Source organism: Panthera tigris, chromosome A3 (assembly GCF_018350195.1).
Source record: "Panthera tigris isolate Pti1 chromosome A3, P.tigris_Pti1_mat1.1, whole genome shotgun sequence".
Lineage (NCBI taxonomy): Eukaryota > Metazoa > Chordata > Mammalia > Carnivora > Felidae > Panthera > Panthera tigris.
The window spans coordinates 19,837,292-19,909,380 of NC_056662.1; positions in this window are offsets into that span (position 1 = coordinate 19,837,292).

Consider the following 72,089-nt stretch of genomic DNA (forward strand, 5'->3'; position numbering starts at 1 on the left):
TGCTGCTGCTTCGACCTCTGTTGATTCAGCCTGATGCTTCCGATAGGCTGGGTATCTGGCATGAAAAGAGAGTTGGTGAAATGAGCAATGAGCGGGATTGTGTGGGTATGCTTATGGTGACGATGGGAGGGAATGATTACTAGGAATGTGGGTGTTGTGTAATTGGAAACATTGTTAGAGGAATAGTCACTGGTGTTTCTGGGGAAATGGATGGCCAAAAGATGGTCTTTGGAAATGCTGGACACTTTCAGACTCCTGTTGAAATAATCTATTTTTTTTCCGCCTTACATCCTTCAAGTACAGGGCACATGATTATAATTATTTCTACTCTCCTGCTGTTGCAGGAAAATGATTGATGTGAATGACATCTGAACAATGATTTTTATTTAAAGTATTTTTTTTTCCTGGTAAACATATTCAGAGCACTTACGAGCAAACTTTTAAAGTTGAAAACAATATAAGTTGTTTTGAATTTGAACATACTGGTAAGTTAGAGCAAACACAGACTTAAAAGCAAGGACACGACAGAAGCAGAAGTGAACCAAATGGTCTCTTTGGATACTGTTGTCACTGTTTGTTTTGTGTAAGTTCAATATTTGTCCAATATTTCATAAGGATAGAAGTAAAGCAAAATAGAAAACGATAGTTTTCTACCAATGAGTGCAGTGTTAAGAAAAGATGGCAAAACAAAAGAATTTAGAAAATGTTTGGGTGCGGTGTTCCCAAAGTGGACAGTCTAATCATGCGTGCCCTGGTAGCAAGATGCCATGATAAGCCTGGGACGGGCTACGAGTCTGTCTCCATCGTGGTCTTGACGTTTCCCTGGAGACCCAGTAGGAACACAAGAGTAGAAGTGAAGAGAATAGGCTTGGTTTCTTGCCCAGCTTAAGGCCTTGCTCAGCGTGCCGCTCACATAACTTCCTTGGCCTCCCATCTGTAAAAATGGGAGGGTTGGGCCGTAAGATCATACATTTCTTTCAGAGCTGTCATGCGTCATCCCATGAGGTGGCCTGAACATTTGGGGACGTTTTAGAAAGAGGCCAACACAGAGGAGAAGGAAAGGGCTTGGGGAGAGTGAAAACAGAACTCAGCGAGAACTTTATGTGTTTCTCATTCACTGAGTAACTAGTCTCTGGTTCTCACATCAAGTCCCTCCTCTTTGAAAAGAAGAAAACCACAACTGCTTGAGGGAGTGGTCCGTGAGATGCTGCCCAGAAAGCGGCTGGCGCTTTGCCTGGCACATAACAGCCATCCTGGGAAGGACAGAGACGGTACTACTTTCCCACTCCTCCTGCATCTTCCACATGACCCAAGTGACATCGTCCTCTCTCTCTCCCTCGCTCCTCTTCCGCTCCCTCTGTCTATGTCTCTCTCGCCTCTCCCTCTCTCTCTCTCTCTCCCTCTCTCTCACTCTCACTCTCACTCATTCTGGACTCTCATGCTTTCAAACTTACCCTCTTCTGTTTTAAAGCCCACCTGTCCACTTCTGCTCACATGATACATTATTTCTGTAGAAGCTAAAGATCCTACGTGTTGGCTAAAGGGTCATCCTTCTCAGACATTATTGCAAGTTAAGGTAGGTCTGATAGGAAGAGAGGTGAGCAGAGCAATAGCCAGGTGAAAGATAGATGAGCTCTTTGGAAAGTAGCAATAACCTAAAGAGAGAATGAAATTCCAGACACTACTCTATCCGTGGCAGGAATCTGAAGGTATTCAGCCTCCCTTCCCCCTTCAAACACAGGGCATCAGCAGTCCCCGCTTCTGCTTTTGCATTGTCTGTCTTACTCTCATACACCGGAGATGGGCCAAGGACAAAAAAGCAGCGGGGTGCAACTCCAGAAGGTACATAAATGTTTAGGGTAACTTGACTCAGAATAGTCCAGCAACGTATTTCCCACCTGGAACATCTGAGGCCCTGAACTACAACCTCAGGTCAACAGGGTCTAAGCACGGGCACCTAGAGGTTTAGGGTGAGTCCTTCTGCCACTCACCTGGAAGCAAAGCCTTATCTCAGCCTTTTTTTTTTGAGGGGGGAGGGGGCAAACCCTGCAGTTGGATTTTGGAATAGGTTCCCTGGTCACCATTCCATTTCCCTTCTGAATTTCTTTTTTTTTTCTCTTAAATATTTATTTGTTTTTGAGAGAGAGAGACAGAGACAGAGAGAGAGACAGAGAGAGAGAGAAAGAGAGCACGCAAGCAAGCTGGGGAGGGACAGAGAGAGACAAGGACACAGAATCCGAAGCAGGCTCCAGGCTCTGAGCTGTCAGCACAGAGCCCGACGCAGAGCCTGAACCCACAAACTGTGAGATCAGGACCTGAGCCGAAGTTGGACGCCCAACCAACCAGCCACCCAGGCACCCCTCCCTTCTGAATTTCTTGTTGCCAGGCCAGACCCAGTTAACCATCCCCTGACCCTCTGCCTGGCTCTTTACAACCTCCTTCCTAGAGAATCTGTCCGCACATATTTGTTAATACCTGAAACCATCAAATAAGATCCGGTGTCATGGATCTATCTCTAGGTCTACTGAGCTGTTTCCCAGCCAACTTCGTGATATGTATCCATCCACCTAGGTCCTTGCTGCTCTTCCTTTTTCATAGATTTGATCTTCTCTCTTGGTTTATAGCAATCTAAACAAAGTTTGAGTTTGTTACGGTTTTTTTTTTCTTTACACTTAATATATGGCAAACTATTGGCTATGTCCATCTGCAGAAGAAGGTTCTTCAATGTTGCAGAGAGGCAGTCTGTGCATATAAGCTTGGCCACTTCCTTACCTGTGCTGTATATAAATAATTTGCTTTTTGCTGGTTTGGTGTCTCCTCATTGAAGACCATCAAAGCTGCGTACTTTTAATATATTTTATAAAAACAGCATCACTTATTGAGCAATTTCTCTGTTCAAACTCTTTCTCTTGCCCAGTGGTCTAACATTGAGGTTGAGATCAGCTTCTTGTTGATGGAGTCCTTGTACCTGGTGTTTAAAATGGGAGCCATTCTATCTAAAGCTTATTTCAAGTTCTGGGACCTCATGATCGGAATGCATTCTCACTGAGGTTAAATGAACACACTATTGAAAGTGTTTCCTTCCTTATGAACCCTGAGCTTATGTTGGGGAGGAGAGTACAACATATATAGAGGTGCTTTTTTTCTCTTAAATAGAAAAATTTGTCACCAACTTGAAAAGCATGACCTCCCACCCCTCACTCACACAGGTTAAACAATTTCAGGACTTTCCATAACAAGCGTGGCTCATGTATCACACAATGTCAAGATCCTGAGGTTCGTTGATCACTTTCTTTTACATCATCATCAATCATTTTATGTTTTAATGCATTTGCTGATGAAATAAGTGATTACTTGGCTCAATATTTCTTTTGACTCATATAAACATTTCATTACTTGCTCTTAGTTTGTGGGTTTCGCAATTTAGTTTGTGTGTTTGTGTGTGGGATGATTCTTGGCGTAGATTGATTGAGGGATAATTCAATACTTTGTATGAAGAATATATAATAAAGAACATAGTGTTTGGAGTTCAAACCCATATTTGTACTTTACCAGTTGTGTAACTTGGAGCAAGTAGAAAATCCTTCTGGTCCTTTTTTTTCATCTGTAATTTACGGAGATTGATATCTGCCTTGCAGATTCCTTGTGAGGATCGAATGAGCTAATGCATACAAAATGCCTCGCACAATGTCTAGCACATGTTCAATAAATGTGACATTTTTTTTTTGAGTCGGTGCATTCTGAGTGAAATTTTGTGAGTGGCTTATTCAAATTGTGTTGTTCCCAAATTGCTGCTCTCAAATCAGGTAGAAGACTCATCAGACCATGGAATCACAGTCAGTTATAGGGGTGTTTATAGGAAGACCACTGTATTGGCTAATCAGATATCTTCTGGATATTTAACCACGTGTAATGTACACATTGTTCTCTCTTTTTTTTTTTATACCATTGATGTAGATAGCCCTTAAACCTGAGAAAAGAACTATATTCCATAGGTGAGTAATAGAATAGCCTTTATGCTAAAAAACAATTTTTCTTGTTTTTAAACTAGGTCATTCTTATTTTCAAAGTGTAATTCTTATTTAGTGTAAGTATTCTCTTTAGAGTGATTTATATAGACCTCTGCCATATATCATGCCTGTACACATACAAAAAGACAAATAATTGTACCGTAAATGGTTTAAGGTGTTCTTAAAACATTTTATACTCAAGTCTGAGTCTTGTGGATCACCCCCTGGCTCAGATTCCGTTGCCGGGTTTTCTTCCACACTAGTGTCTTCTGTGTTTGCAAATATATTGGTGAAGAAACATTTCTGAAAAGAGAGCTCAACTCTCGTCCGTGGGCTTTTCCTCCAGGCCACTGACACACATTCTGAAAATGTGGATGGTCACGTACAGGCGATATAAGTGCATGTGTCTGTCGGCTCTCTGGCTTCTCTGCACACCTGAATTCAGAGGGGTTGAAATGTGCAACAGACACACCAATAGTTGTGTCTTGGGGCCAGTCCAGTGCAGTCACGATCAATAATAGTGTGTTAATGAAAGGTTGATGATGCTTCTGTTTTGAAGTCCACGCTGTGGGTTGCCCCATAGGACACCAGAATCAGGGCACTGATTGAGTGGATTCATAGCATCCTAAGTGCACCTTAGTGATGGGAAGGCTTGGGGACATCCTGGGCTTTTGCTTTTTTGTGGATCAGCCCCTGCTGAGGCAGTCCCCAGCACCAGGAAACTCTACTCTAAAGCAGACTGTGCTCTGACTCCTGGTTGCTAGCAGTCTTTCTTGGAACACGTGGCCTCTGGAGAGGGTGAGGGAGAACAAAATATTTATTTTAATTTAATAGCTCCTCTGGAGAGCACAGGGCCTGGGGTTCATGGAAGATACTTACTGATGAAGTTGGACCCTCCACGGAGGGCTTTTTTGACAGAGGAAGATCCTCTGTAAGAGACACCATATGAAGGCTGCAGACGTCCCTTAGCTTTGGAGGTTGGGAGAATCTGATGGATCTTCCAGAATAGCAGACATCACAGATGTCAGCAAGCACAGAAAATGCCTTCAGATATTTTTAGCAAATGTAGCAGTGGCAAAGGTGGGCAACTCATGCATGTTTTCTCCTTTTGTAATAAATGCACAGTGCCGGTCAGCAAGGCACTTAGTTTGTATTACCTCTATCCTTTCAGACGTGCAGCGACAGGACTGATCAGGTTTGTCCATATTTACCCAGGTAGGTTTATGCAAACTAGGGTGGGGTTTTAGTAATGAAAGGGGGAGATACCCAGCGGTGAGGCTGACTACCACTGGGGAAACCAAAGCAGGGATAGAAGCTTAATGGATACGTTCCCTTGGGCTTTGCTTGAGATGAGTGTTAATCATAATGACCATGACAACTGCAAGGTGGACCACTGTATGCCAATCGGATGCTAATTGCTGTGCATTGTTAACTTATTCTTCACAGCAAAGTTTTGGAGATGGGAAATGGCCGAAGATTACACCCAACTCTCTGGGAACCAATCTGATGATAATTCTGTACAGTGGATGGTTTTCCGATCTACTTTTAAAAATGTAAAATCAATAAAACAGCATAGCGTAATGACACTGGATAAATCATTTCCTGGTAACTTCTTAAATGTCTTAGGCCTAAGTTAACTACTTTCACCCTTGCAAATTCTATCCTGGTCCCGTTTACTTGCATCTATATTTGAAATCAGAAGCTTCACATTCTGGGTTCCCCTCCCGTCCCCCCATTTAACATCATATTGGAAGCATGCTTTCATGTTTCTTGATTCCAGGGAAAATTTTAGATCAGAAATTCCCAAATATGTTTTCAAAATAAACATTGAGTAGGTCTCTAATTCTCCTTGTTGCAGATAATGTCAGTTATATTTGTTTCCAGACTCTGGAATCCCAGGGGGCACATTCTTCAAAGGTGATAGGAAGTTCAGAGAAGTCAGACCAGCCTCCCTGGGCCCCACCCTAGCCTGGGGGCCTCTTGCCATAAATAGGACCAACTCCAGTGACAGGGGGCCCTGAAGGGAGAATTTGAAGGTTCCGTTCAATTTTAGTTTTCAAAGTGGCGACTTATCAGAAGACCTGTGTTGGTCTTGCCTGAGAAGGGGATACCTGATATAAATCCAAATATTTCTTGTCCAAGCTTTTGATTGTTTTCTGGATTATTATTGAGCATTTTCACCAGAAACGTTGAATCATGAATTTTCAAGTCACACAGCCCATTACATCTCTAATTATAAATAAATGGTTTCAGCTTCTGCTCCTCTTGGGGTTTATAGATTAGTCAGCACCCTGATCCATCCCTGACTCTGTGTTTCCTTTTCCTGGAGAGACCATTGGACTTTACCCTTCTGGGAAAGGCTTTGGCGTCCGTGAGGACAAGTCTGCTCATTGTATGTCTTTTGCAACCCCATCCTAGAGGATGGGGCCTAGCAATCAGCCTGATCAGAAAGGGAGTGTCCACCCAGCCTAGTTGGAATCTGCTCTGGAACTCTCCATCAGAAGACACATACTAAGCCATCTCAGTCATTAACAGCTCCTACCCAAATCCCATCTTCTGTTGGTGACAATTTGAGCATGCTTCACTCTGCACAGAGTCCCTTACCCCACCCTGAGTCTTCAGACATAACGTGACATCAGAAGGAACCAATATTTTGCTTTGAAAAATCTTTTTTCTTTCCTTTTTAAAATTTCTGGAGTGGTGTTACGGACTTTGGTAGTGAAAATGTGAGGGAAGGAACCACTCTGAGGCATCGATTTAAAGGCAAGCAACTGAGACAACCAAGTTTTCCTGGAAATGTGTGTGTGGAGGATGTTTCGGGACCTGTCATTCGGGTCATGTGCTGTTTCTAAACCATTGGGATGATGAAGGAGAGGATCATGCTAGCAGAATGAACGTCATTGGTCAGCTGCTCGGTTCCCCCCTCCCCCACCTCATCCCCAGTGCATCCAGCTCTTTGGGCTGAATTAATCCTCTTAAAAACTGAAGCCACTGACTCACTTGTCCACCAAACACTTTCCAGGGCTTCTTACTGCCTTTGATTCCAGCTCGAATTCTCCACACGTCCACAGATTGCTTTCTGCTCCCCCACGAGCCTTCTGGTGCACGGCTCCCTCAGAGCAGGCAAACTCGGCGGCTTCCTCGCTGTACAAGTTACTTCCTTGCTCCAAGCCCTGGGTTCCTCCTTGGTGGATTAAGGATTCCTACGTCATAGAGATGTGAGTTTTAGAGCATTCTTAAAGCAAACCCCGATGAGGCTTTTTGGGGTGATAGTGGGGTTTGTGGGGTCCAGGACCGAAGACATCTTTGGTGCAAAAAGGTGATTTTATTGAAGCACGGGGTGGAGCACCCGTGGGCAGGAAGAGCTGTTCTGGGACCACAAGGAGAGACTGGTTTTGTACTGTGGAGTTGGGGGGAGGTAAAGTCCAGGGGAAGTTTCTGCTGCGATTCTCATCTGCTAAACAAGACTCACAGGATCCCCGAGGCCTAGCTATTGTCAAGCTGAGGTTGGTTTTCCCTCTAGCAAAGCATTAGCATTAAGACAGTAGGGAGTTCCTGGAGCCTCAAGTATCTGTCAGTGGGCTGCAGGGTATAAGGAACTTTAGTTCTATCTGCCATTTCTTTCTGCCTTTGTTCCCCACATCACTGTGGAGGGGTGATGGAGACTTAGGTCCTGCCGGACTTTGATCTCTATCAGTTAACTAGTTGTTTTCCCCTTTCCTTTGTTCTTGGGCAGCCAGGAGTGCCTGAGGAATATCACACATGTCCCACCTGGGGGGTGGGATATGGCCTGTCCCCCTGCCTTAGGCTCTCTCATCAACCCCACAAGGGGCACACACACACACACACACACACACACACACACACACACATCACGTGCACAGCCACCATTTGGAGAACTGAAAGTATCTGAGAAGTGGGTGCAACTGATAAAAACCTTGTCTTACACAGCTATAGAAATACTCCATGGCTAACAGGTACTATTTTACTTATGTTGTTCACTTTTATTCTACGATTGATTCAGATGCTATTTTGCTTTCCTCTCTATCAACCATAGGAACTGTTTCTGTTTGCATTGTTCATTTTGGTGCTTAATGTTATATTCCCTTTGACCATTTTTCTCACTGTGTGTGTGTGTGTGTGTGTGTGTGTGTGTGTGTGTTTGAGAAAAGTTGGAGGTGTGGAAATTCTTTCCAATCAGGTTTGCAAATTCTTACAGAGAATGTAGTTAACATGCTATTTATTGAATAAAAGGAAGGCTGGAAGGGAGGGAGGGAGGGAAGCAGGGAAGGAGGTGGAAGGGATGGAGGGAGGGGGAAGGAGAGAGATGACAAGAGGGAAGGAAGAAGGTTAGTAGCCAATATATCTTCTTTGGTTTTTTGGGTTTTTTTTTCTCTCTTCCTTATATGACTGAGAACATGTCAATCTTCCTCCACCTGACCTGGAGAAGTCACTTCTTGATAATTACTAGCCCTCAGCAGGTCTAGAACCACACCGGTAATATCCAGGCACAGAAGTGGAAAGTCACGTTAATGCACAGGGTCTGGGGCATCCAGAGGGGCAGCCAGGCTACTGGAAGAGGTACAATCAGAAGTACAACGGAGTGCCCTTGGAATCCCGAACTGCCCAGCAGGGTTAGAGGCCAGGCAGTAGGCTACCACTGTCTCTTAGGAAGCTGATTTCAAGGTCAGAGCAGGAGACAGAGGCTCAAGAGGGACCTGAACTCAAATCAAGTTCAAATGGTAACCCAGGGTCTCAATAGCTTTGGAACTTGGTCCCAGTCTTAGAGCCAAAAATGAACCAGCTGCCTAGAGTTGGATATCCCAACTGCCTGGTTTAGAAGACATTGACTTACACACCTGGGGACAGGCAGTGTGCCCCGGTCAGTCCCTGTCCAGATAGGCTCTGTTTATGGTCTAGAGTCAGTGTGTGTGTGGGCATGTGTGCACTAGGTTCTGCTCTAATGCTTCCTAATGTGTATTAAGACACAGGGGTACTTATAAGTTGAAAAGCCATGGATGATGAGGGACAGCTGGATCTTCTGTGATAGAAATTGGCATTCTTGGAAGCAAGAAGCAAATCTTAGTCAAGGCCAGAGCCGACAGCCAAAAATAGTAATTAAAAGTTGGTCCTGTTAAGAGATGAAGGACAGAAAACTAGTTAAGTTGTGAGCTACCAGCCTAGAATTATGACTTTGGGTCCTGAGATCCACAGATGAAGCCTAATTCAAGAGATGAGCTAGGGGCACCTGGGTGGTTCAGTTAGTTAAGCGTCCAACTTTGGCTCCGGTCATGATCTCGGGGTTCATGAGTTCGAGCCCCGCATCAGGCTCTGTGCTGACCGCTCAGAGCCTGGACCCTGCTTCGGATTCTGTATCTCCCTCTCTCTCTGCCCCTCCTCTGCTTGCACTGTGTGTCTCTCTCTCAAAAATAAATAAACCTTAATTTTTTTTTTTTTTAAAGAGATGAGCTACTGGGAGATAGGTGAATTCTAAGCTGAACAGGAGCACAGACCTGTTTAAGGACCCAGTTGGGGAAGAGAGAGGGCAGCAGGGAGGGTGTTCAGACCTGGCTTTAGCCGTTGGACCATGGTCCCTGCACCGGCACATCCAGTGGAAGCCAAGAGCTATGGCACATTCACCCCAAGAACAAGACCACTTTAGTCTTATCAGATGGTCACCCTGCACAGCACCGCCATCAGCAGGGCTAAGTTACAGACGTGCCAATTGGTCTTGGTTCCTTCGTGCTTCTCCTGGTCGTTTATTTAGTGACAACATATACACCAACACAGATATGGACAAAACCCCAAGGGATTAATGTCATTACCACCTGCCTTGTTCAGCCAGGACGTGTGTTTGGGGAACTCTAGTTGGTAATGATCTCAGTCCTTTGGCCAATTATGAAATTGCCCAGGTCACATTTGTTCCCGTGGCATTTTTGGTTTTGACTTAACATCGAGCTTTAGCATCAAAAATCCCCAGGGCGTAAACACAGCGCCACACACGCACGCGCACACACACACACACGCACACACACACACACACACACACACACACACACACGCCGTGTGCCTGTGGCTTGGATGCAGCTGCATTACAACTGGAGACAGAGGGTGATGGAAGGAGAGAAGGTGGCGGCAAGGTTAACACATGAGAGAACTCGAGCTCGCTCATGCTGTGAGCTCCGGGTACTTATTTTAGAAACTGTGAAAGATTTTCTAGAGATTTACCGCAAGAAATCGGTCCTGAGGCAGAGAGGGTTCAGAAAGGCTTTCTATCATGCCTTATGTAACTCAGGAAAAAAAAATATTATTCCCCTGAATTGGGGGTGAGACGAGATGGATTTGTACAGTGACTAACTGCCTAAATACTTCAAGCCTTGCCGCCTGCCCCTCTCTTTGAAGAACAGGAAATAATAAATCAGAAGATTGGGGATTTACTTCCATTTCAAGGTGCCAATAGCCGAGCAAGTTCGCTGGCTCCGTGCCTAAGCTTTTTCGTGTGCGAGGCAGGCAGAGGGAGAGGGGCCTCAGTGCTTCTTCGGGTAGCGTTGAGGGCCGTGAAGTCTGGCGATACAAAAGGAAAGGGGATATTCCTCATCGAAGTCACTTATTTTGTGCAGGTCAGTGGACCATTGAGAAAAGCAGAAAATTAGAGCCTCACATCTCCAGGCCCGTTAGGTGACTCCCCCGTTAGGTGACTCCATCAGAATGGCATGTTTTTAGATTACCTGGGTGTCTGGGGAAACATCTCTGGCATTACGCTGCATGTTGCCACCACAGGCAGTAACGTGAGGACACTCGGGAGGGGCTCCTTGGGGTGCTCTCTAGGATGAACTCCAACAGCGTTCGCATTCCATCCGTTTGTAAGTGAAATTCCATATTTCCTCGATTAGAAATCCACCTCCAGGCCTCACCCCCACCTGCAGCCTCTTGCTGGGCTGCCCGTTGGACTCAGAACAATTACAGAGGCCCCTCCGATGACAAGTCCTATTGGCTGAGCACCAGTGGGTGCTTAGGCCACTTAAATGGGTGTTTAGGCCACTAAACACAAAGGGAAAGGTGGGTAAGGAGCCCCGATTAGTGAAATGACCTGACCAAGCTCTCAGAGGTTCAGCAGAAAGGAATCTTTCTGTGTTTATAGGCCAGGGTCGACCCTGTCCCCAGCGGGCTATCAACACACCTTGTCCCATTCCGAGGGCCACGGATTTGTTGGGGCAGGGCTGTGGGCAGAGTTATGTAAGCGAATAGGGCAGTCACCCTTTCTCTGGTGGCAGGAAAGCATGGCATGGCCGTGAACTTGTAGGTCCTGGTTTTATGATTGCCAGTCTGGGGTGATTTTGAGCCAAGGCTCTGTGGCCCGGGATGCCCTTCTACTCCATCCTTGGGCCCTTTGCCCGGAGCTGCTTGCGCCTCTGCACATCATTTTTCTGGGAGTCTCCAGAAGCCCCTGCTTAACTCAGGGATGCGTCCGGTCCTGACTCCCGTTTTGCGTCCTCAGCTGCTGGTCTATTCCCCACAATGGCCTTTCGATCTTTGTGTTTCATAACCAGCTCCCCCAACACCGGCTGGATTTTCCTATTCATTGGTTGGGACTCGGCTCTTGCCCCTTCTCTCCTGACTTTGCACGCCCGCTCTGTCTTAGCCCACTTGCAGATCTGGGCAAGAGAGGCTTCCCCTGATAGATCCTGCCCAGGACTCGCATCAGCAGGGCTACGTACTTGACCTTCCCACTTGGAGAGCAGTGGTTAAAGAGTTCAGGCTGGAAAGTGAAATCTCTCAGGCCACATTTGCCACTTACTGACACGTGAGCTAGTCAGTAATTAGTACTAGTTAACTAAACTAGTAAACTAGTTAACTAAACTAGTACTGCCTCACGCCATGACTAGAGCCTGAGGCAAAGGGAAAAAGACACCAGTACTGATCCTGTCTTTATTTTAAATGTTGAGGTTTTGTTCACTGTGAATTTTTTTGCATTATTTCTGATTTTTAAAAATCTTGATTACTGTGGTTTTGTTTCTTGCGGTGGGGTTGGGGGAGGAGAGATGTCCTTTAATTTCACACCCAAAGCAAATACCTCAGTTGCCATACCTCATTCTGGCCCGGCACTGAATCTCACTTTCTTCATCTCTGACATGGGGATCTTAATGGTGTCTACCTATTTTTATTTATTTATTTTTTTGATAATTGCAGGTTTAAAAAAAGTAATTTTATAGTTGACCCTTAAGCAAACATGGGTTTGACCCACTTAACATGGATTTTTTTTCAATAAATACAGTACAGTCCTATAGATGGAGTTTCCTTATTATTTTCTTAATAACGTTTTCTTCTCTCCAGCTTACTTTACTGTAAGAATACAGTATATAATACATATAACACATAACATATGTGTTAATCGATTGTTTATGTCATTGGTAGGCTGTTAGTTGAGTTTTGGGAGAGTCACAAGTTATATGTAGATTTAAATTTTTTTAGTTAGTGTTTATTTTTGAGAGAGTGAGAGAGAAAGAGAGAGAGAGAGAGCATGAATTGGGGAGGGGCAGAGGAAGAGGGAGACACAGAATTTGAAGTAGGCTCTAGGCTCTGAGTTGTCAGCACAGAGCCCAACGCGAGACTCAAACTCACGGACGTGAAGTAATGACCTGAGCTGAAGTCTGACACTTAACTGACTGAGCCACCCGGGCGCCCCATGTGTGGATTTTTAACTGCACTGGTGGGATCGGTGCTTCTAACACCCCACGTTGTTCGAGGGTCAACTGTAATGGAAATTGTGTGCATCAAGAGTTAGGAAAGTACTTGAGTCATGCTACGTGCTCAAAAAATAAAAAAGAAAAGCGTGATTTTTGTGACCATAAAACTGTATGTGTTTTATTATTATTATTTGTTAATATGCTATCATTTCTCAGAATGTTACTCAAGTCCTGTAAATTCCTTGAGAAAAGACTTTGGGTTGTTGTCTTTATCTTTCTGCAGCAGTGAAGTGTTCTACACACCAAAGTTTCTCCAGCAAAGCTGTTGTCTGTTAAATACGGAATTGGAGCAGATTATACGTAATATCTATTCTTTCCACCGGTCCCTTGAAATCCGTCTGTGATCTTCAACATCACCCAGCTGATAACAAATTATGCATAATATCACTGTTCCCCATTCTAGAACTTTTCCCTGCATCGGACCACTTTCAGCAGCCACTCTGCTTCTTCTCCCTGCCTTTTGGTTTTATCACCACCACACGTACATGGTGACCTCTGCGTCTGGGAAGCAGTTCCAGCTCCGAGATTCTGCAATCCACTGTGCTGGCAGCATTCCACAGACTCGTCTTGGGAAACGATAATTGATTACTCAGGGGGGAAAACTCCATCTCAACACCAGCTGGCAGCCAGACCTTGCTCTAGAGCCCCTGAATTAGTCTCCGGCAAGATCCTCAGCAGAGGTGGCATGCATGTGAACAGGGCTGACACTATCTTGGAGTCCAAAATGTCCCTATACATGCACTCAAGTTTGGCATTCGTGAAGGCTCAGGATAGAGCATCTTCCAGTGGCTACCCCAGGGTGCCCCAACAGTATACAGTTTTTTGAACAGGCAGTGTGTGTTTCCTTCCCAAACCACTTGACCAAATAAGCTAGGTAGCGACAACTTGGGAATGCAGCAACCTCAGGCGGGTAGCAGAAAGGGCAGGAGAGTCCACTTCGAGAAGCAGTGAGGTGGAGGTGAACATTAGTATCGGGACATGTGGACATGCTTGTTCTTGGAGCTGAGTTGACTGTGACCTACTGGGTCCATTAAGGCTGCCATCCCAATTGCCAGGATGTTAAAAGTAAAACAAAAATGTTGACTATTTGCCCAAACTCTTCAAGTGAAAAGGAGTATTAAGTTTTAAACGCGAATGTGATTTCTGTTCTCAGAAGTGCTTTCTGGATGCCAAAAACCTATGGTGGTGCTTTTGTTGAATAAAATTCTAGAGAGCCCTTCTACCTGCCATCTACCCAGGCGGCACACTGACCCACACGAGCGCATGCCTGGGTACTGGAGCACACCCAAAGTCATGAGACGCTGAGAGCTCACATGACACCATCACTTCATCAAATGAAGGGTAAGACGGAGAACAAAATAGGAGACTTCTCAACAAAACTAATTTATGAATATCTTAAATTCTTTAAAACTCAGGGTAATAAACTTCACCCCTAGTATCTGATGTTTTGGTATTTGTTATATATTTGTGATTGTCTCAGTTTTTAATAAAGTTGCAAGTCAAGAAGGCTGATATTCCCAGCTTTGTTGACCTTATCTTCAAAGCAGTAGCACAAAGAACTCACCTTCAGGTGCCTTATAAATAGATGTGCGTTCTCTCTCCTTGGTCATGATTACTGTCAAGGTTGCGTGTGGTTTCTATTTTGGGCCCTAATGGCAGAAAAGCCGCTTCTGCAGCCAAGAAGCAGCATTGTAGGATGCCAATAAATTCTGGGGAAAATTACATTTTAAAAAGGAAAACTTTGACATACATCTGGCAATAGAATGATCCTGAACATATGGCAGCCTGGTAGGTAGGAAGCCATTGGAACATGGTAAGTCGAGCTGAGCGCTGCCCCCATCCTGTTCTGGGGTGCATTTGGGAAAGGTCCTGTGGCGAGGACCACATCTCTTCCAACCTGATGTGGCGCATTCACAGGGGAGGGGAGCTGGATGTAAACCCGTGTTTGTGTGTATGACCTTCTGCTGGCAACCTCTGATTGACTCCTTAGAGCTATTCTTAGTGGTGCCAGTGGGCAAGAAGTAGACTGTGCTGTGGAAGTCGGGTATGTCATCACGACTCGGCCGATAAAGAAGACACTGGGACACTAGAGAAACCCAGGGTATCAACACCATGGGATCCTGGTGTGGGGAGACGACAGATGTCCAAAGCCAAGGCCTTCTGGTGGATGAGGCATGTGTCTCCATGGTCCAGGTCCTGCTTGAACAATTCCACTAACAGGGAGCCCGGCATTCCTTAAGGAATGACTTGATGGATCATTCTTGTAAGGCCAGGGAAGAGCTGGGCTTTCGTCAGAGGAAGGGGGAAAAGATACAGCTTTCACTGTGAATTCATGAGTTTGTGCCCAAGACCTTCAGAGTGGCTTCCCCTCCCCGCCACCACTGGATCTTCTGCCTCCAGCCATGCTGCTTTGTGCTCCTTCAGGTCTCCTGAACCCAGTCGTCAGGGCCACATCACACACTGCAATGTCAGAATGGCAGTTCCCCGAAATATTGGCACTGCGGCCCCCATTCTTCCAGCAGGGACATTAAGGCTCCATGCGCATGCTTCTTGAGCAAGATCACACAGGTGATAAGCATTACAGTCCAAACACAAGTCCAGATCCAACGTGTGTCCGGAAACCGCTTGTTGCCACAACACGTTGGCGGTCTCAAAAATGTCCGCTAATTTTCTGTCCCGTGGATCACAGATGAAATTGTAAAGGCAGGTTGCTTCATAACCCCTGATCCTTGAACTTGCTCTGGATGGAGCAGGAGCCATTATCAGTTTCAGAAACTCAGGGTACGGTCCTGCATTCTCATCTGGTTAGGTAATTGAGCACAAGGCATAACTGCTCGCTGCCAGATACCTACCCTCCTCACTCCACGGATTCACAGATACTCGTGTGTGTTCTCATGCCTTGCAGTACATGTGTACATTTCCCCCCACCTCCATATACAGGCACGCGCTCTCGTACTTCGAGCCAGATTCTTACATGCCTGCTTTAGAGCAGTGGTTGTTTTCATAACTGTGACCGAGGGACTTGGGAAAAGAAAGATTTGGCAAATCAAGGGTGAGTTCCAGAAATCAACATTTTTAAACCAAGCATTCACATAACTCTGATTTAGGTCATCTGTGCACCATTCCTTGGCAAATGCTGTCTTGGCTGTGAGAGCCTTAGAGTTAAGAAGAGATGCCGCACACATTTTTATCTGCCCGACACAAGTCACGAGGCTGGGTCCGGGGCAGATAGTATATGGTGAGTGGACTGAATGAACGACCCCATCACTCACCTTCTCATTCACTCGGAGACATTATCTCAAGAGAAGCAAGAGGTCAAATTTTCAGGAGGTACTGAAGTCCCACTTGGCCCTCTGGGATCCAGTTGTGTGGACTACCCTTTGTGAAGAAGTTTTAAAAGTCCATGAGGACCCCCTTTTTAGTTGTTCCCTTCTTTTAAGCAGCTTCTATTCTTAAATAGCCGGCATGGGGTTACTTCTGCAGTATCTGGAGGTTTTCCTTTCTTCTCTATGGTGTTCACTCCAGCTTAAAGATCTCCTAGTCCTTAACCTAGGAGATCAAAGACACTGAGGGAAATCTCTACCACCCCACCTGACTGAACAGAAGGGCTTTTCTCCTGTTCCTTCCTTTTCCCCTAAGTCTCCATGTCATTCCTTCATTGACCATGACCCTTGCTTATTTTTGCTTGTTTAGATCAGCTCCAACACACATCTTGTAATCAACAGTCCACTGTTTCAGCCCACCTCGTACATTGTTTTATTCCTACCCAGCAGTGGAATTCTCAGTGACCGTTCCCTGAGGGTGGGTCATCCACATGGTCCCATAAGTATCTCAGCAAGTCTTGAGGAGCACCACTAATGACCTACGGCCAGCCGGACACTCTGAGAACAAGCTAAGCTAAATGAATGCCATCCTGCACTTATACAGGATTTGGTAAAACCTTTTGCTGAACTCTCGATTCCCTATGTTTATGGCATTTTCCTGGTCTGCCAGTCTGGCAATAGCACCAAACAAGGGAATGTCATCGTTGGGGTGTCAAAGGATGGCGTCGTCTCGGGGACTTCATTCTGGTTCCTCTTTTACTAAGCGCTCACAAGGCTTCGTTTCTCTTGTCCACGGGCAAATTCTTCTGATAAGCTATAGCATGCCTCTGGTCCGTGGTTGAGGAGTCTGCTTTCTCTCTTTTCTTATAAATTCAGATTCCGTTTGCTTGTCTTCAGTCCTCTGGAAGGCCTCCTATTCTCCACTGGAGATGACCACCTTGCTGACTTCCGAAATGAACGGGGGCATTTAGATGGAATAGATTTTGTGAGCACATCAATATTTCGCTACCCTGCCTAGATTTTCACATCTCATTACGAACTGCCACATGTGAGCTGGGAAGCCCCCAGATGACAGAGTGCCTGGCTGTCTCTCTAAGCAAGCGCATTGTCTCCTCTTGGTTTGGTAGCCACATCACCTATGCTGGAAGCTGTTCGTAGAGCAAGAGGGAAGTAGGAGTGGGAAGCAATATGGTGTTGGCTGATAAAGCCCAGGGAAATATCAGACTGATTTAGAGAGTGGGCAGAGAGCTTTGCCTATGTATTTGTGGTGCTTTAAGAAATGTATCCCTATCTGGGGCGCCTGGGTGGCTCAGTGGGTTAAGCGTCCGACTTCGGCTCAGGTCATGATCTCGCAGTTTGTGGGTTTGAGCCCCGCATCGGGCTCTCGCTGACAGCTTGGAGGTGGAGCCTGCTTTGGATTCTGTGTCTCCATCTCTCTCTGCCCCTCTCCCACTTGTGCTCTGTCTCTCTCTATCAAAAATAAATAAAATGTAAAAAAAAATTTTTTTAAGAAATATATCCCTATCTGTAGGCATTCATCCTTACCTGGATGATGATAAGACATCCATTAGTCTAATTTCTAAGCAATATAGAGAATGACACTACAGAATGGAAGGAGAAGGGAATAGGTATATTGGAAAGGATATAAGTGATAGAAATGGGTATTTGGAATTAAAAGTGGACATTTGGCCCAGAAAATAATTCAAGTCAAAAGAGCTAGTTACCCAGCGTAAATATCATATGATTCTATTAGCGCAAACAGAATGGATTTCTAGCAAACACATCCAGCAAGTTTCTGTGCATATGCTTAAGACATTTCTGGAAGGACACAGAAGAAAATAGTAATTAGGGTTATCTTTGGTTAGAGAGACCAGGGATAGGAGAGTGCTTTTAAACTTTATTTTATACAAATTGCTGCTTTTTGAAGTTTTTACCTTAAAAAAAAAAAAACTAGTCATCTACCTCCACGTGTTTACTTTTATTGCGTAAGTTGAAAAACAAATGACGATTATTGCACTTAGGGAAAGTAAAACCCTGAGGGATTTTCCCTGAGCAGCTTCTTCCTGGGGTACTTGCTTTTCATTGTGGAGGTTCTGGAAACGCAGAGAGGCTTCTATGTCTCCCAAACCTACTGCTCTGGAGGGAGGACCAAGCCACTGTGAGGCTGGCTTTCTCATGCTGATTTCCAAATCCACAGGGTTTCACTGAATTCCTTTTCTGCCTGGAATTAGCTCCCCTTGGTGCAACCACAGTCGGGACAGACACAGTGCTTAGTTTTCCCAGGCATGAGTTACCTCCTTTCCTCCTGGTCCTGGAGAAAGTTGGGAAGCGTGTATTCAACCGCAGGGCTCTGAGTCTCAGGCAAGTCCTCCTATGAATTGGAGGTAAGGTTAATTCAACGGTTGGCATTCCTCCTTTCCGTCCATCTTCCAGCCTGGAATCTTGATCAAAGGAGGAAGAGGGCAGTGGACCCTAAACTTTATGGGCCAAACACCAATGAAGCATATTAAACATTCATTCCCAGGACCCACCTCCAGAAGGCATGGTTCAACAAGTCTGGGGAAAGGCCCAGGAATCTGCATTTGTAACAAGCTTCCCAGGTGGTTTGGATGCAAGAAAATAAAAGAAGCATATTTAGATAGACTCAGTTACAGAACTGTAGAAAAACAAAATGCGACAAGGGAGGGATGACTGATGCTAGATATATTTGCATAACTGGGAGAAACAGGAAAAACGGGAGGGTGATGGTAGCAATGATAAGAAACATATATAATAAGTCAAAATAAGAAATAAATAAGAAAATAATAAGAAGTCCTTACTGCATGGAAAACACAGCTCTACGTGCTAGACATGTGTTTACTCATTTAACCCACGGCATCCCCGGGATGTCTTTATTCCCTTTCTACAGATGAAGAAACTAAGGCACAGAGAGTTTGAATAACTTGCGCAGGGTCAGCAGCTGCAAACTAACAAATGTAGACTACACACCTGGGTGGTCTGTCTCCAGAATCCATGGTCTCGACCATCACTTTCTGAGACAGGGTCTGGCAAACGATATGCCCCCACCCCATCCAGCCGGCTGCCTGTTTTGTTAGGCTGGGTCGTGGCCCTTTGGCAAGAACAGTTATTGCGAGAGTTGAAGACATTAACTCTTGGTCCATAAAGCCAAAAGTATATATTATCTGGCCTTTCACAGAGAAAGTTTGCAGACAGAATAAATGTAAGGCTCCTGTTTCTCTAAGAAGTATCATAGGCTGAATCCCAAATGGCTTCACTGAGGGGGCTGTGCCAGAACTCGGGGACCCAAAAGCCGTTTCTTCTGTATCACCAGCACTCCTACTGCGTAACTGAATAACCAACAACTAACTAATGTCCCCAGTGATGTACTTGGCGAAATTCAATTCCTTGAGACTGATACCATGCAACGAGGGCATAACGAAGAATTCTTCACACAACGAAAAGAGGCAAAAATATGACTGTGACCCTCATTTCGATCATATTTATTGTGTTGAAGTTATTGTAGCAATGCCATTGGTTCACTAGTATCAGTAAGAGTAATAGGACTGCTGAGTAACTGAGGCTAAGAAAGATCTAGTAACTTCCTCAGAGTCACACAGCTGGTAAAGTGTGGTCCAGGGTGAGCCTCAGGCAGTCAGATTCCAGAAGCTGCACGCTAAAATCGCAACACAGTATAGCCCCCCTAGAAGGTCCCTGAGAACTGGTTACCATTCCTTTCCCCATTTTGCAAATAAAGAAACTGGTGGTCGGAACACTTAAAATAGTTAAGCAATGTCATGCAGCTCTTTGACCCAGCGGAGTGCAGATTTGACCACGTCAACATTCCAGGCACTTCCCAATATTGCATCATGAAATGGCCCTCCAGGGGCAGCCCTGGTCTAGTGACCAAGCCCTAGCTCCAGTGTCTGAGATGTGTTGCATGCCCTCGAGGGGGGTCACAGAGGGGGGATCCCCTCGAGGGGGATCTTGAGGAGGTCCTTCTGGCTCTGTTGTTAACAGGAGCTTTGAAGGGCCTCACTGCTCTGACTTCTCCTACAGCACAGAGCTGGTATTCAAGGGTACTGCAGTTCTCGGGCTCAGCAGCCATGTGACCTGCGTAAGGGACTTAATATCTCTGCCTCTCAATTTCTCCACCTGTGAAATGGCAATGATGATCACACCTATATTGCAGAGTTATTGAAAACATTTAATGAGATAATTCATGTAAAATACTTGGCAGTTAGTTCATAGCATGTAGTATGTGCTCAAAAAATAGCAAGTATTACTATAATTAAATAGAAAGGCCTGAGGCTGTTATTAGATTAGGTGCTATGAGGCAATAATGAACTACAATTTAGTGAGTGTATATGATGTGCCAGGCACTACTTTAGGCTTTTCGGTTACTATCCTTTTTAATTTCTTGCAGTGATTTCTTATTATCCCGTTCCATAGATGAGGGAACAAAGCCGAGAGAGAAGTTCCTTGCTCTAAGTCACATAGAGGTGTTGGAATCTGAACTTGGGTCTGTTTAATTCCAGAGTTTACATTCCTACGCACAGTGCTATGCCAACTTTCCCCCAATTCCTACCTTTTTCTAGAATGTCAAAATGTAGAGCAGAGGCTCCTAAAACAAGTTCTCCTATAAGGGAAAGTTGTGAGATTTATGCTAAACTTTATTAGACTTTTATATTAAGAAGAAGCTGTGTTCAGTGAAAGCCTATTTGTTAAAAATGAGCTTGAATAATAATATAATAAATGAAATAAAAAATCATGTCTCCCGCTGTCAAGCCAACGATGGATCATGATGCGTTGGATGGGTACAAATGACTCCGTAGTCGTGATCCAGGAAAAGATTTGGAGGCAATTTTGCCTCTTAAGAAAGTATTGTACGACGCTCACTTACAGAGGATTTATGAGAAATGAAATGGAAACTCTTTCAAGATTTTATTAAGAGATATAGTCTTCCTGCATAACTTCTTTCCCTCCTGGACATTTATGAATGTTTGGCTGGAAGGGTGGTCTGGGAGCCGGGTTTTGATATATGTGGTTCCTACGAGGAGGTGCCAAGGGAGACATTTTTCCATCAAAAGCCATATGCATGCAGGATCCTGGAAAGTCTTCCAGCAACAGCGGACAGTGGCCATAAAAATGATCTAGGGAAAAAAACATGCCAGCCAGTACCAGTCACTGCGGATGCTGGAAGGACCAGAGGCCAAATGTGTAAATACCTTCAGAACTTTGTATGGAAAACAATAAGGGTTTAATCTGTCTTTGTACCAGACTCGGAGTTTTTTAGGACACAGCCATAGCTAGAGAATGGCTAGCGAAGCGATTTGTTAATTCGGCCTCCAAGTGCACGGTTGACGCCCACAAGAGACAGGAAATGAGAAAGGTGTATGACTTCGTGGCCCCACCCCACGGGGGCCACTCCTTTGCTTCAGAAATGGACTGAGCTTCCCACAGCACCATAGACGGGACTGTCTCGTGGTGTCACCAGGGCAGTCTCATGCCTCTCAGTGTGTCTTCTTAGTGTGTGTGGCTGAACACTAATTGTGAAGGCAGGAACAGAAATTTGCCAGGGAATATATTTAGCAAGCAAGCACACCACACACACACCACCACCACCACCACCACCACCACCACCACCACCACCACTATCAACAACAACAACAACAACAGAGAAAAACTAAACTTTTGTATTTCTGTCCCTTACCTTTCTCTCCAAATTAATCTTGGACTATATTCTCCTTTGATTGCTGAATCGGTACCCACGGATCATTCTTGGTTCCTTGATGCTTCTGTTTGCCACAGGACTTCGCACAAGCTGTTGCCATTGTTTGTAAGAAAATTCGATTGGCTTTCCCCATGCCTGTCCAGCTTCTCCTTACCCTTCAGACATCAGTTCAAATGGCACCTTCTCAGGAAATCTGTGATACCTGCCTGCCTTCTCCCAGATTAGACTACACTACTTGTCATCCACACCCATAGCTTTGTAGCCCTGACACGTTTGGCACTTATGATAGATATGCTTGTAGTTATTTGCGTGTTAATTATTTGATTAATATTTGGGGAGCCTACAGGACTGCCAGCTTCCAAGGAAAAGAACCGCGTCTGCTTCCCTTCTCCGTTTTATTTTTAGAGCCTTTGCCCGAACCTGGCACATAGTAAGCACCTAATAATTATTTGTTAACTAAGTGGCTAAATGTGGTATTGTGATTCATAATAAGAAATATGTATTTGGTCATCAGCCTCTTTCTGGCACAGAGCTAAAACTCTTGGAATTTCCTAAGTGATGAGAGCAATGAAGGTATATTTTGTTATGTGAATGAGGTGACTTTTGGAAAGCCCCTAAGGATGGGGGCTGGTTGCCAGGAAAACCAACCATGGATTAGAGGGTTAGAACTTTCAATCCCACTGCCCGACCTCCAGGGAACTTAAAGGGGCTGGAGATTGAGATTTATTGCCAATGGCCATTGACTTAATTAACCATGCCTTTGTAATGAAGCCTCCACAAAAACTCAGAGAGAGTCTGGAGACCTTGGCGGTTGGTGAACACCTGGAGGTTGGGGAGAGTGGCGTCCGTGGAGAGAGAGCACGGCGGCTCCACACTCCTTCCCACATAAGCAGCTCTTGCATCTGGCTGTTGCTAAGCTGAGTCTCTTATAATAAACCACTAGTCTAGCCGGTAAAATGTTTCTCTGACTTCTGTGAGCCAGTGTAGCAAATTAATCAAACCCAAGGAGGGGGCCATTGGAATCTCCAGTTTGTAGCAGGTAGGTCAGTAGCACAGGTGATAGCTTGGGACTGGTGACTGACTTCTGTAAGGGGCGGGCAGTCCTGCAGGACTGAGCCTTCAACCCGCGGAATCTGGCATTATCCCTGGGTAGATGGTATTAAAATTGAGTTGAATTATAGGCACCCAGCTGGTGTCACTGCATTGCCTGATGGAGGTTTGGGGAGCCCCCCTCCCACCTCACAGTGAAATTGGGCGCTCAGAACACAAAAGACTAAATAACAGCAGTAATTGTTACAGAAGTTACTGTTTATGATTGATGGCTGCCGGTCCTTAACGCTAAGCAGTTTCTAATCCCTACACAAATCAACATGGTAGGATTTTATTACCCTCCACTTACAGGGACAGAATTGAATTTGTTGACTTCTGTAAACTGGCCACATTGTTAGTAGTGACAGACCTGGGATTTGAGCCCCCATCAGCTTGATAGTACCTTACCTTTGTTCTACCATAACATGCTGCCTCCCCTTTCTTTTTTTTAGTTTAGTGAATTTGACATGTTACATTTTGTAAACTTAAGCTCTACGGTATATTATTACTTTGACACGTTTATATTGTAATACGATTGCCATTGAAGCCATATTTGTCACATTACATCCTTATAGTACGACATTACTGTCTTCATTCCTGAAATGGTGCGTTAGATCCCTATGGCTTAGTTACTGCTCCTTACAAGTTTGTACCCCTAAACGTCATCGGTCTTATCCCCCCAGCCCCCAGCCCCTGGTAATTGTCACTTCACTCTGTTTTTTCACAGGCTTGACTTTTTAAGATTCCATATACAAGTGGTATCATACAGTACTTGTCTTTCTTTGTCTGACTTATGTTGCTTAGCACAATGTGCTCCAGGTCCGTCCATATTGTCATAAATGGCAGGATATCTTTTTTTTTTTTTTCTCATGGCTGAATAATATTCCATTGCGTATGTATAGACCACATTTTTATTTATCCATTCATCTGTTTATGGGCATTTGGGTTGTTTCCGTATCTTTGCTATTGTGAATAATGCTGCAATCAAAGTGAGTATGCATATATCTCATTGAAATCCTCTTTTCCTTTTCTCTCGGGTATATCCCCAGAGGTGGAATTGCTGGATTGCATGCTAGATCTGTTTTTAACTTTTTGAGGAATTTCCATCTTGATTTCCATTGCGACTGGACTAATTTGCATTCCCACCAACAGTGTTGTGAGGGTTCCCTTCCCTACCATAACTCCTCATCTCTCGTCTTCTTGATGATGGCCATTCTCACAGGTGGGATGTAGTGTCTCATTGTGGTTTTTATTTAGATCTCCCCGATAATAAGTGATATTGAGCATCTTTGCATGTGCCTTCTGGCCATTTTCATGTCCTCTTTGGAAAAGTGTCCATTTAGTTCTGCCCATTTTAAAATCAGATTTGCTGTTTTGTTGTCATTAAGTTGTGTGAGTTCTTTATATGTTTTGAATATGAACCGCTTACCCAATATATGGTTTGCAAAATTTTTCTCCCATTCTGCCCGCCATTCCATTTTGTTAATTGTTTCTTTTGCTGTGCAGCAGCTTTTGAGGTGGACGTGGCCCCATTTGTTGTTTTTTTACTTGTGTTGTTCGTGCTTTTGGCAACATGTCCAAAACCTCATCGCCCAGACCACTATCAGTGAGCTGCTTCTCTGTGTTTTCTTGTAGGAGTTTTATGGCATCAGATCTTCTGTTCAAGTTTTTGACCCATTGTGAATTTTTGTGAGTGGCATGAGATGGGGATCCAATTTCATTGTACTATATGTGTTTCTTCAGCTTCCTAGAGACTGTCTTCCCCCGTTGGGTATTCTTGGCCCCCTTGTTGGAATAGTTGACCCTTTATACTGGGATTTCATTCTTGGCTCTCTATTCTGTTCCATTGGTCTATGTGTCTACTTTTGTGCCAGCCATACTGTTTCCTTAGTGTTGCTTTGGGGTATAGTTTGAAATCAGGACATGTGATACTCCCACTTTTTTAAAAATTTTTCTTCAGGGTTGTTTTGGGTCTTAGGTGTCTTTTGTGGGCCCACACAAATTTTAAGACTGTTTCTTCTTCTATTTCTGTGAAGAACACCTTTGGTACTTTGAGGGGGGTTGCATTGAATCAGCCTATGGCATTGAGTAATATGGATATTTTAATATTTATTCTTTTGATCCATTAATGCTGGATGTCTTTACATTTGTTTGTCTCTTCTTTGATTTCTCTCAGCAAAGTCTTGTAGTTTTTATTGATCTTTCACGTCCTTGGTTAAATTTATTCCTAAGTATTTTTTTTTTTTGATCCTATTGTGATCGGGATAGGGTTTTTTTTTTAATTTCTTTTCTGGTGCTTTATCATTAATGTAAAGGAATGCTACTTATTTCTGTAAGTTGATTTTGTAAACTGCCACCTTACTGATTGGCTCATTCCACAGTTTTTTTTTAATTGACTTTTTGAGAGTTTCTATATATAAGATCATATCATCAGCAAATAGTAAGTTTTACTTCCTTCTTCCCGATTTGAATATATTTAATTCTTCGTCTTACCTAATTGTTCAGCTAAGAATTCCAGTACTATATTGGGTAGGAGTGGTGAGTGAGAGTGAGCACCTTTGTCTGGTTCTTAATCTCAGAGGAAGCTCTTTCAACCTTTATTTATTAGAGTATAATGTTAGTTGTAGGTTTGTCACATACGGCCTTTATTGTGTTGAGGTATGTTCCTTCTACACCCAGTCTGTTAGAGGTTCATATCATGAAAGGATGTCATATTTTATCAGATACTTTTTCTGCATCTATTGAAATGATTGTCATTTTTATCTTTTATTTTGTTGATGTGATGAACTACATTTATTGATTTGCACACATTGAGTCATCCTTACGCTCTAGGGATAAATCACACTTGATCATGGTGCATAATCTTTTTTGTGTGTCCTGAATTTGATTTACTAATATTTTGGTTGGAATTTTTGCACTTGTATCATCAGGAATATTGGTCTATAGTTTTCTTTTCTTGTGCTATCCTTATCTGGTTTGGGTATCAAGGTAATATTAGCTTTGTGGAATGCGTTTGGGAGTGTTCCCCGTTCCTCAGTGTTTTCCCTTTAATGTGCTATTTCTCACCTAGCAGGTAATGCTCTGTCTGTCAGGTGGAGGGTAAAGAGGATACTATGAACTATGGCACAAGGACACCAAAACCCAGTTTTACATCCACACTGACCTTTTGTCTTTCCCAGCAGAAGGCCAGAGGGTTTTGTAAACTCTCTCAGGTCTAACTGGTCCCCACCGCAGGTGCCGTCTCATCACTTTACATCTTCTACACCAGAGGATACACCTCCTCCAGGATTGTCTGCCATCACCACTGGCCACCTTCCAGGCTCTGCTTCCTCATTACCATTGCCGAAACGATGCTTACTTTGCTCTGAAAAGGGAAATTTTCTAAAATTGGCCCTGGATGGAAGTGGGCTTGTTTAAGTTGTACTCTCCCATCTTGGCAGGGCAGCAGGAAATGCCGCCAGCCCCTGCCCCTTTCCCTAGCTCTTGTGCGTGGCCAGAGCTGATGACGTCTCACCCACATCACTTTAGTGGCAGCCAGTTTCTGATAATGGCAGAAAACCTGCTAGTAGTTGAAGTTGTTAAATCATCTCTCTGTATCAGAGGTTTTCAATGTAACCATCAATAAACCATCTCTCTATATCCGAGCGTGCATCAGTATGAACTGTAGGGCTGTTGAGACACGCTGGCTAGCCCCGCCCCCCCCACCCCGGGGCTTTTGATTTGGTAGATATAGGTTGGACCCATGAGCTTGCATTCTTAACAAGTTTGCAGGTTATGCCCACGCTATTTATCTGAAAATCATATTTTCAGAATCCATGAACCGATGGTTTTCCACCTTGGCTATCTATACATTGTAGAATCAGCTGGAGAACTTTTAAAAGTCCTGTTGCCCACAGTACACCCCAAACAAGTTAAATCCAGATCAATGGGACTAGAGCTGAGATATCAGTGTTTGCAAGACTTCCCAGGTGATTCCAGCAAGGAGTTAATTTGCTCTCTGGAATAAGTGAGAAGAGACAGGACAGACAAAGGCTCTTTAAGATACGGCTGCTCAGGAGACATCGCCAAGAATCTGCCTTTCCCCATCTTTCTCTCTTTTTTAAATAAAATTGTATGTATTTAAGGTATAAAGCATGATATGATATGATATGCATATACATTTGATATGATTACTATGGTCAAACTAATGGATCTATTTTCTCACATAGTTACCTTTTTGGTATAATGAGAACAGCTAAAATGTACTCTCAGAGCAAATTTCACTGGAAATACTCAATAGAGTATTAATAACTGTAGTCATCATGCTACATATTAAAGCTCTAGACCTATTCATCCTAAATTATTGCAACTGTACACCCCCTCACCAACATTTCCCCATTTGCTCCACCTCCCTACCCTGATAAACCAACGTACTACTAACTGCTTCTATGAATCTGGCTGTTTGAGATTCCTTACATAAGGGAGATCACGCAGTGTTTATCTTTGTATTTCTGACTTATTTCACTTGGCATAATGTTCTCCAGGTTTATTCATGTTGTAGCAAATGGCATATCTCCTTTTTTTTTGAAGTTTATTTATTTTTGAGGAGGAGAGAGGCAGAGAGAGAGAGGGAGAGAGAGAATCCCAAGCAGGCTCTGAGTGCTGTTAGTGTGGAGCTCGATGTACGATTTGATCCCGTGAACCGTGAGATCATGATCTGAGCCTAAATCAAGAGTCAGACGCTTAACCAGCTGAGCCACCTAGGCACCCAGGCTGAATAATACACACACACACACACACACACACACACACACACACACACCACACCCCAAATTTCCACTACATGCCTCAGGCTAGTGATTCTGATTGTTCATCAGACTCACCCAGGAGGGCTTGTAGAAACACAGGTTGCTAGATCATCCCTCCAGAGTCTCTGATTTGGTAGGTCTGGGGTAGGACCTGAGAATGTGCATTTTTCCCCAGTTCTCAGGCGATGCTGTTGCTCCTAGCTTGAGCACTACATTTGGATCAGCACCGCACGAGGAGAAACAGAGTCAGAATGGAGGAAATACTCCTGGCTTCTCTCACTTCCATTCACTGTCTTGTTGCCGGTGAAGAAGTCATGACTTTGTGGTGAATGGTGCAGAGAGAAAGAACTTATCGATACCTATGGCTTAGCTCTTCTGGGATTTTTCTTTCAAGCTGGCCCATGCTGGTTTGGCATTCTGGACCCAGAAGCACACCTGGGTCAGAGGCCAAGCCCAGCTTTGAAAGTATATATGGAGGTCCTTTCTACACCTAAGAGAGACAAAGCCATGATTCTAACAAGAATCATGCTCACCAAAACCCTCCAGGGATTGATCCTAAACTCTAGGTTTCGAATTCATCTGGAGTTTATTAAGGGACCCAACGGGCCATCCATAGATCCAGTTTAGTGCTGTGAGCAATAAGGATAATTTTAAAACATATCATTCAGCTTCTTTTCAGCTTCTTGTGTCTTTTTCTTAATTGGTTACTAACTTGGGGAGAGGTGAAAGGTGTAATTAATTTTCAGTACTCAAATCCCATTAGCAACTTAAAATTAACTTAACATTTTTGAGTTCTGTCACATCTAAAAATCTCTTTATGAGATCCTTGCAATGGATTGATAGTTTGGCTGGAGATACAAACCTATGGGGGAAGGGGGTTCTTCTCTTATAATTGTTAAGTTATTAGGACCAGAGTTAGAGAATTTGCAAGACTTTTAAAATTTTTTGTAGATCCGAGGTACTCCGGATGTTGGAAGTCCCACTCCCATCATATGGAACACAATACAAAGAACCATCCTATAATGGTATAATATTTTATTTTGCATGTGTTTAATCTCTCAGTTTTTATTTTTATGCATTTTAGTCTCTGTCTCTCTACGTATACACAGTATGCATGGATATAATATCTCTATTATATCACACACATTGTGTATTATATATATTATATATGGTATAATATGTAATACACTTCTTTATGCGTATCATGTATAGTTACAGATAAAATGTATATATCTATAATAAAGTTCCCTTCCATAAAACACTTTAATGGAGCTTAAAATTCATAGGCACTAGACCCTATGTCTTAATGTCTAAAGAATAAAATAGCCCTAAACATCCAGTATTGGTGATGAGAAGTTTGAGGTCAGTTTAATCCTCACTCCTTTATATGAGTCTTTTCTACACCTTGGGAACTTTTTGGATCTCCTCTTTATTCTTAATGCTTGAAATCTCCTAATAATCCACCGAGGTTTGGACAATCCTTTTCTTTTACACTGGACTCTTAATATATCATTTCAGTATGAATGCTTATGACCTTTATTTCTCTGGGAAATTCTCATATATTAAAACTTTGATATTTTTACTCCTAGTTTCTTTTTTTCTGGAACTTTAAATATGGGGCAGAATTATATTAATAGCTGCATGACAGTCCATTAAATAGATAGGCCATGGCCCTAATGTAATAAACTTAGACTGCTATAAGTAACATCTCTGCATATTGTTCTTTTGAATTATTTCCTCAGGAATAATATTTATTAGGTCAAAGATTTGGAAGCTTTTATGTAGACTTGCCTGAGACCTTTGGTATGAGAAGCCCCCTTTGAACAGTGTCTTACAAACTGAAGAAGTGAGTCTGGGGCCAGTGGCCGATCATGGATGGAATTCAGGCCACAAAGACACAGCCCCAGAGGCTGTTCTGGAAAGGCAGACATGCTCTGGTCAGGGCAGTTAATGTGCACCACAGACACCTGTGAGGTTAACCTTTCTCTTCCCTCCTGTACCTATCTGGCGGGTGATGTATCTGACTCAATGCCTGATCCAGGCTCTGGGGACCTTATGTGAAACACTTTGCCATGTTATACACTGTCTACTGGCTTTAATGGGAAGAAAGTATTTATAAGACCATTGACTGTGTTGTGCCAGCCGCTCCCCAGATTCCCTGATCCATGAGGAATCTGTGGACAGCTGTGCCTTTGGAGCTGGGAAAACCCCACAGGTCCCCTCCCAGCTCATTCCACTGCCTGGACTTGTAGAGCCACAGCGCTGGCTTACGGCCAGCATATCCCTGGCTGTGGGATAGTGTAGGGCTACCAGTTTTGTTTGTCTTAATAAGGAAAGAGACAAATCACAGGGCTTATTTTGTAAGCTACAAAGGATTATTCAGTGCAAAAGCAAATGGCATTTTCTTAATGAAGAGTCAGGGTGAGCTAGGGGTCTCCATGACTTACGTAAAATGTTGCTGTGTCCTTTGTTTGCTCCAGGCGAGCAAGCTTGGGGTGTGAGTAAGGTATAAATATACACTGGCTACAGTGACACCCACCTACTAAATGCCTACCTCCTTGCCCGGTTTTGTCATACTTCAACAACATCAAAACATAGGCGTAAGTTCCTAATGGCTTCCCATTCAGCTCTGTCCCAAGGTTGACGTCACTGCCAGAGATAATCTCTGTTACAAGACTTTGGACAGATTTTCCAGGCTCAGTAATTTTGGATCATTTAATCATCTGCTCAGCAGCTTTTTAATGTGTCCATATTATGGTGGCTAGAGGATAGAATCAGAAATATTTTTGCCTTCATTGTATCATACTTAGCTGTGTGATCTTGAAGTATTCATCTAGCATTCCTTAGCCTCAGTCCCTGCATCTATGAAATTCTTGTGGTGCTTGACTTGTAGTTTTCATCTAACTGACCATCAAGAGAACCAGACTCACAGATCACCCAGCCGTGGGAATAATATAAAAGAAATATTATTAATATAGCAAGAGCTGTAATGCAAAAAGAAATGGACAACATACATGAACAGGTGAGGCATTTCACAGAATGAAGGATGCTTCCATGCCAGAAATCAAAAACTTGGGTGCAGAGATGAAGAATGGCTTTAATGAGTTTATTAGTGCACTTGACACAGCCAAGGAAAGAGGCAGTGAACTGGAAGACAGGTCAATAGAAATCATAAAAATAAAACTGGATATAAATTAAAAGGGACATCGTAAATGGCTGTTGAACAGTTTATCCAAATTAAAGCACAAAGAGAAACGAGTGAAGAAAAGAAGGAGAAGGAGAATGGGGTGGGGGCGGGGGAGAAGGGGATGAGAAAGAGGAGGAGGAGGAGGCGGGAGAGGAGGAGAGGAATAGATTATCCAAAAAGTGTGGGAAAATATCTTATTGTCTAACACATATGTAATTGATGAAGTTAGAATCACAGAAGACACTAATCCAGAAATCCAAGATGCCCAGAGAACACCAAACAGAAGAAGTTAGGGAACCCATATATATGTAGTATGCCTACTCACGAACACACACACACACACACACACACACACACACACACACACACGCTTACACCCTTAAACCATTATTAGTCAAAATTTTGAAATTCAAAGATAAAGAGAAAATCGAAACCAAAGGATCTGTTACATATGGAAGAACAGATCTAAGAATTATCATCAGAGATTTTGCAGCAAAAAGAAAACCAATGACATCCATAAAGGACTGTAGGAAAAACAAAACAAAACACATCTGCTGCCAATCTAGAGCAGTACACTCAGTTCTTTCCCCCCAAAATTCAATAGTAAATGGAAAATAAAGACTTTTTCAGACAAACAAAAATTGATAGAATCCATTATTGGCAAAACTGCACTGATAGATGCTAAGAGGTTCGTCATGGAGAAGAAATATTATACTAACCAGAAACTTGGATTTGCACAAAAAAAGCGTGCAAATCAGAAATATTTTTGTCTACAGTAAAAGAATGGAAAGGACAAGTTTGGAGTATAGTTTTGTAATGATTATGAAGAAAACTAAAGGAAATTCTTTGCAGCCTTGTGGTAGGCAGTGATTTCTTAGTGGGACACAAAAATCACAAAGTAAAAAAAAAATTTGTTTCAGTTGATAAAATGGACTTCATCAAAATGAAAGTCTTTTGCTCATTTTGGTTAACGAAATGAGATCAACCGCTCTCTGGGAGGCCACATTGGAGAATACATATTTAATAAAAGATATTCATACTATATCAAGGACTCTCAAAACTCAGTAATAAGGAAAAACACCCAATTAAAATGTACATCAAAAAAAAATTTTTTTAACATTTATTTTTGAGAGACAGAGAGAGGCAGAGCATGAGCAGGGGAGGAGCAGAGAGAAAGGGAGACACAGAATCCGAAGCAGGCTCCAGGCTCTGAGCCGTCAGCACAGAGCCCGACACGGGGCTTGAACTCACAAACCATGAGATCATGACCTGAGCTGACATCAGACGCTTAACCAACTGAGCCACCCAGGCACCCCAAGATATACCTAAATTAAAAACAAATGTCTCCTTTCCAAGCTTTTTGGGATTTTTGTTGGTTATCTTCTTGTTTTAATTGATTTCTAGGGTAATTCCTATAGTCAGAGAACATACTTCATGTGACTTCAGTGCTTGGGAATTTATTGGCACTTTATGATACAGCATCTGCTCCATTTTGGTGAATGTTCCATTTGCACTTCCTGTAAGGGTGTGTGCATTTATTGGATGCACAACAACAAAATCAGCCAAACTCTGTGTAGCTAGTAGTTACTTCACTGCTAACCTCAGACCCCAAACCTTGGAATCCCAAACCTTCATCTTGGTGATTGACACTACACTCTTCATCCGCCCGATCCCTTCACAGTGGATACTAGCTTTCGTAGGGCTGGTTCAGATGAAGTTCGAAGTTCAAGGGTGATTCTGTGTTTCTTTGGTGTTCTGTACCCTTTTTCCCATTCCCATCTCCCTTCCTACCTCAGGGCAAGATCCTATGATACTGAAGTTCTTCTGCATCCAATATGTCACAGAGAATGAACATGTGATAAAGTAATTACCCCCTGTGTGCCCAGCAAAGACATTCACATCTGAAGAGAATGCATAGAAATGGCCATGCTTCCCCTCAAGAGATACCTCACTTAAAGATAGAAGCATGGTTGGCTTTGACCTAAACTCACATCTCAGCTGCACAATATGCAGTGTGTCGTGTAACAGTTTACTCAGTCATCCTGTGATTGATTCAGAGTTTTCCCCTGTAAAATGGAGATAATAATCCAACCTGAATTACAGGATCAGGGTGAGGATCTTATGAGGTAACACGTACAGTACATCTATAGAGATAGATGCAGCAGGAATACTTATGATGGGCTCTGCTTAAAGTCAGGAGAGCTGGCATGAGATCTCAAGTGGATTTTGTTGGCCCAGGATGTTGGCTGAGCTTGTGGATTGATGTGTCTACCAGGAGGGACTAGGAGACATCTCGTGTGGCGTTATGGAACCCAGAGGAAAAAGACCTCCCTCCCCATCCCCCTGCCATCCCACCTCCCCCTCCCGAAAAAGGAACACACGGTATTTCCTCTTTGCTTGGGGTTGATAACTCATAAGTGCCAGGCCAATTGCAAAACTTACACAGTGATATTGGGAGATGGAGCCAGTGGCAGAGGATATATCCCCCCGTCCCCACAATAGGAGGTATTTCCCCATCCCCTAATGTGAGACTATCTAGAAAAAAGGAGACTTTTTTAATGAATAGAGACAAAGAAGAGATAATTGCAGAACCAAGATCCCCATGGAGTTGATCAGTCCCCAGTGACCGATGATTTAATTAATTATGCCTACATAATGAAGCACCCATAAAAACCCAAGAGGCCAGGGTTTGGAGACTTTCTGGGCTGTTTAAACACGTGGAGATATGGGTAAAGTGGTGCCCCTGGAGGGGGTATGGAAGCTCTGTGCCCCTTCCCTAGACCTTGCCCTATGCAACTCTTCCATCTGGCTGTTCCTGAGTTACATCCTGATAGACCAATGATCTGGTAACTAAAATGTTTCTCTGAGTTCTGTGAGCCACTCTAGCAATTTAATCAGACTTGAGGAGGAAGTCTTGGGACTTTCTGATTTATAGCCGGTTGGTCAGAGGCACAGGTGACAACCTTGGATTGCAAATGGCATCTGAAGTGGAGGGAGTGGCATTCCTCTGGGAGGTGACCCTTAACCGGTGGCCCTTGATGCTATTTGCCAGGAAAGTAGTGTCAGAATTGAGTTGGATTCTGGGATATCCGGCTGGTGTCTGGAGAAGTGTTTGTCAGTGAGGGACCTCCCTCCACGTTGGAATTGGTCCCAGAATACACAAGACAGTAAAACTTGGTCATTTAGCCTATTCCTAGGGGTCAGGGGCATCTCTCAAGAGAGCTCCGTGTAGCAATCTCGTAGCACGTGGAGTCTCCAATCCATCTCCCCTGACTTCATTACTACCTCTTTTCTAACTTTGCTTCTGTGAGTCCTCCTCCAGATCCAACAAACTGCTCTCTTGATTCATCCGAAATCCAGTGAAGTCGTTTGAATTTATTGGCTAATTTTCTCAAGCGAGATTAATGGATTATTCATCGTTGGTGACTCCTATGTACACAGCTACTGAGATAAAGCAGGTGGGGGGGTATGGGTATGTGGGTGCATGCATGTATACACGCAGGAATCTGATAACATTCTTCCAAGGTTACATGCTAAAACCAAGGTCTGGTTTTTCCCCTTGCCCTCAACACAGCATCAGGTTTCCTTTCTTTGCCAACCAGCGATCACATTTCCTGGTGAAAGATAAAACTCAGGTTCCATTACGGTAGGGAAATCGGTAGCACGTGCTAAAATTTGGATGTTTCCATTTCAGTAGAACTAATGATTTTCAGGTGCTAATCGACAAAACCTTGAGAAAGCCCTTCACCTTCCCTGCCAGAGACAGGAAGGCATAAGGTTGTATCTCAGGCATTTGTAGGTAGAAGGTTGAGTCTTCAAGCCTGTAAGGTGTGGTTTGAGGGACATGGGTAGTGCTTGGAAAAAGAACACTGCTGAAATTGAGTAATCTGAATTTTCAGTATGCAGTTGATTAACTGTGCCACATTGAGCACGCCCTTTATAACTAGGATGACCATATAATTTATCTTCCTTAACCATGGCACTTTTGAGAATAAAGGGGGAATCTATTAATAACTGCACCAGGAAAAATGGGCATAAAATCATGACTGTCCTTGACCACCTAGTATGTATGTGGGCCCTATATGTAACTTCCTACCACCCTGCCCATACCCTCCTGCGCCACAAGCACCTGGCTTAAATTGTAAAGCCAGGAAATCTAAACCAATACAGATTTGGTAAAGCTGTCTGGGAACTAGGTATTCTGGACAAGGGTAGCAGACCAGTTTTAATACCAGGATGTTAATAGCTCACATTTGCCCGTGACCTTTCAGAGTAAAGTTAGGCACCCAGAGTGGTCACATTTCCTCTGAGGCATTTGGAATGTTGGCAGCCAGACCCGAGTGATTTGTATGTGTCATTTGCATGCTCTTTGGTGGGTGAAAGGGGGGGTTGGTATTGAGCAGAGGAATGTAGGAGACCATCAGAAATTTCCTGGTCTTTGCTGGAAATGGAAGGCCCCACTTGAGATTGTGCAGCCCAAAGCCACATTGGAGGCATGCCGCACAAGGTGGTTCCCCAAGGGACCAGGAGTCTCGCGTTACCGAGTTCAGCAGCCAGGCCAGGAAAATCAGTACCCTACTGCTAAAGGTTAAGAGTTTATTCAACAGAAAATTTAAAAAACTAAATAAAGGTTTGGCCTTTTCTGTAGGCCTCCAAGGTGACTGGGGACAGGCTCCATCCTTTGGGCTTCTGCTTTTATAGTGTTTTAGCTTTGGGAATGTGCATGAGCCAGAAACACAAAGCCACTGGATGCAAAGCCTTTGAGAAAATCAGTCACAGACTCTTGGAGGCTGGGCCTTAACATCACCTCATTTAACCCCTTTAATTTACAGATGAGAAAGCTGAGCCCCCAGGTAGAGTGTCCAGGATCCCCTGTCTGTTAGTATGACATTCTACGTAGCGAGGGATTCTGGATCTCAGGGATGTTCTCTGATAACATATTTGAGGCAACATCAGGATGTTCTCTGATAACACATTTGAGGCATATTTGAGGCATATGTGGTGCAGTCAGCCAACACATTTCCTTTCCAGTTTCATCCATTTTGAGTTGGGTTTTCTGTCACATAACCAAAAGAAACCTGCTGACACAGTTATGAAAGAGGTGATTTGCCTAAGGTCATGTAGTAAATACCATGTCCAGTGCTTAAGATCTTTTTTCTCAAGTAGAATTATCCTCCTGATAGAGTTCCATTTAGCCTCGGGAGTAGATGGCCCATGAGCTTACCCAAAGTTCACTGCCTGCACCGATGTCCAAAGCAGAGTGTCAACTCGGGTAGAAGGTGCTTCCCCCACAGTGGCAATCCTTGATTCTTAAACTCTTCTCAGAATGCAAGGGATAGAAGGAAAAAGCAAGGAGAACTTCGTTTTCTTCAAAATCCAAATTGGAGCATTCTGTCCAATTATAATACAGAGCATTATATTCAATGAGGGTCTTGCAAAGGACTCTGATCTTTTAGCTTGGAAGAGGGAAAACCCAGGAATTTGTGGATTGACTGAACATTTCTCAAGCTCTGATAGCCATGTTGTAGCTATTCCCGGGGTAGATTTAAGGCTAAAGGTGGGAAAGTGTGGCGGGATGGATTTTGAATCAACATTAAAATTATTTAATAATTAACACTGTTCAGTAACTTAGGAGAATACCTTATGATTGGTTTTATTCAAGAGGAAACACATTTAGATGGAAATAAGATATTTATAATATTCCAAATCTCCTCCCACTCTTCCAACTTCTTATTTTAGAATTATAAGAATTCAGGAGTAGATATTTCAGGCCAGGCCAATAGGTAATTGGAGGAGAGGCTGGAAAATGATACAGATAGGACAGAACCTTCATCTGTGACCTAGCCCACAGTCAGATTTTATAAATGGTTCACACGTATGGGAACTATTGGGTATAGTGCTCTCTATATGCCCATTTGGTTCAAATTTTAATTATGCTTTCAAGTCTTCCAGATCCTTTATCATTATTTGGTTTCCTCCAAATGATGAGATTTAATTGGAATTCTTTGCATATTTCATGGACTATGACTACTTTTGTATCATGAGTATTTTATTTCCCTGAAATTTCCAATCACTCCATGGAAAACACAATGATCCTAGGTGAATTTTTAACCCTCTCACTGTATCCCCGACCCTGCCATCATTGTCCCAGGATTATTGGCCTATCAGGCTTTTAAAATTTTCTTAAGCATATTTTAATCAGTATTTTTCATGAAAAATACTCTTGTCTTTTACATTAAAATTTGTTTGCATCTAGGGGTGTATTAGATACTTATAATTTATTCAATCTAATATCTGACATTATATACCTTGCCAATTTTTTTCATTTGTTTCATTTGTACTGCTTTCTTCTCTTTCCCTCTCTTAGGTAGAGAATATATATACTTGGTTTCTTTGCTTTGTTTTCACTTTAATTCATAAGTGTTCACTTTTATGTTCTCCTTGCTTATTTTCTGTAAGCTTGCATTGTTGTTACATGTATGTGTGTATATATGTATATATATATATATATTTTTTTTTTTATAATTTCTTTTTCTAAATATCCTTATGATTTTGTTTTTTTTTTTTTTTGCTTATTTAATTTCAAGTAAGATCTACACCCGATGTGGGGCTTGAGCTCCTGACCCTGAGATCAAGAGTCATGTGCTTTACTTACTGAGCCAGTCAAACACGCCAATATAATTTCTTGATTTAAGTACTTAGGCCTTGCTTTTTCATTCTTTCTTGTTCAGTAAAACCACCCATAGGTGTTATTTTGCCTTATAGAATAGTTTTGGCTATAGACCCTAACCTTGGATGAGTACCACCTACGTTCATCATTTAACAGTTTTGCCTTTCTTCTAAGAGTTATTTGAGATATGTTAGTGACAAGTTGTTTAAATTCTCATTATAACAAAGAGAATTATTTATATTATAATGTGATCAGAAAAATCTTCTGTGACTTTTGGACAAATTATTTAAAAAGTAGATTAGACTAAAATTTATTGAACATGTCATAATTTTCTTATACCTTACATATATCCCCAAGTCATCTTATTAATCCAGAGAAGTAATCTTGCTCTCTCAGTACAAGCCTCTGAGTCTCTGTTTCTTTGTCTTTTTTTATGCTGGATGAATTTCTCCGGGAATCTAGTCTCTCTCTCTCCTCACCAAAATCTACCTATTTAGGTCAATATAAGGTGCAGCTTACTTCTTCAATTCTTTCCTGATTATGTCAATTGAATAAAATCTTTCTCACATCTGAGTAATTTGTTAATGACTAAATCTGACCATGGTACCTATTTTGTCTTTGTTTATACATTTTGACTTGGCGAATTTTTGCCTTCTTGTAGCCACAATAAAATATAAAGAGTAGGAGGTGTTACGTAATAGGCCCTCAGAAATTTGTTGAGTCACATTCAATAGAGTTCAGATTCCAAAATAGAAAATCTTTGTTCCTAAATGGGAATAACTTCCCCACAATGTAATGCCTGGGATATAGACCCTGAACTAGGTGGATTTTGCAAGTTAAAATGGATTAATGCAAAATTGTTCACACAAGTGGAAACTGTTGCTGTTAATAATGAACAGGACTACTGGTCAAAGAGAAATTGAAGCCACCTGTACCAAGTTAACCTTTCCCCTCTGCCTCTGCCTCTTTCTGGGTCTAGAAAACTCCTCCTGTGTTTCTGCTTCCTCTACCAGTAACCCTTCCCCTGGGACAGTCAATTCTGAAGGCAATTTTCCAAGACCATTTGCAGAATTGGCTGGGGCTTCAGCTGCGACATGAAAAAGGCATTTATTCTGGGACCTCAAAATGGAGTTTGGAGGAGACATTGCTGAACTTGTTTCAGAAACAGATTCTATATGCATCAGTTTTATTGCTTCAGGTATAAGTGTTAAATCTAATAGTTCAGCTAAAACAATGTGTGCTTGTGTGTGTGTGTGTGTGTGCATGTGCGCACCCTGAGTTGGGTGTTGTTTTCATAAGTTTTTGCAGATATTTTGACACTTTCATATGCAGGCTAGGAGTCTGGTGTTATGTCCTGAGTCACGCATCTGGTGAAAGCAACTATTTGTGCTCTCATGCAGGATCACGTGCCAAACTCAGAATGCCTTGCATTTTTGAACCTTGCAATGCAATAAAATATTGAACTATCCTGTGAAAAAATCTAGAAAACAATCTGGTTTTATTCTGTGTATGCATATACCAAGTTAAGCATCAATATATTTGAATTTTTTTTTTGGTCAACTTTTGACAAGTTTAGATAACGTTTTTTGAGGCAAAGGAGAATAAGCAAGGTTAGTCTAGGTTATGAAGTGTCTTACCTACCAATCTTGAGATTTTAGGACTCAACACTTACAGTGTAGACGAACTAATCTCATAAGGTGGCCTTATCACGTGCTGCCCAAATTGGGACACTTTTGAGAGTGAAGGAAGGTGCCATCACTGAGGACTACAAGTGCAAACCCATCCGTGTTAGGCAAAATATGACATGTGGTCACCTCATACTATGAGCAATAAGGGAAATAAATATTCTTTCTGAATATGTATAGCGATGGCCCTATTTTTGCTACATGCATGAAAGCTTGTATTCTCGGTTCGAAATGACAAATATTTAGCCCTTCTGATAATTCCCCCCTTTCCTGAATTCATAGCATGTGTTTCCTTAATCATATTCTTCCACATTGATCTCTGGTATGGTATCAGACTCTTTCTCAGCATGGCTCTCCAGATAGTCAATAACTATTACTGGGCTTAGCCCATGAGACTGAACTTGCTCTACTGTGCCCAAATGAATTTGCTATGGCATATGATGGCTGGTTTTTGTTGTTGTTTTTGGCAAAGTTTGATATTCACAGGGCCTTTTTTTTTTTTTTGGTAATTAGAGCTGGGTGAACCAGAGAGCATCTGAAGTGGTTCAGTAGCCTCAGCCACAACTCACTATTCCAGTAACAAGCATGTGAATCAATGAGGAGGGTTACAGCAAGAGTTCAGCAGTGGGACCTATACACACACAAGGACCAAAAGCAAAATGGGAACCAGATTACAGTTTACTTAAAGCTAGGCAAATGCTTGAAACTTCCCCTCTCTTACAATGTAGTTTCTTTGTAAAAAGATGAATTTATAGAGTTTCCTTAGGCCAGGAGCTGTAAATGGGGCCTCCTGCTCCTCCCTGCTGAATCCTAAATGGCTAAGCATCCATGTCTGTGTCAATCTTACCCAATCACAAACGAATCAGAGAGCTGGGCATGGTAACATAGAGCCTGTTAGGTCTCTTCACCACGTAGAAGGTAGGAAGATGAACATTTTCCCTACTTTGGATCTTCAAGGCACTATATTACCATCTATTGGAAAGCATGGCCCAGAGAATATTGTGGGTTCTGAACATTCAGGTTAAAGAGTCTTCTTCCTGTTGGGGTGGAGGAGTGATAATAAAGGGTAGAGAGAGGGGAAGAATTATGGTGAATGTTTCCCAACCCCACATGTAAAGCTATGGATATGAGGAGTGGAGTGTGTCTCTTTTCTCCAAGAAGGACCTTGACTTTGTCCTAAGCCCAGGCAAATGTCAGGACTGTGATTGTTTCTGAATACCCCAAATAATCAATATTGGCTCAAGATCTGAAGAACATTGAGTGTTCTGGTGTTGGGACATTGCTGACCTCAGCTTTATGGAGTTAGGAGCAGAAGATCTTGGGTAATTAGGTAGACTTTGTATGAAAAAAAAAAAAAAACGCGGATATGGTAAATTTGCAGGTTATAGTAAGAACCACTTGGTCTTTGTTAGTGTGGCATTAAAATAATCTTGTCTGAATTTTAGTTATGCACCAGGATGTTTCTCCTCTATGCAGTGAAGGAGAGACCATTCTGAAGCTTGATCAAAGGACTTTTCTGAAAAGAATAGAACTCTTAATAAGCTCTGCTCACCGTCATGACCAAGAGGAGAGGTACCACTGCCAGTCTGGTTATCTCATACTCAGTAGGAAGTGCTACTCACATACTCCCTTGTGGCCCCTTATATTGATATCCTGAGACTTCCCAGATTTGGGCCAGTTCATCAAACTGCCTTCTTTGACCCTGGTCTGCTGAGCCAGGATTGTCAAAGAATTGAGTGTAACCAAAACCAAGAATCTGAATGCCAGTGGGCCGTCGCCACAATAAAGATCCCCTTCCTAAAGAGCCCTCAGTGTGTGGCCCAGCTAACTCCCCTCCTCCCCGTCCCCAGGGACTTTGCCCTTCCCCTTAAGCTCGTTCCCTACACCATCTCACGGTGTCCTCTCCTCCAGGCGGTTGCTCCAGCAGCAAGTCCTGCACGAGGGATGGAAAATGGGCCTCATTTAACTGGGATCTATCGGCGCTAGTCATATAAAATAATCAAGTAATAAAATCCTGTGGCTTTATCTGGCCCGTTATGTGAAAGCGCACACTCGTGTTGATTAGGAGAGTCTGTTTGGAGCCCTGTGAGGAGACAAGGAATAGTGTCCCAAGTGCCAAGTATTTGCCGCCCTTAGCCTGGGCTCCTCCGGTCACTCTCATCTCCCCATCATGGGGAGCTCTGGCATAAACAAGCTGGGCTGATGCATCATGTCTGCTGGAACCTAAATGGCACAGGTAGGCGGATTCTGGGCCACCAGTTTGCAGGGGTTATCCCACCAGGGGCAGCTGGCCAGTCCCATATAGACAAAGTGGAGTGAGGGCCTGGCTTACACAGGCTCAACACTTGGGGAGCACTGTGAGCAAGGACTCCAGTGTGCCCAGCATTGTTTCCAGGAATGCAGTGACGCCAGAAAAAATCCAAGTCAGCCAGATACTGATGGTGATATCTGTGCAAGCTTCCTCTTCAGGCGAAGATTTGGGGTTTGGAGTCACAGAAGAAGAGCTTAGAAGGCAAAGACAAAAGAGCTAATGTTCAGGGCGGGGTTTCGGATCTACAGAAGAACAGGAGAGTTTGGTTGGAAAACAGAGTCTGAGATCCATTTTACAAGCTGGATTAGCATGGCGGGTAGATGAGTTTCTGGGATTCAGAGCTATTGCAACAAATACATGTCCAACATGAGCGTCCCGTAACAATCTGATTGGCTCGCCTGACCCAAAGCAAAAATAGGCCGACTGTACAGGCGAAGTTGCTAGGACATTTGCCCAAAAGGGACATGCAGTCCAGGCTCCAGAAGATTTCATAAAAACCGCACCCCAAGCTTACTTTTTCTGCAGAACCCTGAGGATCATGCATATATATCTCCTTAAAATAGACGGCCAAGATACGCAGCTATAAAACTACTTGATTCACCTGGTTATTTGAGACTCTACCCGTTCAGCTATGTAAACAAAATGGAATCTTGGATAAGCTGCTGACACCTTTATTCTCTTGTTCGCTTTTTATCCTCCGGAAAAATTTATAAGTGGGCATGGGAGGGAGGCGGGGGCCTTATCTTCCTCTGCCCACTCCTCCGTCGGCCTCACTGCTCTGGCTTAGTTTCACCTTGTACAGTGGTCCTAAAGTCAAATAGTCCCATGGCACCCTGAAAAGATCGTTCTTTTCCTATCAAACCAAGAACCAATTGACACTCAGATCCTCAGATTCATCCCTGAATTACTAGCTTTGAACTGAGGACTTCTTAGACAACCTGGGGGCTTCCTGGGGGTTTTCATCCCTTTTTTTAAATATCGATTTTGGAATTTTTAACTAGGTTTGTGCCTCTGATCTTTTCTCAGCCTCCGTAAAATCCTTTATTCCCCACAAGTTTGACAGAAGCTGACTGTCGGAGATGTAAAAGGATCAGGACAGAAGGCCTTAGGAAAAGTTAGCCGTAAATTTATCTCCGGAGAAGTCTCGGCAACTGTTGCAAGCATTACAGCGCATGGGAACCAGGTGGAATTGTGCTGAAAGAAGCAACGGCAGGAGCGGGAAGCACGTGGCTCGTTCCCGACACTCTCCTTTGAACCCGTAGTTGCCAAGACTGTTGACAGTCGCTGGTTCTCCAGGAGTCACACCGTGAAAAAGAGGCAGCAGTAAAATACGTGATGTGTTTACATTTGACTTTGAAACACGCTCTTGCACGGATGCCTAAATGAGTTAAAACAGGATACCATTATCCTGACTTTGAAGCACTGTTCACCTCCTGCCACTTCTCCAAAGAGAACTGAATAATGTCAGTTACGAAATTATGTGAAGGGCGCTTCTGAGAGGGACTCTCGTGAAGGCACCTTTGTCTGGACTCCTTTCTGTTGCTCTCTGTAGCGGTCCTCGGTGGTGCTTTAACCATGTCCCCGGGGGTACTCATTACTCCTGCCAAAGGTTATCCACCCCCCACAAATGCCTACAAGTCCACAGAGAATACGCACAAGTGGGCTGAGCCCACATCTAGGGCGGTCTGGCAGTGCTGGGGAGTCCACACCCTTTGTTCACAGCCCTCAATCAATGAGAAGTGGGAGTTGGTGAGAAAGTAGCCCAGCTTCCTTGGCCTTGTGGTAGGACCTCTCTCTGGTGTATAGAAACCATCACCTAATGAGGCTGAGCCCTGGCTTCTCCTGGTAGGAGTCAACTAGTTTATGACCACGTATTGTCTTACTTCTCTTCCTTCCCGCTCTCTCCCGTTGCTTCCTGGGATCATCTTCCAAATAAACGGCTTTCGGTCCCGTCCTTCACTCAGTGTCTCTTCTGGGGAAAGCACCCCAAGGCTCTGCCTGTCTCAGCTTGTTGTGAGGCTCAGAGGGGAGACAGGGACTGTTGATATCCTTGGAGATGACATGCCTTCCTAAGATCAAAGTAGTGCATGGATCCGGTAGCCCTACTCCAAGCTAGAAAAGAACAGCAAGGTAACACTACCAGCACGTGCATATGTGCAGAGAAGGCAAGTGTGTTTCGGTATTGATAATTGAAAGCCCTACACATTATATTTAGATAGACGCACACAAAGGCCTGTGCCATTACTTGCTTACTTATAATCTTCACTGTTTCTTAATTTGTGGTGCCAGTTATTAAAATGAGACAGTAAAACACAATAATTAACTCCAGGGGTTGGGACAAATAGAAGGTGCAGGTTAGGGATTGGAAGGTTAGAGTAGAGTTACACTTGGGTCTGTATATCAGAAAGTAGGGGCAACTACACAGTAGGTGGGCTGTAAATTTAGTTCTGAGCTTCCTAGAGGATGAAACAAGGAGGAATATTGGTTTCCTTAGAAGCCTAGAAAATCAAAGTCCTGCTCGTATATGCTTTTCTAATTATATGACTTAAACGTATGATTGTATGTGATTTATAAGGTTTTCGTTACTTAGCTGGCATTCTGAGCTTTCTGCCTCAATTTTGGTCGTCTTCAAAACATCTTTACTGTTTCATCTGTGGCTTCCTTATTTAGGGTGAGTTCCCTCTCTCTTCCCTGCTGGGAAAACAAAGATTTCCCCAATTTTAGGACCTATTTTGTTTGTTTCCATAGTTACCACGGATGTACACATGCCCACACACAAATACATAACTAACTTTTTACAATACTGAGATGAATATCTTGTGCATGGTTTTTCACCTACTAAATTAAAAAGTAAATATTTTTCAAAAATCATAGTCTTTTTGAAGAAATCACAATTACTAAAAAATTACTAAAAAAAATGTGTTTTACTCTTTCCTTTAACAAGGCCAGAGTTTTGGCTAAAAAAATAATCATTACTGAGGCAGGTTTGGAGGAGATGTATCAATCATCAAAGTTAATAAATTATAGAGTGGGTATATTCTAAAAACTGATAATTGGCATCCTTTAAATTAATAAATTATTCTTAGTTCAAATAACTCCATACCCAAAGGACAAAGCAAATATGAATTTCAATAACTAGTGAAGATAAAGATCATAAATCTTTTGCAGTTTCTTCTGGGAATGAATATTTTTGTCAGATTTGATGTGTTTATCTCTTGTTATTAAAATCCAAAGTTAAAGATACAAGTTCTCAAAATAAACTAGGAGAGGAGTTTTCAAACTTTTCTTGGGCATACGGATAGATATGTTTGCCTTTGGACGTATCAGACATTTTCTATGAAAACCTACCTCGCAGGGAGAAGCGTCGAGTGGTCTTCAGGGCAGAGTGAACTAAACCAGGGATGGTCACTTGCAGCTACATTTTAGAACAGAGCTGGAAGTCCCCAGCTAGATGTCCGTCAACTTCCCCTTCTCAGAACTAATGTCTCTAACTAAACTCATCGGACTCTGTTTCCCCTAACTCACCCCTAGTTACTCAATTCCTATTACCACTACTCATTACAGATGGGAGGGTTGCAGAAGGTTAAAGATCTAGCCTCAAAATTTCCAGCCTGATAGGCTTGATTTGACAGGAGATAAAATTAAAGCTCTTCAGTCTATGAAGTTTGAGAACCCTGGATTATAATAGTTACAGATGGGAAAATTATCCATTTGCGCACTAATGATATGTATCTTTGGTAATATTTTTCTTTGAGCATGTTTCCTGCTTACCCTTGAGAAGACATTCATTGATAAAAGATCAAAGCATGCTTGAAATATAGAAGGAAAAAAAAGGAAAATAAAAGCTCTGGGTGCAGATATAGTGCCAACAAACATAGTTAAAATGAGACCAGATTTATATATGTCTCCAAACTGCTACTTGCAAAACAGTCCTTTGGAAACAAGAATGCATTTTAGAAGAAAGGGTGGCTTTGGTTGGTGGTTGGTTCAGTTAGATGAACTTTAATCTTCCTTTCAAGTTTATAATTCTCTGATTGTTCAGGCAATATGTTTCTTTGGACAAGGCTGAGGAAGTGGTGTGGACTGCAGTTTACTTAACAAATAAATTTCTACAAGAGGGATAATTTGGGGAATCCAGTTTCCTAGACTCAACAATGACACAAAATGTGTTTACATTAGCTACATGGGAGAATTTCCTCCAATTGCCACATCTGTATAGGAAAATGCTATTTTTATTTTAGAAAAAGAACAGAATGTTCAGCTGAGGGTTTTCATCACAGCTAGAACAAATTATTTAGATAGGATTCTAATATTTTTAATTGACTGTATTTGATTCTCAAAAGATATTATGGATTTCCAAAAAGTGATTGCAAAAGGAGACGGTATTTATCATTTGGAAGACATAAAACACCTTCCAGATGATTCCTTCCAGGTGAAGCTCTGCATTTGTTAGCAGTAATTTGATTCTTCAAAAATGTATTAATTTTCTCAACAAAATGCACCATGTCTGTGACAGGTAGTTATAGACATGCCTATTGTCAGGAGAAAGTAAGGTTATTTGAAGATAGAACAGTTTATTAGAAAGGATATACAGCAGAAAGTAACGTCATTGATGGAAGAGGAACCTTAATAGCACAGGTACATTGATTGCTGCAGGAAAACTATCCATGCAGTGACCTGGGGGGCGGGGGGGGGGGCTGACTTCCAGACTGTACCAGCTGCTGCCTCTACGTTTTGTAAAATGTGGGTGTTCTGCACCCTACTGCTACTGCTGTTTCGACTGATAAAAGTAGTTGTAGCTGCACTGGTGTGGCAAGAAGTTATTAGTCCGTTGCATTTTATTTTCTGGATAACAGAGGCTCATTCATTAAGGGCGGTTGGCCAAATAGCAAAGATTATGTAGCCCTGTTCTTGCCTCACCATTTGGCCCCATGTTAGGGTACTCATGAGTACCCAAGGCTATATGGTTTGGTGTTCCCTACCCACCCCCCCACCCTGCCGCCCAGTATTGAAAACAACAGAAATATGAAAAAAGTGTTCTTCTTGCATTGATCCTCACTGATTGATTGACCACAGTTACAGGATTCCAGGTGCTCAAGGGAGGCATTGAAGAGCTAGCTTTTTGGTCTCTGAAGTCTCTGGAACCTTCCTGAGACATTCACCATTGTAATTTTACGCGCTCTCTGCAATGGAGGCTTTCAGGTTTCAGTACGCTGCCTCTTTGTTCTCAGATATGGAGGAGAGCTTGAGACTGGCCAGCTCTTCATATGTGTAATGACAGCGAGCATGTGTGTAGGCAGTGAGTTTTTGTAACACATATGCTTACCTTAAAAATGAAAAACATTTACCGAATGCCTGTCTAGTCTATTACCCAACTTCCAAATTCTACCCCATTTTAATCCCTCAGAAACATGAGAAATTATAAAACAAAACCTAACAAGAAAAGCAGACAAGAAGAGCAGAAAGGGACACTAAAGCATAACAATACGTACGTTCTGACTGTTAGAGTCTGGAGCACGCTGTGGAGTCATTTGGGAATCTTTGGCCAAACATCAGTGCCCTGGCCCGCACCTGACTTGCATTGTTGTCTCTTTTAATCTGTGTTTGTGTAAGGGTAGCAATGTTTTGAAAAGCATTTCTAGGTCATCCTAATGGCAGAAGAGCAAAAAGTGGACCCCGACGGAAATGAAATAGTCTAACATGTATACCTAAACCAAAGGGAAGTCTGAAAGGACCCACGGAACCTCTCTTTTAATCTCTCCAGCACAACATTGCATCATTGATTTATAGCACGGTTTCGGATTCTGCTAGCAGGTAGCAAAAATAACAAAATGAAGGGTTAAGTAAAAGTAATTACAGAAAAAAATGTCACCTGTGTAGTGGCCTATATCTCGATCCCCCTGTTAAACAGATGAGCTCATGTCCTTAAGTGTTGGATACCAACAATATTCAGAGTGTAGGATAACCAACCCAAGTGCCTAGAACATTCCCATTACCTCCTCACACATTCAAGAAATATCTATTAAATGAATGAGGGTATACTTCTGAATGAATCAATGTACGAGTGGTTCTCAGGAATTGACACGTACTTGTCTGTTCTTATGGTGTTTGCCCAGGACTATGCCAGGGCCTGAGGCAGGGAATTAAAAGAAGATAATTTCTGCCATTGGGGAACTCGTAGGCTAAGCAAATAGACATGAATCAATTGATGAAAGAATTGGAAGATTAAAATATCATTAACTCTGTAGTGGCTTTGCATTTGCATCCCAAATTAAAAAAAAAAAGGGAAATGCCATAATTATAGACATATTTAGGAATTAGTGAAAGTGAAATTATTATATATGGAAAATTGTGGGATGCAGCTGAATTGACATGTAAAGAGAAATATAGATCTTTAATGAAATTATTTTAGAAACAGAAACTTTCAAAATTAGCGAGTTAAGCATTCAACTAAAAACACACTAGAAAAGGTTTTTTCTTTTTCTTTTTTAAAATGTTTATTCATTTATTTTGACAGAGAGAGCACAAGTGGGGGAGAGGCAGAGAGAGAGGGAGAGAGAGAATTCTCAAGCAGGCTCTGTGTTCCTCTCAAACTCCATGAGATCATCACCTGAGCTGAAATCAAGAGTTGGATGCTCAACTGACTGAGCCCCAAGGCACCCCTAGAAAAGATGTTTTAAAGCAAGTAGACAAATAAAGCTGAAGGAAGTAAATAATAAATAGCAAAGGAAATATAAATAAATATGGTAAATATACACATATATTAGATATTATTAATGAAACCACAAATGGTTTGGTAGAAAAACGCATGAAAAATAACACAAATCAAGAAATATAGGAGGAAATCATAAACAAATGATTAAAAGGAATCGAGAGTAATGAAAAACTATAGGTGAAGAAAGGTTAAAATAGTAACAGAATAGCTTTATGGCAATAAATGAAACCTAGGTAAAATTGGAAATACAGAAAAATAAATTTCTAAAATCGAAGCAGGAAAAAAAGAAAACCATAATTGAAAGATTAACATTAAAGACATTAAATTGATAATAAAATTTAAAATTTGTAGCATATAATTTAGCAGCTCCTAGACCAGGAATTTTCTACAATTGAAGGAAAATATAATCTCTCTCTTTTATAAACTGCTTCAGAAAATGGAAAAACAGGAAAGGTTCAAATTCTTCTGAGAAAATGGCAAAGTGTCACTTAGACCCAGACAAAGGCAGTGCAACAAGGCAAACTTACAGGTCAATCAGGCTTATGAACATTCATGCAAAACACCCAAGATAAGTCTCAGCAAGTCAAAATTCACAAGTTTATTTAAAATTGTGACTCTGATTTAAAATAATAAATACAGCTTATCCCAGACTTGGACACCTCAGATATCTCAGATATATAATGACGGGTCAACATTAAAGAATATCCCAGTATGTTGGTAGATAAAAAGAAAACAGAAGTGTGTTTATTTGGATAGATGTAATGAAAAAGAAGAAAAAGTTTCCATTTATGAGTTTGTGTAGTTTAACAAAATTAAGTGGAAATTTTCTTAACCTGAGAAAATATATTAACCTTAAATACTTCAGATTTTAGTACATGTAATTGTAGACATTTAGAGCATTTCCATCAAATCAGAAAAAAGACATAAATGACGAATTTCACCAGTTCTTCTCAACATGTTAATGTGATTCCTAGCCCATGTGATAAGACAAGCCCAAAATAAAGAGGATCAGAAAGAAAAACGTTTGAAAATATTTTCATCATTTGCAGAACATAATTGCCTACATAGAAAACCCAGAGGTATCTATAGTTCCTTAAAACTATTAAGGTAGTCCAGAAAGGTATCTGGACATTAAATACATTTTTCAAAAATCAAAGGAATTCCTATAGATCAAAAGTAAGCATACATTTTTAAATTTTTATTTTTTAAAGTTTATTTGAGAAAGGGAGAGGGAAAAGAGAGACAGAGAGAAAGAGAGAGAGAGAGAGAGAGAGAAAATGTGAGTGGGGGAGGGGCAGAGAGAGAGGGAGAGAGAATCCCAAGCAGGCTCCCTGCCGCCAGTGCGGAGCCTGCCCCGGGGCTTGAGCTCACGCAAGATTACACCCTGAGCTGAAATCAAGAGTCGGAAGCTTAACTGACTGAACCACCCAGGTACCCCAGGAAATACACTTTAAAAATCTCATTCTCAGTTACAATACATCAACTATATATGTAGGAAGGAATACATCTTGGAAAATGATCTTTGCAATATCATCACGGAATAATTTGGAAAAGAATCATAACAAATATAAATTGTTCCCTCAGTAATCACTGGGTTCAGTGCAATGACAATGCAAATTATAACAAGAGTTTTCTTCATGAAAGGTGACATACTAATCCTAAAATTTATATGAAATAATGTTCGTAAAATCAAGACAATTCTGGATTTAAAAATAGTAAAAGAAAAGAAAAATGGAAGGGAGATTGGCTTGGTCAGCTGTTAAGAGACATTATAAAATTATAGTAAATAAAATCATATCTATATGTTTAAATGAGTACGGTGGCATTACAGAGTTGGGAAAATAATGAAATATTCAATACATTAGGTTGTGTTAATTGTTCTCTACACATATAAAATGACACAAATAGTTCAAAATATTTTATTCCACAGCAATTAAAACTTACACGTGAAAAGCAAAAAATAAAATCAGTCTCTTAGATGGGAAGGCCTTTGTGGTACGACGGTCAGAAAGGGCCTCTTAAACATGGAAGCAAAAGCGTACTTATGGATTGAAAAATAAAACTATAAACAAAGAAAACCAGTGCCCCACGATGTGGGAGAAAATATTTGCCTAGTACATAAAAGAAAAACAATGATCCATGCTCTATCAGGAACTTGTAAAATAGATTTAAATTAATAAGAAATGGGAAGAATTGTCCCTGCAATTCATGGGCGGGGGGGGGGGGGGGCGCGTTGAGTTGTGAGCCTTGGGACCAAAAATAAATTAGAAAGCGTACAAATTGATTAGAAATGAGTCAAATGAAAACTAGTGCGAGATTGAAGTATATTTTACTCCCATCTGATTGGGAAAAAGAAATATCAAAAGTGTGACACATTCAGATTTAACCAGGCTGTGAGGAAAGGGACCTTTGATACTTCGTTGTGTGAATTGGTACAACCATTTTGAAAAACAATTTGGCAGTATGTAGAAAACTGAAAACAGATATCCCTTAGAGACTGGCAGTTTTGTTGCTAAGTATATATCTTAGAAAATTCTGGAACACATGCACAAAAAGATATGTGCAAGGATGACTTTTAACAGAAAAGAATGAAAGTAAAATGTTGTGATTTTAGTGCAGCGTAAGGCAAAAGCACAAAATATTAGTATTCCATCTCTATGTAAATCTACAGCTACAGTTAGAACTATGTTCCCATGTGACTAGAATTCACTAGAACTGACTTGAAATGTGATTTAAAAAAAAACCCCAAAGCTAATAGTTGATACTATTATAGTATGCTGCCATTGATGTGAATAAAAACCTCAAACACTATGTTATTAGTTATGTTTGCATTTGAATATATAAAATGGATTAAAAAGGTCTACACTAAAATTTTAATAATGATTACTTGTCAGAATGGAGAAAAAGAAGAAAATGGAGCTGGTACAGGGAGTGTATATGTGCGTGTGTGTGCGTGTGTATGTGAGTGATGTTTGTGATGTGTGTGTGTATGTGTGTGTGGCATATTTGTGATTGTGTGTGATGGGGGTGTGTATGTGCGTGTGATATGTGTACATGTGATGTGTGTGTGAGAGATGTGTGTGATGTTTGTGTGAGTGTGTGTGATGTTTGTGAGGTGATGTGTGTTGTGTGTGTGTGTGTGTGTGCGTGCGTGCGTGTGCATGGTACTCCATTCATGTAAAAATGAAACCTATATGAGAAACAGCTATATTTATCATTTCCCGGTGGTTTTATACTGTTCATCTTTTTCTGTAGCTTTAAAATCTCTCAGAGACTTTAATTGGAAACAGTACTACAATAATATTTCCATATTTCTAAATGTTATTTAGAATATGATTTTTAAAGACTACATAGTATCCTGAATTATTGATTTATCATAATGATTTTAGGATTCTTCTATTGTACATTTTAAATTTATCACTGTCATAAATAGTGATGTTAGAAATATTCTCATATGTGAAATTATTTCCATCTACTTGATATGATATTTCTTATATATGGAATATTGTGTTTAAGTTTGTTAGTATCATTTTATTTCCCATCATTTCATTTTATTGATTTTAGGTTTTGCTTTATATACTTTGATACTACATCTTTGGGACATAAAATTTCATAACTATCATATCCCTGTGAATTCTATTTGTTATTTTATAAAAGAGGCAACATTTTCTCCTTAATGTTTCTATTGCCTTCATTCAATTTTACCTGCTTCTAGTATAACCACTACTGTTTTTTTTTTAATGAAGAAGTTTAAACTTCAAAGGAACAGATCATTTCTAAATTATATAAATTATTTCAACCATACCACATGAGATTTTCAATTAATTTAATGAAGCTTTAAACACTGACAGAAAACAGAAAACGACACTTTGGTTTCTGAAAATAGAAGAAAAAGATCCTGTTAGGAGATGTCAAAAGGCACTTGAGGAAAGAGAAAGTCCATTATTTAGTAAAAGACAATAACAAAAAGTACTACTAGCAAAACTGGAATTGAAAAATGATTAATAATCTAAAATAAGGTTTTCCTATGCCAAAGCCAATGTTATAGTTGAGGTTAAGATTATAGTTAAGGTTGAAACACCACTGGCTTTTCTATTAATGAAAAAGAAAATGAAGCAAAACATCTCAATGATGTTTAAAGGATTGTTATGTCAGAATTCTGTTTAATTCATTAACAAAAAATGGTGAATAAAAAATATTTTCTCATTGACATTAGTATATCATTAATATGATAAACACATTATAAATATCAAAAATAGAGACCCAAAGCAACATTATCGTCAGTTGATGATCTAACTAACAGCAACCACAACAAAACCACTGCTCACTTCTCACTGGCCAGAAATTAGTCACATGGTTTTACCTAACTACACTGAAGGATGGGAAATGTAGTCATTTTATCAAGGCACCTATCTTGCAGCTCAAAATCAGGGTTATGTTGATCAAAAAAGCAAGGGGATTGTCACAGTAAGCAACAACAAATCACAGAGCTTATTTTTCGTTGTGATGGCAAAAGCCAGATGGGTGGGGGTTGAGGCGTGGATTAGAGGTCATGGAACAATGATTATAGATACTAGTCAGGAATTTTGCCCAGAAGGAGCTGCAGTAAACCCAGGATACATAAGGAATTGGCAGTTGATAAAGTTGCCTTCAGAATGTTTGCCGAATGTTGGTACAGCTCCCATGTCTAAGCTAAAATGTCTTTTTGGTAAGCTCTGTGATAGGGTGGAGCCACATATCAGTTTTCTTTCTCCTTTCAATATATTTCAAAGAGCATTCTCTTTTCAACACATTCAAAAAGTGGGATACAGCGGTTTGTGGCTTGGTGCTTGGCCACTGAATTCTCTTACCAGGGATTTCAATAACAAGCGTGTCACTCAGCAAGGTTTCGGCAGAAGGATTTTAAAAGTCCTTACCCTGCTAATGCATAGCAGTGGCTATTGTGTGTTAGCAGTAGGGAAGACAGAGTCTCTGAGCATGCGATTCATCTTTAAGACAAGCTTCTCCACCAAAACACAGTCCCCAGATCTCAACTTTGGATAAATGGGTCAAGAAAAAAGTTCACTAAAATCGTCTGGACCAACACTTCGATGCAAAGTCAATCTTATGCCTCAGAAATCTAGTTCTTTATTCGATATACCATTTATCTCTTTGTCAAAGGAGTTTTCTTGCGGAGGCAGTATTTAGAGATTTGGTTTTTCCTTCTCCAGTAAAATGAACAATCTAGTCCTCATTTTCTCCTCTTAGAAAGACCAATGGTATTGGGTCCATTTCATGTTGCAATCACAGAGTTGTGATAATGGAGACAAATACTTCTGTAGAAGAAGAACCTACTAGAACCACTTCCTGTCTTTGGAAAGAAGGGGCTTTTCAGATTCCTTGTTTTTCAGACCATATTCAGAGACAGCTTATCAAAGATATAGACCAACTCGGAATAGCTCCTTTGTGAAGAGTTCCAAATTTAAATACATTCAGTCTGGAGATAGATGCAAATATAGTTGGGCTGTATTATGCCCAGGCCCAAGAGAATGTGTTTTGTTTTATTTATTTATTTATTTATTTATTTATTTATTTATTTATTTATTCATTCATTCATTCATTCATTCATTCATTCATTTAGCAATCTCTGTGCCCATCGTGGGGCTTGAATTCACAACTCGGAGATCAAAAGTTGCATGTTCTTTACACTGAGCCAGCCAAGCACCCCCAACAGGATGTTTCAAATATACTTACTGGAAGATAATAATGCAAGGTAAACTCTAAGATCTCTGGATCTGGGGGTGCCTAGGTGGATAAGTTGGTTAAACATCTGCCTCTTGATTTCAGCTCAGGTCATGATCTCAGGGTTGTGATATGGAGCCCTGCATCAGTCTCTGTGCTGAGTTCGGAAGCTGCTTAAGATTCTCTCCCTCTTTCTCCACCCCTTCCCCTGCTCACTCTCTGCTTCTCTCTCTCTCTCTCTCTCTCTCTCTCTCAAAAAAATCTCTGGATCTGGCCTTAAATGGATCTGTGTTTGATTCCAGCCCACATACTCATAATTTTGAGCACTCTTCAGCATCCTCATTTGTAAAATGTACATCGTATTATCATCAAGCCTGCAGGGTTGATGTCAGAACAAAATAAACTTTTGTAGAGATGATAGGTAAAATTAGTACAGGGCTTGAATAAAGTAACCGCCGGAAAATCAGCAGTAAAATAGGATTTTTGTGAAAACTTAAAGTACTCTAGAAACATTGTCTTTCAGTTATATCATGCTATGACAAACATGATTTCATGTTTGTTTCGTGTTACATTATTTGAAACATGATTAGATTGTCTCATTTAATGGGAGTAATCATAAAATTAAACTATGTACATATATTATGTTTAACGTGTGTGTGTATATACATATAATGTGTGTGTGTGTGTGTGTGTGTGTGTGTAATGTATATATGTAGAGTTTCCTAGCCAAGAAACCTGAAGGAGCTTTGTCATAATAAGGTTTGTAGAACACCAAGTCAGACAGCTGGGGATATTAAATTTTATATCTAAAAACAAAGGCTGGGTTTATACCAATCTAAATGTCCCCCTCGTATTTGAGCTGACCTACGATTTTCCAAGGAATGGAGCTCTGAAGAGCTAAGAACGAGAACAGGGGGTTCCCACTTGAGAAGTAAGATGCACGGGCCAAACATGGGAGGTGACATTAAGGGGGATTCAGTTCTCTGGATTTATTCCATTGAGCTGGAGTCTGAAGGAAGGGAAACTGGCAAGTAACCAGAGGTGCAGTTGCCTTGAAGCTGCAGGCTGGGGCTGGAGGAGGTTTGCGAAGAAGATGGACTGCATCCCTTTGGGATAGGGGAGACTGCGATCGCCTGGGGCTCAGCTGGATTCGGTTCTTTGAGCCTGATAGTGGTGAGGGATATAGGAACTAAGGGAGAGGAGCAGGGACCAGAAAGCCAGGCTGAAGAGGGATCCTGGCCTTGACTTAGCTGCTCTGGTCTTCAGCTTTGATTAGTTGCAGCTGCCAAGTCTGTCTTCTTATAGTAGTGAACCTAGGCCAGTTTATCTGGATCTCTTTACCGGTATATTCTGAGTCTTGGAAATTAGAATTTTGTTTCTTGTTGTTTAAAGATAAAGGTGCTAGACATTCTCAAGACACTGGAGTATGTCAGCTCTACTTTCCAAATGTCTTCCCAGGGTGACCCCGTATTTACTGACCCGTCGGATACTTAGGTTGCACCTTGGTGCACCTTCTCTGGCATCGCACTGGGGTTTGGAAACTTGGTCTCTCCTTTTTCGACTACCTCACTGGGTCTTTGGTTTTGCCAGTTGCATAGGCTGTGAAGTGACATCAGCCTCAGTCTTTTATTTTTGTAGAGTTCTGAGAATGACACAAAATTGCCTTCACTTTCATTATCTCTGCTCTTCGTCCTGCCCCTCCTTGTCTCCCACAATGCATCTCCCTTTAAGCACCAACTCATGTGAGGTCCACCAGAAAATCCTGTTCACTCTGCATTGAAAATACGTGCATAATGCAACCACTTTCCTTTTTCTCATTGCCACCACCTTGGCCCACCATCATCTCTTGCCTGATTAACTGCAGAAAGTTTTCAAAAAGGATAGGCCATGTCTTGCTCAGGAAGGTGGGACTCACTGGGTGAATAGGGAGAACCAGTGAAGAGCTTCAAGTCAGGGGACTGCATGGTCATATTCACATGTAGAAAGCCCACTCTGACCATATTACAGAAGAACTTTTTAAAGGGGAAACAGAAAGACCAGTGTTACAGCAGTCAAGTATGATGAACAGTGAAGGATAAATGAATTTTTCTGCCTCAATGGCTGGACAAATTATTCTTTTTTCTCTTTATATGTCATCAATTTGTCAGTTATGACTATTTTCACCTGTAGGCAATGATTTCCTTCAGTGTAGAGAAAGACTTCCTTTCTTCTTTCCTTTCCTCCTTTTTCCCTTCCTTCCTCCTTCCTTTCTTCCCTTCCTTCCCTCCCTTCCCTCCTTCCCTTCCTCCCTTCCTCCCTTCCCTTCCCTTCCCTACCCTTCCCTTCCCTCCTTTCTTTCCCTCCTTCCCTTCCTCCCTCCCTTCCCTCCTTCCCTTCCCTCCTTCCCTTCCTCCCCTTCCTCCCTTCCTTCCCTTCCTTCCCTTCCTTCCCTTTTTCTTCCTTCCCCTCCCTCCCTTCCTTCCTCCCTTCCTCCTTTCCTCTCTTGTTTCTTCCTTTCTCTTTTACCCAGACATGTCTACTTATAAATGCTGCTCAATCTTGCGTTTTTGTTACACTATTTTGTCTTTTCTTTTTTAAGTTTTTGTCTTTAGTTTTTTCGTCTTTATTGCCTTAGTATTTAGGCTTTTAAACATTATTTTGTTTGTGAGTATATTAGTAAGAAACAAAAGTGTACTGAGACCTTCTAGCCAGATGCCATGTGAATTTAGGTATCTGGGCATAAGTACTTAGGAGATGAATGAGGCATGGACTTTAGAAGAATGAGACGTAGCTGGAAGTAGTTGGCTTCAAAGGCTTACATGAAACCTAGTGAAATGTTATTTGGTGATCACCAATGGTAGGAGGCTTACCTACCCTCTAGAACACATCCCTGTTAATAAAATCACCATTTTACTGTAGTGTTCTGTGCACATGTGTTTCTTCACAGTGGTTTCTTTCTTTCTTTTTTATTTTTTTTAGAGCTAGAAAGAGCACATGAGCGTGAATGGCGGTGGGGGGTGGGGGTTGTGGGCAGAGAGAGAGAATCCAAAGCGGGTGCCGTGCTGTCAGCACAAAGCCAGATGTAGGGCTCAGTTTCACGAACCATGAGATCATGACCTGAGCCAAAATCAAGAGTTGGATGCTTAACCAACTGAGCCACCCAGGTGCCCCCACAGAAGTTTCTTAAAACCAAAGTGTTTGGCCCTTTTGACTGGTACAGTTATTAGCCACAGGAGTAAAGGCTTTCAGAAATACTTACTTGTCAGTGCCTAAAATGGCTACTGTGACTAGTCAACCCACCTCACTGGGAGCTCCCAGTCTCACCCGCCCTGTACTCCCCATGTGGGGCGGTGAGACTATCGTGTCTACTGCAAGAGCTGGACAAAATAAATTTTTAGCGGCTCAAGCCACTCAATTCCTTTAAGACTGATTTGTGGTGGTTGCCAATCTTTCTATTACTGTAATTGCTGGCTAAATGAACTATAATTGTATTAAGAAGTAACTGAAATATGTATGTGCTCTCTGCTAATTCTCAGAATATGCAAGGAGAAGGAATTGATTTGTTGTGCTTGGAAGAAGCGTTCAGAAATGTTCCCTCTGGGCTCTGTCATTTAGAGGCTTCCTTTGCATTCTGGGGAAAGTCAAGGCCACATGCCCAAGGGTCCAGATGAAAGACCCACAGGAATCCTTTGGGGGTCCTCACCATATGATTGGAGGCTGAGGTGATTTCCCAGTGCTCAAGGAACCAAAGGTCAAGTCAGAATCCTCTGTAGTCTTGGACACAAGAGAAGAGATTCAAGTTAAAGCTCATATTCCTATCGTCTGCTATGACAGGGTTGTGCAGGAGCTTTTCCTATATTTTTTCCCTTCAAATAACCCTTGCTGTGTGATTATGCTCATTTGAAAAATGGGGAAACTAAGGCTTGAAACTGATAAATTGCTTGCCAATCAATGCCTTGTAATCAAGCAAATGGAGTCTCAAACCCCGATCTACTGAGTTCAAGTCCATTGCTATTGGAGAGATATGTCCAGTGTCGTGGAAGGTATTTTTCTCAAATATCTTCAGACCCAAGGCCAGAGGAGAGTGGTGTAGTTAAATGTGGAGGAGTGAGAAATGAAGAGATTCTATTCTAAAAGGGCAGTGCATTTATCTAGTATATTGAAAAATTAAATATGTCAAATAACCCACAATTTCCATCTCTAAGTCCACCTGGTGCCTTGATGAAGCCCCATATGGAGGCTTGAGACTTCCTAACTCTTCCTTATAACTGGCTACCGGGCGTCCTCACTCTTCCTTTAGTTGGAATAATGATACTGGTTTCCTTACCTATAGCCAAAAGGGGTAAAGGAGTCTGATGTGTGAGTCATAGTGAATAATAATGCAGTAAACCTAACCCAGGTCCCATCTTCAAGAAACTGGAAATCTAATGGGTGGGACATAGGGCTGATAAATAAAAAGGAGATGAAAACTCTCATTGAGTGTGCTCTTCATATGACTGCAACTGCTGGCTTGGCATCCATCATCTATTCGCCCTTCCTTCCTTAACAACAAAATCATATTTTTATGTGGAACCATGATATGTCCAGCTAAAATGTTACCTTCTGCTCTCTTCCTCATACCAAGATTTGGTCATATGACAAAGATCTGACTGATGAGATGTTAAGTGATGGCTCCTTGTTTTGTCCTGATGCCCACAATGTAGATGTGAGAGCAGAGTTCCAACAGCCATCTTGGACTATGAGGTGACTTTGAATATGGAAGTCACAAGTACTTAGCTCTTAGAGACACTTGAGAATGACTGCTATTTACAACCCTACTACAAATCCTTTCTTCTATTTCCGAGCTTATCCTAGGCTCCAGCGGGTGATTCCTTATGTAATTCAAATGTTTGAATTTCTCTGCTTCTCTACCTGAAAAAGACCATAGGAGTGTACTCTCCCCAGGCAGGACAGTTCGTGGTAGAGAAGATTTAATTTAACTGCTCCTAGGGACAAGGCCCAACCACTTAGGGACTGAAGTCACTGGATAAATACCTCAGCTTTACTTCTTCCGTGGGCAGTCCTGGATCTATTCTGCAGGTCCCCTCCAGAGGGATCACCTCCCAAACAAACCACCACAACTTGTGCCTGGTGCTGAAGTTGGCTTTTGGAGGAACCCAAACTATGACAATAAAGAATGAGAACTGGCTTTTGGTTGACCAAATGACTTCCTATTGGCCAAATCTGATTACTTTGCTTTGACCTTCACCTTCCTCATTCTTTCTGTAATGCTTGGCAACCCTGATCTCTTTTTCTCCATAAAAACTCCAGTTTCTTGACTTCCACTGTCTTCTTGTGTGCCAATGCCTTCTTTGTTCACTGGATGTCATTGCCATATAACTGCCTGGCATTCCACCTTTGAGGTCTCTTCATTAGAATGCAAGCTACACAGACCCACAGATCCTGACATTCGCAGATCCACGAGATCCCGTAATTCTTTCCAGAGCTCAAGCATACCTTTCAAGTTTCTCTCTCTACACTCGTCTGCAGTATCCTAAGTGCCAGATGAAACGTTTTTCCTCTTCTTTGAGCATGACCTACACTTTCCTTCCTTTGAACATATGGCTCTGCTATTTCTTATCACTGGTGTTTTCCTTTTAACATCTATTTATACCTGTCTCAATCCTACTATTCCGAATGGGCTGCATCCTCTATTCCTTCCTCTTTGACATCTTCCTGTTCTCCAACAGAGAGTGATACTTGCTCCTTGACCACATGCTTGCTGCTCTGCGTAACTGTTTATCTGTTTTTTGTTTTTGTTTTTTTTTAATATCCTTTTGTCTTTGAATGAGCCCTTGGTAAATATTTGTTGAAAATGATTAGAATTAAATATATGTGTAATATGATTGGCTTTTTATTTTACCAACTTCTAGAGGAGATAGCCTTGTGCATAGAGTTTTTATTATCTAAAGTTCAATATCGCATACAAGCAAATTGTATTTCATTATAATAAAAAGTAGTTTCGAAACATCAGCACATTAAATCCTTTTCTTGAATTTTGGAGGGTGAAACTTACTTTCATTTAGACATACATGACAAGTACCTTCCATGAGTCTTTTTTTATTTCTTTTTCTGTTTCCACTTATAACAGACGAACTGCTAATAATCACTTTGCTTCTTTCATGAAATAAAATGTACAGTGAAGCTGACAAATGATAGGAAACAAATTTCATGCCTAAGCAGCAGCAAAACATTTAGTTTAAAAAGTTTAGTTAAATGTTCCACATCTTTAGATTCCAGGATAGTTAGAGGCAAGAAGCCTCTTGGTCAGTTTTTAAATGAATGTACTTATGATGTCACTTCCCTTTGTGCCATGTATTCCTTGGCTGTTTATGAATTACATATGTCATGTTCAGGGGAATCTGGGAAAAGGTATTATCCACTGCAGAAATCAGTTTTCTTTCTATCTGAACTTCCTTCTGAAATGCACCAAGTAGCTTCCAGTTAAAGCCTATTTGAATTCCTTGTTCTGAAGTTGACTCTTGCTGTGACATATTGTGTACATTTTCTGGTGTGTGTTCCTGGGTAAATGAAATACCATCTCCATTGGTCACTGGTGAACGCAGACCAGTGAAAGCTCTAGTGAAAGCAGAATATTTCCTCTTCTGGGATTGTACTTCTGTCCTTCCTTCTGCAGGAGTGGTAGTGCTGGCTAGTTAGGTTCAATGAAAGAATTTCTATTGTTTGATAGGGGTATTAGGGAAAAAAAATCAGATGTTTAGTCAGAAGGCAGTCAAAGGGCTCTGCCATTTTAGATGGGCACATTTTAGCCAAGAAGGGATGGAGCCCAGCAGTTAAGAACCCTACAAACCTTGGTTTAGTCCTCTTGTTTTGGTAGATTCAGAACCTTGTGTAAGTGATTCATTGAGAGACTGCTTTCAAGAGAAACCTGTAATGCAGTGAGGGAACAGGATAGACAAGATTCAGAAATCTCCCCTTATTCTAATCCTACAGAGTGTTCTGGAGGAGGAATTATACACACTACTCCTCCCCTGTTCCCATCCCCACCCCCAAGCAAAGAAAGTTAGACTGTTGTACAACCAGCATCCATTATTGACAATGGAACACCCCCAGGGAAAGGTGTTCAACTTTCCAGGCATCTGAACAAGGCAGCCCTATCAGCCAAGGAGAATTCTCCAGAAGAGGCTGTAAGTAGAAGTCATTAGAAACCAAAAACCCGGTAGATAAATGACAAGGGCACCAGTCAGGTAGGGGGAAGTAGGTAGACAGCCAGCACCGCCTGTCACGATAATGTGTTGCTACAACAACCTGGGCGGAGTAAATTCACACAGTGGAACATAGTGGGCCTACTAGTAAGCTCATTAGTTAGAGCTACAAGGATCTGAGCAGACATCAGTAACAAATAACATGATCCTTTGCCCCAGAGGACAGCATCTTACCGTTTGGGGAGTTCAGATGGGGGATACCTGTATACATGTGGAGGCTCCTACACCACTCCTGTGCCAGCCGTGTCTTGTAACTTCCCACGTACGGAGAAGCTGCCTACCTTCGTAAAGATAGGTGTTTGAAACACTGACACTTGAATTCCCAAAGTTGACCAAGGGCCAGGTTCTTGCTCAGGTCATGGTCAGCACAGTGTTAAGCCGTGTGACTTCTGTTCTTGTGCCTTGGGTCTTGGGAGCTGAGAGTTGTTTGCTGGCCTGTTACAAAGACACCCCGAGAAGGGTGTTCTCCAGTATCCAGGAAGAAACCATTTTTCATAAGTCTGTTTTTGGGAAGTGATTCTTTTAACTTATTTGCCCGCTGTACCCTCATGGATTATAAGCTGAACTTGTAGAAATACACAGAGGGAAATGGCTGCTTTTTCTAAACTGGGAAAAACATTCATGTCAGAAAGGACTGTTAAGCCAAGTTATACTCTGTAGCAGTGTATTAGTCCTACGATCAACCAATAAACTAATCATTAATCAGTCATTAGTAAAACCAGAAACTCAAAATTCATAGTTCATAGAATGCCAGTGAAGATGATCCATTGTGTGATCTTCTCATTTTGTAGGTGAGAGCATTGGCACTGAGTCTGTTACTAGCTGCATGATTTGGGGGAAGTACTTAACTCTCTATGCCTCAGTTTCCTCTTGTATAAGCGGAGTACTTAGTACATTGAGTCGAAATCTGAATTAAATAGGTAATACTTGTAGAATCCTTAGGACAGTGCCTGACACACAGTTAAGGCCATATGTGTTAATTAAATATAAATAAATATAAATAAATAACTTGCCCAGGGTCAGTAAGTTAATTGGTTCATGTTATTAAGGGCTTATTAGGGGTTTATTGAATTAATATAAAATATGAATATACATCAATATTTCATAATAATTTAAGTATAAATAATTAATAGAAATTATCCAACATACAAAGATGTCACGATATTTTTACACTCAAATCCATCAATGATGGCCATAGTTAAAAGCTCTGGCTATAGGTTCACACAGGGAAGAATTTTATTTCATCTTCCTGCTATTCACTGTGTGTGATCCTGAGCAAGGGATTTTATTTCTCTAAGACTCGATTTCCTTCAATGCAAAATAGAGATAATAATAATATTAATATCACTAACAACAACTGTCTCATAGTTTTGCTTGAAAATTAAAAGAGTATGTAGTTAGTGTATCAAACAAGTTCAATAAATGGTAGCTGTTGTTGTTACTATTATCATTATAGTATCTTTCAAAGAATTTTTATTACCTATCATTAAGCGAGAACTTTACATGTTTAGATGTTCACCGTTTGGGGTAGTAAAATAAGATAAAGATGGGGTGCTCAGAACTTTTCACCATAAAAATCACTGCTCTTTTGGCTTATTGGTTCTAAACTCCCTGTTATAAAAGTAAAAAGGGGTTAGTTAAGTAACCAAAGACATCACCTTCCTTAGAGTCCAGAGAGAGGTGGTAGCTATAACTATAATGTAAAACAATAAGCAAGAACACCTATATGACTACATTCTCATGAAGAAAAGCAGTGTTAGGATACAAGGTTGATTATGGACTGGCCTCTTAACATTGTAAGTATTTGTATTTGAAAAAATCTGAATTCATCCCATAACCATTTAAATCTTTGTCAATGACAGATAATACAAAGGCTGCTCATACAGAATACATTCACGTGCATTATGTGTACATTCACATGGAAGATATTAAAAAAAACAAAAAAAATGAACTTTGTCCTTGGAAAGATAATATCACAGGCTGCCTTCATTTAGGGTGTTCATTAAAGTGTGATGCCCATACCAATGATAGACCATGAAAGGAATTTAAGTGAAATGGCGGAAATAATTGTATCAGAACTGCGTTAGCTTCTAGTAAGAGCAAACGTGACTTAAAAGTTGCTTAAGTAACTTGGGAGTTCATTCTTTCTTGCACAGTAACCAGAGACCCTACTCTGTCTAAATTTCTGCCGAGTCATCATTTGAGTGTAGCTTCCAACCTCCATGTTTGGTGCCTCACTGACCCAGGGCGGCCACTTCCTCTGCAATGTCGTGTCCATGTTCAGGGAAGGAAAAAGAAGACAGGCAAAGGTGTATGCCAGCTGCCTCAACCCCTTTTAAAGGGCTTTCCCAGAATCCTCTTTGAGTAACTTCTTATTCTTGTTAGCCAGAACCATATTTATGGCCAACCTAACCGCAAAGGAGATTGGGAAATGTAGTTTTCTGTCTGGGCACATAGCTACTCTGCGGGGGGAAATGCTTCTGTTAATATAGAAGCATTCTGTTCATATAGAAGTTTAGAAAGCATATTGGTAGGCAAGTAGCAATTAATAGTTAGAGGTTTATTTTAATGTTTTTAAATCTTTCCTTTCATTAGTGGTAGTAAAATTACATTTCCTTTATGAACAAATAAAAAATTTTAAATTTGAGTTGATTTCTAAAAAAATGAATGAGTGGTACTGGTAGTATGTAGACGTGGCGAATTTATGGCAATGGTCTATGGGTGACTGGAGTTGGGTAGACAGATTTCATCAATAAATAATAACTGCTATGGGATTCTAAGAAACACAAGAGCCAGAAAAGCCTTTCAAATATGTGCTCTGGTCTTTCTTGAGTCTAAGACAAGAGATGGGAGAGATATCCATAAAACCATCACTCGTGCACTTCTGCTGCGGAGAACAGCAAAATGTTTAAGAGCACCAGCTTTGGCAAACAACAGGCTGAAACCAAAACCTCTATCAGCTGGGTTTCTGGGTCTACAAGTCTGTTTGTGAGTGCATGCATTATGACTGAAGGACAGCATCTGGCTAATGTCAATGCTTGCCCAGTAATTTCCACCTTCATTGGGTAGTTGTGGATGCTGCTAAATCTCGATAAGAGGTAATGGAGAGGTTCCCCTCATTAGCTCAGCCTGGAGAGGCATCATCCAGTCACCTGAAGTGTCAATAAACACTGGCCTTTAATGGTGTTGGCTTAGTGATAACGATACTGCACATTTCTGTTTGTCATTATGAGATTTAACTTTGGCTGATTCCCTCTGGGTAGGGGCTCATTATCAGATAGGGGGATAGAGAAATCGGTGTCTCTTAGAATAAACCACTGGCCTCCTTTAGTGTATATATTTAGTCATGAATTTGTAAAAGGGAGCCAAGAATGTGTTCCTCGTATTCACAGGCACAAACAGTAAGACATTTAAAATGTGGTGGTCTTAATGAAATCAAAGAGTTAAAAATAACATTCAAACTGAGCATAGGCAATTGAAGACAGGGTTTCAAAAAAAAAGCAGCAAGTGCCTAATTAAAGGGGTTCAATGAAGGTATTAAGTCAAAAATGGAACTAGAATATGCGGAAGGAGAGAAAGTAAGACGATCAGCTGACTACATGTTGAATAGAATCATAATTTTAATTTATTTTCTGTAACTTCGTAATTGCCTGAAAAGGACTTTACATGTATTATCTCACTTAATCTCAAAAATGAGGAGCATGAGACTCAGGTGAAGTTGCTTGTCCAATCTTAGAAAACCAGCAAATGGGAGATAAAAACAAAAACAAAAAACAAAACTCAACACAAGCTAACCTGACTTAAAGACTCAAAACAAGCTACATTCTGCCTTGAAAACATGGCTTGAAACATCCTCAGTGAAAACCAAATTGTAGGCTTCCCAGCATATTAATCCTAGAAGTAAGTCCCTAAGGAGGAAATTTCAGCTCGTTAGGGGAGAATGATCTCTCTGTGTCATTGCTACTAAGTTCAGACTCAGAGGATGAAAGGAGCTTCTGCCCTTCGGGGTTCAGGATGGGCACCCACAAGGCTGTGATACATGTGCTTATTTTTCTTAATTGCCAATTTTCCGAAAGGCAACAGCCATCTAAGGACATGAGGAGCTGGCCAAGGATATGGTCATGCGGAGAAGATGGGGTAGAAAGATGGCCACAGGAATGCCAGCTTTTTGGCCTAGGGCTCATAAATCTGTCTTCATGGTGACTCTGCTGGCCTGGAGATCAGAAGTCTTTGGCCCAGGACACTGTCTCCAGGGTCCGGTCCAGACATCTCTAGTTCTCTGTAAGGCCAACTTGAAGGAACTAACCACTAGGGTTTGGTCTGGCTCCAAGGAATGCCAGAGGACCTGAGTGGAGACGCACAGCAGTAGCACTGCGGCCCTTGCCCAGTGAGTGACAAGAGTCTAATAGCAGGTTATGCTTCTGGTCATTTGGCTGGAGTGATACTCGGTCCTGAAAGTGGTGTGGGCCCGAATAGAAGCAAAGCAGACAGGCCAGAACTGGGAGGTCAGGGTGAGGTAGCCCCTTTGTGAGAACATGAGGAAATCTAGCTTTCAGCTGAAGGATTGTGGTGTTCCCCAGCCTGGTGCTGGTTCTGTGACCGGAAAGAATGGAAAGAGCTCTGTCCACTCAGTTGGATGGAAGGACCCGATAGAGGTGTGTCTCATCTCCTGGGGTGGGGCTCTCTCTGCCTCAGTGGGTACCACAGCTCATCCACACCCCCAGGACCCTTAATGTTTGCTTCACAAATCCTCCCCATTCTGAACCTAAAAGACATTACGTTTTTATCTGTCAATTTCTTTTTAATGGATGCACACACGCACAATCAAGGGCACAAGTCTTAAGTGTATGGATTGCCGAATATTTTTACACACATATATAACCTAGTAATCCAGATCAAGATACAGAACATTCTTATCCAGTTTTCCCCATGTACCTTCCTAGTCCACACCCTTCCCCTAAGCAGGTATAACTGCTCTTGTGATGTCTATCATCATCGATAACTGGTTCTCGGACTTCAGATGGATAAAATAATACACAACATATTGTTTTTAATTCGGCTTATGTCACTCAGCATAAAAGCTGTGAGACCTGAGAGTGTCTCTTTTAATTTTAGTCATTCTACAAGATAGTCATTCTACAAGTCATTCTACACTCTTCAAAGCTAGAGGAGATTCCAGACTACTGCCCTCTCCCTTCTTGACAAATAACTTATTTCCCTGTGGTTTTCTTTTTCTTTTTCTTTTTCTGTTTTTTCCAGAGCGGCAATTGAATATTTTCATCCCAGTATAACTTAACCATCTTTGTAACCACAGTATAGCATGGAATAGAAAAGGCATTATTTTATTAATGTAATGTTTTAAAAAATTGTTTTAAGTTTATATATTTATTTTGAGAGAGAGAGAGTGAGCAGGAGGGGGCAGGGAGAGAGGGAAAGAGAGAGAGTCCCAAGCAGGCTCCACACTGTCGGCACAGAGCCTGATGTGGGGCTCGAACTCACAAACCGTGAGGTTGTGACCTGAGCTGAAACCAAGAGTGGGACACTTAACTGACTAAGCCACCCAGGTGCCCCAATGCAATGTTTGATAAGTGGAGAAATGAATCACTCCTTGGATGGGCTTAACAGAAAACAAAACAAAAGAATGCCGTTATGCTATTGAGTTATACCAAGGGGCCACCGGAATTTTCTCCAGGAACAAGTCCTAGTCTTTTTGTCTGACAGAATTCTGTTAGATCAAATTTGAGGAGTAAGATCACTGGTGATGGCATCAGAAACATGGGTGAAAGTCACAGAAACATGCTATTACATGTGCCAGAAAATACAGTATAAGCTTTGCATATGTTATCATATATAATTTTCCCAGTAACACTCTGAGTTGGAATTATTTTCCTCAGTTTACCCAGGCGACCAAAGAGTTTTAGGGACCTAACAAAAAAATCACTCGGGTGCCATGAAATAGAACCGAGATTTGAGCATTGGTTTGACTAACTGCAGGAGAAACAACTTAAACTTTTTCACGATGTAAATGTGGTCATTCAAGTGAAAAAAAAAAAGAGAGAGAGAGTAAAAGAAAAAGAAACTTTATTATTACGTTGCTTATGGAGATGCAGTCATTACGCAGTGGACATGTGATCAGGCACTCGGGATGGCTATATATTAAATCAACTCCATGGGGCTTTAGATCATTTGAGGGCCGTTGTAGCTCTTACCATTAAATTGCTTTGCACTGTAAATGGAGAAGCTATCACTTTAATTCTGTTAAAAAGGCTATCATAACCGTGGATTGATGATATACCATTAAAGTGTACACGGTTATTTCAGTTATTTATTGCTGTGCCAGATCACCCCAAACCTTCATGGTTTAACATAACAACCAATTATTTGCTCATGGTGCTATGATCCGGGCTGGGCTCAGCTGGGCGTCTTGTCTCTGCTCCATGCGGTTGTCGGCTGGACTGGCTCACGGCTCTACAGTCAGCTGGAGGCTCTAGTCGACCTGAAGGATCTGAGGTGGCCTCACTCACAGGTCTGGCACCTCCGCTGGAGTGACTAGGACAGCTAAGGCCTGCTTGGATTTCTTTCTTCCCTGGCGGTCTTTTACCCTTCGGCACCCCTACGCGTATGGCCCATCACACTTCAGGGGTCTACGTGAGATTTCCTCATAAGGCATTTCAAGGCAAAAGAATGTAAAAGTGGAAGCTGGAAGACTGATGACGGTCTATGCTTGGAAATTGCCAGCGTCACTTCCACACCTTCTCAGTGGAATGTTCGCATTATCGCGTGCCACACACTGAAAACCGTTGGGAGAGTCCAAATTCTTATTTAGGGCAATCAGCACATCATTTGCAACTTAACTGGAAGTAGGTCTTCCAGCAGAGACAGGGTCTCATCTTCATATGCTGTGTCATGCCACGAGAACGGGTTTACCTAGAGCGGAAAGATTGCAACTCCACCTGTCTTGTAATGATCCATCCCCATAGGCACCATATGCAAAGGAATGACCGCATCTCTTCCTGCAACGTAATTATAACAGGTTTATCAGCAGTGCAACGATACCAATTTCCACCCGAAATACAACCGATATCATCATTACGGGCTACATAACCAGCATATCTCTACCATAACTATAATTAACACATTGTCTTTTGCACACTAAAGATTGCACTTCTCAGAGAAATACAGTAAGGTTCTATCTGTAGTGCAACAGTCCCATCTATTTGTGCAAGTTAATTATTTTCCACTTGCCAAGCCGTAGCGATAGGTATTCCTGGAGGGCAGTGATTGCATCTCTGCTCTCAGGGTAATGATCACATATGCAATGAGAGATAACAAAACTGTCTTGGGGGAAATGATCAGATTCCTTTGCACAAGGTAATGATAACGTATCCACTTTAAAGATAACAGGCCTCTTGTCAATGTTCCAGTGCTGGCTTCCCCCGCAGAGAGAATAGATGGCAGATATTAATGCAGGAGGGGTTCGTATCTACCTGGTACACAATGGTGGGTCTTACAGGAAGCAGAAATCCTCCTGAGAGGTAGTATGACAGGAGCAACAGTGCGAGAGACAGAAAGATTGAGTTTAAATGATGCCACACCACAGTCTTTGTGGCTTTGGGTAACTGACTTGGCCTCTCTGAACTTGACTGAAAAACAAGATAATAACAGCTTGTATTTGGCAAAAAGATGGGTATGTATGTAACATTTCTCAACATAGAGCCTGGCTCTTAAGAGATATTCATTAATTTCATTCTCTCTCCCTTTGACCTCTGGACCATATCATTGTCCTGATTTCCCCAGGATCTGAATCTCATTATGACGTCTCCCAACTCAAACCTCAACTGACATTGGCCTCTTCTTATTCTTAAGCTTCTCCTCCTAACTTCCTTCTTGATTTTTTTTTCTTTTCTGTCTATAAATGTTCCTGTGCATCCTGTAACTTAAAATGTTGCTTTCTAACTGGAATTTAGTACTTCCCATTGGAAATGTATTTTTTAGTTTCCAAAATTGTTCAGCTTTTTCTTGTTTGGTGAATATTACCACCATCTATCTACATACTCAAGGTAGAAACCTGGACATCAGTTCACTTCTCACCATGATTTACTCTATTTCTAATCAGGCACCATGTACTGCTGATTCTACCCCCTGAACACTCACCACCATGTTGGCTTTGGTCTTCCGCCATTGCTGCTATCTTGTCTTCGATATTATTCCTCAAAAGGGGAATTTATCTGGGGTTGTGGGAAGATTTCCTAAGGATAAAGAAATAGAGTAATAGATTTGAGCATACGAAAGCACTAAAATGTAATTAAATTATTTTCAAAAGTGGAAAATGTTTAAGTGGACAAAGAATATTTGTTATGTATTTTTCAGGTAAAGTATTAATGTTCTTGGTAAGGAAAGACTTTTGCCAATTGACTATAAAACTGTGAATGCTTCAACAGAAAGACAAAGATATGATAGCAGACAATTGATTAAAGAAGAAATTCCAGTAAATAATGTTGTAAAACAATTTTAATACCTCTCATAATTTAAATAAGTTCATATTTAAAACAGCATTATTAGTTTTAACCCATAATATTTTCAAAGATGAAAATGTACAAAATTTTAAATTAATTTTTTAATGTTTATTATTTATTTTTTGAGAGAGAGAGAGAGAGAGAGAGGGAGAGGGAGAGAGAGCTGAGCTGTCAGCACAGAGCTGGATGCAAGGCTTGAACTCATGAATGGTGAGATCATGACCTGAGCCAAAGTCTGACGCTTAACTGACTGAGCCACCCAGGTGCCTGAAAATGTACAAAATTTTAGGAAAAAAAAGACAGCTATCCAATATATCTTTACAACTTAATTTATATAAGTAACTTAAATAAGTTCCTCTCTCTCTAGAAAGATAGATACATAGACAAATAGATATGGATACAGATCTAGACATAAAGACAATAGGGCTTGATGGGTAGGAAGGAAAGTTTCAGAAACCTTAAAGGAAAATAAACTACTAAAAATTCTCTACTGAAGTATTAACAAGAAAATTGTAAGACATTATCATAACTCAAAAATGCAGAAAGTTATAACCCTTAAATGTTGGGGAAAGAAGTAATTAAGGAATCAGGCTTACAGAATTCGATACATGATGATATTTTTAAAGGTAAACTAATAAACTAAGCAAGGATAGTAGAAATTAAAAAAAATAGTAAAATCCATATTGGGTTCATAAAATAGTATAATTGATGCTGTAGGGATGTTGAATCAGTAGTACAGAGGATATTTTGAGAAAACATCTGAAAATAAAAAGGGAACAATAAGATAAAAATTGCAAGAGGGAAAATTATAGAGTGGACAAAGAATGGAGAACCACAATAGAAATAAGTTCTCTTTAGGAAAGAGACTGAAAAAGATCAGGAAAATGAAAAAAAAGAGACAACAATCATTTTTGTAATAAAAGAAAATTCTGTAATGGGGGAAGAAACTACATTTGAAAATTGAAGAGTTTTACTGAAAACCAGGTAAAAATCTAGAATGAAAGACATAGGTACATTCCTGACCCTTTTTTTTTTTTTTTGACCATAAGAATTTTTAAATGCTAAAATCATTTGGATAAAAATAATTAAAACAATCAGATTTTAAGCAATATAAATATAAATATGTTAATACCTAGGAATGAACAAAAATCCACCAAATGCAAGACTTTATATCTAAAACACGAAATGTTAGAAGAAAAAGTGGCCATGCCTATAGAGTTTTGATGGGATAGGCTGTGTATTTGTGTGTGTGCGTGTGTGTGTGTGCTGTTTTATAAATATGTAGCCAAGTTGTTGCACTAAAGGAAAAACATATTCTTTGTGAAATACAGAAATATAGAATATTATGCCATATATTGCTGCCTCTTGGGTATGGAGAAAACATGGAGGAGGGAAAAATAAAGAAATCTTGACAATGTGCTTCTGTTGGTTGACACAAGAGACAAAATTTCACATCATGTAATGGTGAATAATAATTAAAAAAATCTCAATAAAGCACCAAAAACAGTTTCCAAAAAAATCCAGACCTACCTGCTTTCTGTCTGTTTAAAATAAACATATTTCAGAATTTTGGAAGGAAGATACATAATGTAAAATTAATTTTGTAATAACACAAATCTGGTTCTAAACCTTTAATTTTCTTTTTTTTTTTTAAGTTTTTCTTTAAATGCCAGTCAGTTAACATACAACAGAATATTAGTTTCGGGTGTACGATATAGTAATTCAGAACTTCCATACATACATCACCCACTGCTCACCAAAGCAAGTGTACTCCTTAATTCCCATCACCTAGTTAACCCATTTAATTATATTTTTAATTACAACCCATAACCCCTCTGGTTAGTAGCCATCACATTGTTCTCTAGTTAAGAGTCTGTTTCTTGGTTTGCCTCTCTCTCTCTCTCTTTCTCCTTATAAATAAATAAATAAATAAATAAATAAATAAATAAATAAATAAATAAACAAACAAACAAATAAACTTTTAATATTCCAAACCTAGAAGTGTGTGTGTGTGTGTGTGTGTGTGAAGAAAGAAAACTAAAAGTGAACTGCTGACTTTGTATCAGCAGAGTGCACCAACAGGTACTACTTCTGCTAAAATGACATTTAAGGTAAGAGAGGTTAAATGATCATATTGGAATGTCTAAGACAGCTTTTGACTAGTATCAAAAGCTAGACAATATTGGGAAAGTATATGGTTTTTAAAGAACAAGAAAAAAATAGAAAAATTAAGCTAGAGGGATTATGCATATGAGTGTGAACCTGAGTGTGTATATACGTACACATATGTGTTGTAACAAAGCATTTCACAAGGCAAAAACTCAGGCAAACTATATTGCTACCATCATGATAA